The 72089-nt window shown below is 39.6% G+C and overlaps 1 protein-coding gene across 2 annotated transcripts; it reads right to left on the bottom strand.

Annotated features, from left to right (window-relative positions):
* Positions 1-22725: 22725 nt before the first annotated feature.
* LOC113155884 (urotensin-2 receptor) lies at positions 22726-57086 on the bottom strand. 2 transcript variants are annotated; one of them, XM_026350607.1, is made up of 4 exons: positions 56566-57086; positions 54679-55394; positions 53637-54015; positions 22726-24372 (listed from the first exon to the last, which is right to left on the bottom strand). In XM_026350607.1, exons 2-3 carry the CDS (start codon positions 55390-55392, stop codon positions 53638-53640), a joined length of 1092 nt encoding a protein of 363 aa, XP_026206392.1. In that variant the 5' UTR covers positions 55393-55394; positions 56566-57086; the 3' UTR covers positions 22726-24372; position 53637. The 2 variants fall into 2 exon arrangements, with proteins under 2 accessions (XP_026206392.1, XP_026206393.1); XM_026350608.1 differs by having other exon boundaries at positions 56579-57086.
* Between the last annotated feature and the right edge of the window lie 15003 nt (positions 57087-72089).

The raw sequence follows: 72089 nt of genomic DNA, 5'->3' as shown, positions 1-72089 counted from the left end.
TACTGCCTTGAGACAGTAGAAAATGATTTGGATCGATTTATTGTGATAAATGAGCTGCCACTGAGCTTCATACTTGTATTGCAGACACTAAATAAAAGCAGCACAGTGAAACTTCATTGATACGATCTGGAGTAGCCTACTGAGCCAGTCTATTAATCATAAATAGCTTAATGATTTTCACCTATCAGATGACTTTCTTTAGAGCTCAGCTAGAGAGAGAGACTTCCCCACAAGAATACGTGATCAACATGATTTTATTGGTACTGGAAGGCAGCGTGGGTCTGCCCCAGAGTCTTGACTGCACTGGTGGAACAGTTGGCGAGCCGAGCAAGAGGGACCATGATGAAAAGGAGCCTTTATAACGAAGAGGAGACACAGTGAGATGTGTGAACATGTGCAGTGACTGGAAGAATAGGATGAGGAGTCTTGTTGAACTACAGTAAACTTCTAATAGACCATAGCAAAAAAAAAAAAAAAGATAAAATCATAAAATATTCATCACAAACGTCTATGGTAATAAAAACGAAGCAATTCTGTGTGCAGTTTAAGTCTCACAGGCAACACAGGGGCAAGCCTTAATGAAACAAAAAATGACATGCACTGTTGCTATGATGACAGAGTTTTACATAATCTTACGATGTATTACGATGCCTTGAGAGAGTTGTGCAAAATTGAAACAAATGGATGCAGCTACTGTATCACCGGTCCACTCCCTGCAGACGTTTGTCCTATGGTGTTGAAGTGTTCTAGTCATTACATTTATTAAGTGTCTTCTCAATTAAGGATTTATTCAAAAGTGCATATATTATCCGTCACTGATCAAGTGGGATGGTGGGATGCTTCTATAATAATAATTAGGGAAATTAATTTTAGTATAATTGCTGCAGCAGGAAACGCAGTGAGCAAAAACAGACCATAAGCCTGCAGATTATAGCACACAGCTGTTTTTATTTAACCTTTAACCAAGTTGATTTTTCATTCCAGGATTTTCAGTATTTCAGGTTTTTATTATTGTTAAGTTCTAAAAAAGTCACCTTTACCACACAATGTGTCCATTTGAAACAACAAAAAGAAACAGTGATCTGGAAAACTGGTTTGGTTTTACCTAATGTCATGGACATGCATGCCAAAACAGGCTCCAGGGACAGAATGGGAAATGCTCCACTAACCCACAGACCCTCCCAAGGCCCCAACCTTTCTGTAACCTATGGGGCAACTGGACCGAAAGCAACTCTCAGTGACTACAAATGAGGTCTATCTGAAGCCATTTTCCAATATTTAAAGTCATGTTGCAGTTCCAGTCTGTGTGCTGAGCCAGTCTGACATGGCTGCTGGCTGTAGCCTTTTATTTACTTCTCTGCCAGAAAGTGAATAATCTCATTTCCCAACTATTTCTTTAAGACTTAAGTGCTACTTGCAAAAACATTCTTTCACAACAGTAAGTAAGAAACACTGGTTGTGGTAGACAATTGAGTGTTTGACCAACTACTGCAGAAACGTATATGGTGCAAAAAGTCTTTCATCTCTAAAGCTGAAAATGTCCTGATAATTAAATGTAATAAGTCTTTCAATGTAAGAGTACATGCAAATAGCCTGTACAGTCTTGTTGATCTAGTAGGCATGTTATATTAATAGTTAGTACAATGTGACCTGAGTGCTCAATGCAAAGAAACAGGCTCAAAATGAAAATGAAACACGTAAACAGCCCTGACACTTTGTATTGTACTGTTACATCTCCCCCGAAACGCCCGAAAAAGTCGTGGTTCGAACGTGGGAATAGACATTTCATTAATCTTCCCAGAGTGACTGAGATCGTGGGGGTTTGTATTGACAGAAGGAGGCAGAAGGAGCAGCTGCCGGAGCAGCGTTGGAGACAGCTCACACGCTCTCACACCTGCAGCATGTACAGACAAAGTGAGGATGGATAGTGTGAAAGAGAACACAGAGAGAAAAGGGAGGAGGTCCCACTGCAGACATGACTTGTAAATTATACATTTGTGCAATAAAACATCCACAGTGCTCACAAAATTGAATTTGTAATGAAAGGTTTGGCTGTAGAGAGAGGAACGCAGTACAAGCTCTGGAATCTTCATGTTTCAGTCTGTGTGACTGTTTCAAAATGAATATGTTATGTGGCTTTGTTGATGTTGATGCCATTTCTCAACTTACACCTATATATTCATTCATATGTAATGGGAGGAACCACGAATCACAAACAAATTCTTTCTGACAGCGAACGTCCTGTCCAGCATAGTCCTCCAGGCATCTCATCACCATGTACTGCACCTAGAGATGGTCTGGACCCGCTCGACACTTGGGAATATCTTCGTCATCTTCCTCTCTGTGTGGTGGTGAATTTTTATTATCTTGAGAAATTTGAACATACTGTTATGTAGCTTTAAGATTCATCTTCTCTTTCAGCACAGAAGCACTTCATTTTACAACATGCCATTTGGTCACACCGGATTCTAACTACTCAGTGCCTTTGTCTGTAATTGAAATCCCACCTGAAAGGATGTGCTGATGTTTGACTTTCTTTTCTGCTTGTACTTTCTTCTTCTTCTTGTTTAAATTAGCAGCCTGTATGATGGCAGCTACTGTTAAGCTCTTGTGCTTTGACATGATTTCTAAGACTTACAGTCATCAGAGATACAATGCCCTCAAGAAAGATCTTACTATGTGTATCATCTAAGCAGAAAACAAGAAAAAATAAAAACATAGAAATTCAGCATTTAAAAGATTTATTCTCACTGATTGTATTTGAATGTTTGCTTCATCCATAATTTGTAAAAACATTTGAGACATATTTATCAAACATTATCATTTGCTTCTAATGTCTAATGTAAGAAATGTCACATAATAAATTCATGTCCTACATTCCCCTCCAGATGAAATGGAATCGCAAGGCCAAGTCATTTGAGGTTGCTGTACGCTTAAAAAGCAAAAGATGAATAGATTTCCCTCCACACTTGAGAAATCCTGTCTTTCTTACTGCTAATGATGGATTTGCATCTTGTGGTATTGGCCTCTGTATCTGTCTTTATCATGTGGTGGATTGTGTAAAAGTTGTGTAAATGTTTTTCTTGGCCTGTGTATGTTGCAGAGTCCAGCTTATTATTTTAAAAATCTAGACAAGCAGGAAAAAAATCATTTGGGATTAGCTTGACATCCCACTGTGCCAGAAAGGAAAACTCTGATTCAGTGGCTGGAACGATGAGACAGCACAAACAAGGAGCACAGTGAACATACACGTCTTTTACTAAAGCCTGTAATACACTCTAAATGCAGTATCCAATGTTTGAAATGGCAATCCCATAAGCCACGAAAAGTGCACCACTTAGGAGCAATAGTTGAAATCTGTATGAATAATGTACGGAGACACATCTCCTGTGTCCCCTGAGGGTTTCAGGCTCAGCACCTCAGACAGTGATCGTGACAGGTTTTAAGCGAGATGGTTTAAAATGAACACACCTATAAGGCAGAGACCTACTAATAGTTACTGTTATCACAGCAAAGAATTGATCAAAGTGAAGTAGGGAAAGTGTGCACTGTGCAGGCATATAGACTTTAAATTAAAGATGTGGAAAAGAGCTCCTTAGGTTTAAAGAGCAAATAACTATCAGTAAATGACCTTTTTTCACAAAGAAGTGATCCATTGGTTAAATAAAAACAAAATATTTAAATAACATAAAATTTAAAAAAGTGAGATATCTAACCTTTAACAACACATTAACATCATGTTCATATTCAATCATTTCCAAACTTATCCATGTCATAAAAGACACTACAGTAGCATCAGATGTTCTGGTCACTGGCTGTAATCAGAATGACAAGTTAAACTTTAAAAAAATACAATAGAAAAATAGAAAAATAGAAAAATACAGCAGTTAATCAATATTTCTCAGGGGAGGGGTTTAAGTCATGGAAGTCTGCTGGGAATTTTCTTTAGTCTGGAATTGTTAAGCAAAATACAAGGGCAAAAATACATGGCGGACATTTCTCATTGGTGGTGACCATCAGCACTGGAGCATCTGGATCACCCAGAAGAAGAACATCAGCTCCCTCACAAAGAAGGCTCAGCAGAGGCGGCACTTCTCGTGGCAGCTGAAGAAGTTCCACCGCTCTGTGAGGATGCTGGTGAACTTCTACACTGCCATCTTCGAATTGATTCTCACTTCCTTACATTACGGTATATGTTTTTACCTTTTTATTGTTTTCTTCATCTCTGTATCCCCTCTTGACTTTATATGTTTGATTCTGTGTCTGTACCTGACATCAGGACAAATTCCTTGTCTGTACCTGCCAATAAACTGATTCTGATTCGGATTCTGAATATTTCTCGGCTGTAATGATGTCCCTGTGTAGCCAAGATAATAAAAACCTTAATTAAATGTGTTTATCTCAGCCAGCTGCAGGGACTGCACCTAGAACCTAGAAAATAAGCATTTTTTTTTTCTGAATTAATATTAACACGCTCTAGACATCCAAGGTATAAAACATGGTCTTGAATTTGGAAATGTGCTGCATTAGTGAATGACGAAGATAGAAGCTTCACCAGTCCTCACCAGAGTTACACTGCTGATCGCTGCATCTCAACTGTAAATGGTTAATTTCTCCTTTTAAACTTCTCAGCAATATGTAAATATCCAGAAAACATTTAAACATCCACAAGTGTGAAATTCATTATGAGTCATGTGGCTGGATTATAATGGCCTGCCTTTTTTGCAGGAAGATCCAGCAGAGCCTCTGATGGATTGTCTCTGGCTAAGTCTTAATAAACACACTGAATCCAAAGGGATGTTGATTTGGTCCACTAATATTTTATTACTAATAGTTGTACTCACTTGGTCACAGCTTGAGCTGTCTTGGTTTCTCTCCAGAAAGGTGAGGGTGCAACAGATCCAGAGGAGGGTGAGTTGGCTGGGAGAAGGAAATGGGAAGTGGCTTCACTCCCACTAGAGCCTCTTCACAAAAACAGTTGCTTTTAAATAGAAAACAGTTTCATGTGAAAAACAGCCAAATCAAGTCAAATTTTCTTTGAGAAGGTGGGAAACAGGTGAATCTATCCCTCACTGCTGCCTTCTACAAATAAGAGAAACATTTAAAGCACACACACCTGCATGGATAATTGCACGTTCATTCTGATAGATGCATGTTTGCTAATACACCATTTAAAGTGGAGGTAATTTGCCTCATTTGTTCCCCACATTAGTTTTGATTACCTTGGAGACTGCAGGGCAGGAAATAGCGTAGAGTGTACAGTTGGCAGGCGCTTTAACCTCGTTAGTCTGCCTCGAGTCCTCATCCTCATCCTGTCTCTGCCACCATCTTTTTCTGCCCATCTCTGCTCTCCAGCTGTGTATGTCCTGAGCCTCCTTTAGAGAGGCTGCTCTGCACCAACTAATCCCTCACTGTCCTCTTCTTCAATTTGATCTCTTCACATGGCCTTTGTTCAGATAGACACCATTACATTCTACCACTCACCTTTTCCCACCACTACCTCCTTTACTGTTATTCGCTTTAGTTCCACTCTCAGCTCATACGTGACCCCTCCACCCTCAGGCTTTAAGGTTGCTCCCGCACCTGTTGAATCTTAAAGCCCGAGTGTTTCAAATTGACGCTGGCATTGCCCTTGAGTGCTCAGCGTGACGTTTGGACGTCATGGAGTTTATCTTTCCACAGTAAGCCTCCATTTTGTTTTCCTCCTTTTCACCCTGTCATGTTGAGAGATACAGTGTGAATTATGAATTTCAAGATTGGATATTTTTGGTATAAACAGCCTGTTCATTTTCAGGATATCCTCATTTTAGAAAAATATGATTAACATTCATGTTCTTTAAAAACATACGTGTCTTTGCAGTTAACTATATAGATTATTTTCTTTTTCAACAGGGTTATAACATGGGTAATTCTTAACTGAGTATCTCCAACAAACAAGCAGCCTGCTTGGCATTTGTTCTCTCTTTCCTATGACGTCTCTTTTCCTGCTTCCTTCCTGTAATTGAGTCCGCTCAATGTATTATACTGACACAAGAAATCCAGCATGGCAGGTTAGTACGCAGCGAGAACCACGTCCCCTGTGTCTACTGTAACAAAGCTGGCCTCTCAGCATGCCAGCTTTACTTTGAACTTTGCTCATCACAGTTCTCCCCATTAAATATGGCAAATCACAGTGGTAGTTCGTAGTGCTAAGAATCTAGATCCAGCCCCAAATGCTGGAGCCAAACTTCAGCTCTTTGCTGCTTGTTCCAGTATCAGACTCTTATATAAGACCTCACAACAGCTTGGATTTAAAAGTGGGTATGAAGAGCCTGAGGAGGACTGTCAGACACTGCCGAACTCTCAAAATGACTTTTATTTTGTGAAAAGAAAATGTGTTAAATCTGAGAGTTAATACTTATACTAAAACTCAGAATATCCAAACTTAATAAATTCATTTAAATAATACAATACAAGTCTTAAACTATTTGTTTAGCACATCACACACAGTTACATTTTACATCAGTGATTCATTTATTCAGTCGAACCTATGCATGGAGGTGCTCTGCAGATTTTATTTGAGGTACACATAACCAACATGTCATCATTCTGCAGCCACACATCGTCCCATCTGGTTTTGCTTAGTGGGACCGTCATGAACACACGTCAAGGCTCTGTAGGGGCAATTTGTCCAAGAAGGAGAGTGACGCAGTGCTGCATCAGATGACCCGGCCTCCACAATCTCCCATGACCTAAGCCCAGCTGAGAGGGTTTGAGACTCTTAACTGAAGAGTGCAGTGCTAATGGGAGAACTCTTTCAAGTCCTGCTGGAAAAATGTAAGGTTACATGAATGACAAGAGTGGTCAAAGCTTTTATTTCTTTTTTTTAAAGCAAAAGGTGGGTAGTTTAAAGTTTTAATTGGGAACTAAAACGCATTTTTAATTTTACAATGCTTTTGCTATTTATAAAAAATGAAAGGAACAAAACACTACTACTATCCCAAGCGCACTACTGTATTTAGATCTGAGGACAGAGTCAGGAGTTAGCATTTGGGTGCTGTCAGTGGACATGCACACATCTATTAGCAGGTGTATTTTTAGAGGATACTGCCACAGAGGTCTGCACCCAGCTGTGAGGGTCAAAAATAGGTCCTGTAACTGTCACACAATCACGCTGACCTCACAGACCTCAGACAAACCTCCACAAACCACATTTTAGTTTGATGGTTCAGAGAGTGAGAGAGAGCGAGAGGGGCAAAAAAGAGTAAAGGCTGAGCTGTGCACCGTAACGTCATGGATAAATGGATGTTCTGAGGACTAGGAGGAGTTAATAGCATTAAACACTGGAGTGTGTGAAGGCGCAACACCACATACTATAGCCTGTGATATTTGAGGTATGCTGAGACACAGGAAATGGTTGGAGCTGGTAGCGAAAGAATGTGGAGTCAAACAGAGAGCACAGCAGTGTGCTGTGGCCAGTCATTTCACCCCAGGCAACAGACAGCTTCCCCTAAAGTCACCCACTGAATGAAGGGATGATTAGTAATAGGAGGCTCTTAGCTGCCTAAATACCCGAGGAGGAAACATTTTCTTTTCTGATTGCCTCACATTCAAAGTGGCTCTTAACTTCTGAACCTCCACCTGCTGATCTCTCTGTGAACTGTGGCCAAAGGAAATGTTTTATTATCCAAATCAATAGTTCTTTTCCGGGACTGAACATCTCATGAATCCCAACACTAAACTGCATCTCTGAGCTCTCCTACTCAGTCAATGTGTGTCACAAACTCGGTGAACACTGCATATTTGTACAGCAATCATCTTATATAATATACTAGTATCTTGAGATAACCGGCTTTTGTTACTTCAGTTATTGACCCTGTGCAGTGGGATCAATGCAATTTTTCATGTCACTGTTAAAAAGTACATTTGTAAAATGGGGTTTGGGGACATTTGAAGCTTTTGATGTTATCAATTAAAGGCTAATGTGTTATTTAACCCAAGCTCCTGCAATGAGCTTTGTAAGTAAACTTTAAACAGCCGTCGTTGTATAGGGAGGGAACCTGACAGCGAGTGTATGATGCTGCTGAGTCAGCACTGAGCAAAAACCCCAAGGGACATTTCCAACTTCTGCTGAACCCATGCTGCAAAGAATGTAGGCTGTCAGGCTGCTAATACAATGGCTATCCATCGCACTTCTCCAACAAAATACTTTTTGTTTTATAGTCACTATATTCCATATCATTTCCAGACAAGCCTGCTGCTTTCACATCGATTTATCAATCAAAGTTTATTTGTATAGCACTTGTCATGCAGGTTAATGCAATTCAGTGTATTTTACAGATGATTGACAAGATGAAAAGGGAATAAAACAAAAAAATTGCTGCTTGCATTTCTTGGCTTTCTCTCCCTCCGTGTCTTCCTGCAGCCATTTTGAGCCCACGTTCTTCTCCTCCACCACCAATCCCCCATCAAAGAACGTTATTAGTGGTCGAGTTTGACAGTTGAGTCACAGGCAGAGTGGGCGAGGGTGCCAGGGTTGTCACGCACCCACATTACCTGCTCAGTGGGAAAGCAGCCCGCGTATAGATCTCCCACAATTGCTAAAAAAAACAGAACTGTGGGAATAGAACAGATAATGATGACGGTGAATGTGGGAAGAGAACACGAGATTCCTCTGCTGTTCACATAGTTCACATCACTCAGTCACATCTGTCCAAACCCTGTCGAGAGAGTCAGCATCAAGCACCGGGCCTTGACGACCCCCGTCTGTTGCCAGTGTTCCCCTTTCAACTCGTGCTGTTTTTGCCTGAGCTGAAGGCTCTCAAGATCTTGGTCTGAGATCAGTTGGTGACTGATGTAACTTTCTCTTGAGCCACACTGAGATTGCACGAATTCTTATCTCATTGCAATTTAATAGCAGTATTTAATATTTAATAGCAGTAACAGTAGGAATGTAGTTGCCACAGATAACAATTTACTGCTTTGTAAATGAATGTGAAATAAAAAGAATGGCTGATTTTTCACACAATCTACATAATGATATTATAATTAGTATTCAGACCCTTAATTCAGAATACTGTACAATCAGTACTTCAGCAATTACAACTTCGAGGTCTCTTTACAGCCCTTTCACATCTGGATTAGTGCATTTTACCTCATTGTTCCTGGCAGAGCCTCTCAAGCTTCATCAAACTGGATGGAAAGTGCCTATGAACTGGGTTTCAGACTAGACTTTGGTTGGTTGAACTCAAGCACAGTGAGAGACTGTGTTTGGCTGGATGGCCAGTAACTCACAAAGTGCAGCAAACATTGTCTGTAGTGGTTTTGAGTCTCTATACTATACATGTGGGCGGCCTCATCATCTGTCCATAATTACTGCTTTTAATCCAGGTCAATGTCAAATAGACTAGTTTAGGAATAATATGTCCAACACAACTGGATGATTGTTTTTCATAGCATTAATTGAATAGATAACTGACATGCAGGTGACAGAGACGCTGAACACGTCACAGAATAGTGTGTTCTGTAACGTGGATAAAAACCACGGCCTGGTATGATTTTACATCACTTACTTTGTCAGCTATGTCTGTGGCAACAAGAATCCTCAAAGCACCTTGTGTATGTTTATTAAGAGAAAGAAAATGAATCATCATAAAGTCAAAGTAAATGAGGCGCCATGCAGACTGTCTAAATATAGCACATTCATGGTCCTACTCGTGACTGTGGTAATACCAAGCAGTTGGTACAATGACAACACTTTGCCAGTACTATGAAGGCTGAGACATACAGTAAAAAATATATTTCTCCAGACTTCAGTGATGAGTGATTTCATCTTGTACTGTTCACAGTGGTTATTGTGTGTTATTCTCAATCCACTCAACCTGTGAGTCAGCTTTTTTAATTTGCTCCTTGATCGTGTCCCTGTAGAGGTTTAAAGTTTCCCATTATGGAGGCTTTGTGAATCTTTGTACTCGTTGATTTCTCCAATGAGCGTCGGATGACAGCCCTATTGTAAGTCAAGTCCTTAAACAGAAGAAAGACCCGACAATGGCTTCATGGCTATATGTTTTTAGACTGCTGTGTTTGCTATAGGATTGTTTAATCTGTGGAAATTAACCGTAAGCTTTCAGCGGCTGTCAGTTGAATGAAAAACAATATTGCTGTTACCTGATTTTATTCTTTGCCTCAATGCAGTTGGGGAATTAAAATATGCAAATAGAGATTTTGTTGTGATAGATCAGATCAGCTGTAGCAATCACTAATACATTTACAATCCTATTCACCCAAAAATAGCAGACTATGTCAATGACTGAGTCACATGAGGAGCAAGGAGTGAGGAGAAATGAACACAGAGTCCTGGAATTGGTGATACATCAAAAAAGATGGGATGCTTCAATAGACTACAGGTGGTAAAGCTGGGCATTTTTATAAATGGCAGCATGGATGATAATGATAACAACATATTGAGGGGACAGGAGAAGGAGAGTGAAGAGCCTTGTGTAAAGCGAGATTGGAAAGCCAGGCAGCATGAAGAAGGCAAATGAAATACTGAATTCACTTGGAGCGTACAAGCTGGAAAAAGGAAACCCTAACAATGTAGCAACCAAAAGTGCTGGGGACTGTACGTTTCGGAGTTTTTCCCTCAAAGCTGGCTGAGCTGACTGTGTGCCATTCAGCTGGACCAAGGCGTCCACGTGAGCTTCTGTGGAATTGTCTCTTTTCATTGGCCTCGAGGCCTCTGTGGAGCTCTTCACGTTGACCGACATTTCTATGGCTCCTCTCATTCGCGCTCTACATCCCGCCGGACTCTTGTCAGTCATCGACCGAGGCTGTCACCCTCTCAGTTTCCTCTTTCTGAACACTGATGCTGTGTTGATGAGAGATAATCTGCTCACGCTCTGTGACTGTTTTTTGGTAGGGTCTAACTCTATTTGGGTCTATTTTGGTCTCCCTACACTCATTATGAGTATTGTACATTTGACAGAAACACAATAAACAAGGTAAAAAAATGACTGAGTGGTAGAATTACAGTTTTATTTTTGCTTTTTCCATAGATGTTACAATAACATAGTTAGCATGAATCATGGGGGCCAAGATAATGGTGTAGTAAAAATTTCATAGCTTGACGGCTCTGGTAAGGAATTTATTTTCATATTGTTTTTTTCATTAAATCACTTCCATTTATAGATGTTTTTGGAAAATCTGACCTCTTTGAAAAGAAGTCTTGTCAATAAATTCTTCTCACCGTGACATCTGATGATTGAAAATGATCCAGCTCACTCTGAAGACACAGATGTTCAACTGGAAAGTATGTAAGTTAATCTACTCAGGTAATATTTTTCACATGAGCGCTCCACATGCCAATTCTATACAACTACTATATTACATCCTGGATGTAATTGTCATAAATGCAACTTCACTACATTTATTTGCCACACTGCGAGCACACTTACTGCACATGTCCAAAACTGATTCATTCCCTCTGACCCAAATTTACTGCATCATTAATTTCAATGATCAGCGTAGTCTGTATTTGTTTATCATGTTTAGTGCAGTCTTGAAAACAGGGATGATCTGAATGTATGATGTAGAGGTGAGTACTAGGCTAATTACACAACCTGTAGGTGTTACTGGAGTGCACATCTGTGATACGTTTATGAGAACTGATGAAAACCAAGTCTCTTGGTCCATTAAATATCCTGTCAGTTCCAATTAATGCAACTCAAAACTCACAAACCTAAGGTTGGTATTTAAAGGTATTATGAATGAAGCAAAACTGTGTTTATTCATTTATGTTTATGTCAATTATATCAGACGTGACGGTTTATTAGAGAATGTGTTTGTTTCGATCAAAATGAAGCATCCTGACAATGTTTCTGATTATTCAAGCTTAAGTAAAGACCATGGAAAGGCTTCAAAGCGTTTGTGCCGTTTTTCACCAACAGCTATCATTAATATTAAGTGCCGCACTCTCATCTGCTGCCATCCTCTGTAACAACCTGCCAGAGAATGGAGATCCAAGGAAAGAACCACCGCCAAGCCTCTGGTAAGTTGTAATTGTTCTTTAAAAGGATAAAGTAGAGTCTTTTTATCTTATTTATGAGACGCTATACCCCACTGGACAGTTCCTGCTGCCTGCAATTCAGAAGACCACAGAGTTGAACATAAAGCAGCAAGACAAAGCCAAGTGTTCCCTGTGAGATTACATCTGACAACTGCCTCTCTTTTAGCACCAAGCAAAGAAAAGGGGTAAACAAGTGGAGGCAAGGCCTACACAGTTTATGCAGTATAGGAGTTTGAACTTTGGAAGTTTGGAGAGCTGAGACCTCTCTGAAAACTGCTTAAGGGCAAGTTCCCAGACACCTCAGCTTTCAGCATGTCTCCGAGTTTAGAGCCAATCTAGGCTTGTTGTCTTCATCCGATCAATCATGAGTTGGATGTCTGGGCTAAAGATGGAATCTGCCAAAAGGAGCACTCACTCAAGCCGTTTCAAACTGGACAGGTCCAACATGCAAAGACACACAGTAAATGTCCATATAGTTAAGTGAGATACTGACGCAAATGTCTACAGACTGGCGCCGCTTCCATATTGTCTTTGGCATTATTGTTATGTCAATATTATATTAATATTAATAATATTATTATTGCTGATATTAATAATATCAGCAATAAAATCGACAAAAAGCTGCTGAGGCAAACAGAATTTCAGTTGCTTGCCTCATCACAGGCAGGATTCACCCTAATGCTAATCATAAAAACAAGATGTCCAGCCCTGTCCTCTGTGGAGTAGCATCCTTTTAATCATCTGCACAGTTTGTGATTTATACAGAACCACATCTTCAATAATGCCCTGTCTAATGGCTACCTTTGGGTCAGGATTCTGGTCCACGTGGATATTGAGCTAGTTAATCCTGTGGTTGACAGACAGGGATGCTCTCATTAGGAGTCCAACCTCAGGATCTCAGAGTGTTTGTCAGATATCAGTAAGCTTATAAATCCCGCCAGTCACACATTAAATCAGATCAGAACTGGAGCTTTTAATCTCTCTGGAGACTGAGACTCGGGCATACTTGTGCATATCTAAGTACAAGTACATTGTTGTTCAACAGACTTTCAGGTTCAGCTTGCACTGTGTCACACAGGTGGGTGGTAGGTTGATATTCACTCCGTGAAAATAGTTTCCAGAATGTGCAGAAGCTTTGTTTAAATACAGGCATGAACACTGATTCTGAATATGAGAAGTGAGTGATGCCATTGTGCACTTACCCTCCACTACAGTACTGGTATCATATCCATCAGGAAAGCCTATTTCATTATTAATTAACTCAATTAAATGAGATCACAAGGGATGAGTCTAATTGCAGAGTTCAGCCTCTGCCTTTGCACACACATACACACATACAAAAAAAAAAAGATTTAATTGGTTCCTGTCAGCCAAGCAGGTCCCGCGCCACATGATTATAGCCCTGAGGGAACACAGTGATTTCATAAAGATGCAGTTTCATTACGTCAAACTATAGCTGGAGTGTATCTGAAGTATCGGCTCGTAAATCGTTGCATGCATGAATGTGTGATTGGAGCTTTCAGTTGTGCTCCTCTGGCAGAGAGAACAGTGAGTGATTAGATTTCCTGCAGCAGCTGAAAGAAAACATTGAAACTCAAATGCTCCCCTGAGAACGCTCCACATACAAGCACTGAATTATTTGCAGTTTCTTACTGCACGCCAGTCTTCTACACCTTCGTAACCACTTATGCCATGTTCTGGCTTTTGTAGCTGTTGTTCTGAAGTGTTTACTAAATGTTTTCTATGTAACTGAGCCTCGTTAAAAAACAGATAATTTCCCAGTAGAGCAGCGACTTAGGGTTTCTTATCAGGCAATAGCTAAAATTGAATCAGCTTACATTTAATTGAAATGTCTGTAGTTGTCGGTCAAAGGAAATCAGTGTGTGTTGTGATTGGTTTATGTTTGTGGGAATGGGAAGTTGACACAGTTGTTATAGATAGAAATCATTTGGATTTGTGTTGGAAAGAGTTTAAACAGGATAGAAGGCCAGACATAGACAGCACCTAACCTATTTTATATTTATTTTGATGTGAAGCTGATGAGATAATTAGTACATTCAGGCACAAGGATGATTTCTTCAACAGAGATCAGTATGTCTGTGCGATTTTTTAATAACAACATTATAAAATAGAATAAACGTCGTGGAACCTTGGCTGATGGTCTAATCAGTTCACTAGTGGAATCGGAAGTTTGTGCCAAATTTAAAAAACTCCCCTCAAGGTGGTCCTGACATATTACATTCACAAGCATGGGATGGCTCTGGCATCACAGTGACTTTGACCTTTAACTACCAAACTCGATTAGAAAACTGGAGGATAAAATCTATGGATGTAGTGAAGATGTAAAAGAGTAGAGGACCAAGAACTGAGCCACGTGGCACACCAGTTAGAGACAGTGAGAGATAGAAACCTGCCCTTGCCAGGATACCTTGAAGAGAGGTCCAGACAAGGCCCAGCGATGCCCAATTCAGAAAGCGTAGAAAAGGAAGATCTGGTGGTTGACTATGTTAAAGGCTGCAGAGACTGTAAAAACGTGTCTAGGGTAGAGTGGGTTCTATTTCCCATCAAATTGTCTGGGCGAAGAGGAACATACAATCAAGTCTCTGAGGATTACTGAGTTCATACTGATGTTATTTTCAGGTTGTTGCTCCAGGTTGTGAACATTTATGATGCCGCCACTCAAAACTCTCTTCTCAGCCTCTTTGAGTTTTATTTATACTAGACATAGACATAAAGAGGTTTGGAAAGACTCTGATTAAATAAGAACGTTCTATACTTGTTTCAGGTTGTAACTTTGTATACTGGTTTCATGAAATTTAAATTACAGCATAAGGTCTTGCCATCTTTTGTCTTCTTTAACTTCTTCTTTCAACAGCCTACATTGCTCTAAGCTATGACTTACAGTAAGGAGCTGTAAGCTGTGTTTTTCATTTGTTTTTATTACAGGTCAAATATTGTGAGCTTTTTGGACCCTCACTGGTTTGCTCCTCTGAGAAAGACACATTTCTGATCTGTATAAGAGGGGACATGATTCTAATCCTAGCCTTGAAAGCTGTTACAACTTACCATTGAAATATACGCCAGTTTAATTATTGCCCAATTGGCACTAAAAGGAGGTATAGGAAATTGTTGTGGTCGAGGTTTAGATGGGTGCTTTATTTAGTGTTATGGTTAATGTAATAAAAAACAGAAAAACACTCCTTTCCTCTAACCCCTCTCTGCCTACTACCTTCATCCATGTGATGTTTGCTGTCCTACGTAATGCAGGAATCTGCTAGACTCCTAGAAGAGTCAGCTATAGTGACAGCTTGCAACAGCTATACGGTCTTGAAAGCTCAGTGCGAAAGTACCAGTAGGACGGAAGCATGTTCACATTTGATTGACGTCCACGGGCACCCACCTCAGACTTTGGTCTTATGCTATTAGGTAGAAGGGCAAAGTGTTCTCAAAATGATGAAAATATCTTTTCACTGCTGCCAGACTGAGACTATTCGGCTTAGTTTCCCTGATAATGTTGCAGAAATATTTACTTTCAGTAGAATCATCTTCCTCAAATGGGAGCGATAAGGAGTGTCTTTTTCTTTGGTGTTTAAGTGGATTTATGTACATCGGCGATGTTGACATGTTGGATATTGTCACATGAAATCTAAAAATAAAGCATACATAAAGTCAAACGTAGACTGAACTTAGAAAGCTGCCCTACAGCCACTGTAGAGTTTGTTTAAGTGTAATGCAACAGGACATGAACCATGCATGTCACATATACAAGATGATTCAGAGAATGACTCCGAATCAGAAATTCTGACTTTGAAGTAACGCAATAACCTTCACCAGTTGTGCATGACAGGTTGGCCGTGTTGATGAATGGGCCAAATTAATGAGCTAAAATAAGATTCTTTACAGTGTAGAGGAGTCAGCAGAACAAATATCATGGCAGGACCTCAACACCATATCAGCTCAAACTGTTATTTGAAGCCTTTTAGCTACAGTAGCTATTAATTCCTTGGCTACTTATGGGTGACATTAATGACCTACCTTGATTTTTCCACAGCCACTTGGCTCTTGATGTCATTTTAATACAACAGTAAAAGCCTTTGCACCTTCATTTACACAGAACACGGTAACAATTATGCTTCAACTGCAGTACAGTGGCAACTTAGACTGTGTTTCTTCTTCTTCACAGTATTAAGTGAAGAGGGTTTGTAACTCACTCGACTGCTGAGAAATATAGACACAACTATCTGCCATCTTTTCGCTCTGCCATAAAACCTCAACAGAGTTATTGAATCCAGCAGATCTGAAACTGAGCCTGAAAGCAGAAGCGGAGCGGAAACCTTTGTTGCAGTGACATGTTTTCACTTCTGCAGGTGGCACAGAAGGCATTAAAGAAAATACATTGTGACTACAGTATGCTATGTGCTGTTATAGAAGACAGCGTCTCGGTTACAGTTTCTATGACTACTGCATCTACTACTTCTGAAGAAGATCCACTGCTCTCTAGCTGTGGTGATGGCCCATTCACATTTTCTCAGCTGCTCCACATATGACCTGGATCTTATTCTTAGTTATAACAAATTTTATTAATAAATACGTACACATGCCATAAAAGACAGCTGTAAATTCTTAATAAAATAAATAAGTTAGTGAGGAATTTTTTTTATAAAGAAACTAACATCAGAACCAAAAAGAGGGACATTTATCTTAAATAGACAAAGACTCTGTGTTTGATAGACACAACTTGATTTGGCTTAGTGGGGCTGTTAAAGTTTCATGTAGGTCTCAGCTGAACTCTTTACTCAAAACGAGGGCTGTACATCATGGACCAGATTTCTTAGCATAGCTGCACACTGAGTGAGATGTATTGGCATTTATATATAAGCACCTCAATACTGTATTAGATACAGGTTTAAACATTTTAAGGCTAGATTTAAGTTTTTCAGGTCAATCAAAAGCTATACTGAAAGTATTTGATTACTGTATATGTTATTCCTGCAGAAATCCATTATGTATTCCCATTTCTACTTCTCAAACACATATTTAGATTTAAATTAGCCTAAGATCCAATTAGATGGATCAAGTAGTTTAAGCCCTTTCTGTACAAATATAATGCTTATCTTTTGCTGTACACTGCTGTGCTGAGTAGTAATGGGTTATGCACTAACAAGACTGTAACTTTGGGGAATAGCCAGTGTATGTGACTGAATCAAACTGCTGCAGCTGCATATTTGCTTAAGATCTGTGTATGCATTTCTTATTGGAACAAGAATTTGAGTGAACTTAATTACATTGAAGTTTGCCCATCTCTCCATTACTGTAGGTAAATGACCTCCTTACAGCCAGTGTGAGTAATATAATAAATTTCAGTGATCAATAACTGGTTTGTATTGGACATAAATTGATAAAATCTACACCTATCTTTTCCTATCAGTGCAGACATCTTCATTAACAGTGGCTATACTGTATACTATTTGCTTTCCTGTGCATGTTGTTTCATTTGGAGTTGTCGATGTGAAATGTCTACACACGTTATAACGTGATTACTGTTCTGTTTTGCACAAGATGCTCATTATGTGCATTTACATCACGGTTTTATGTCAACAGGCCTGGAAAGAAACAGAAGGAGAAAAACATAATTGTGCAGTAAAATGAAAGTGTATTTATGGTAGCAGTCAAATTACCATTCATCCACTGGTTAATTCACTGTGTAGAATGGATGTTTATATTCTGGAAAAAAATCATCATCTCAAGTGTGTTTTTTCCACAGATTTGTTTTGTTCAGACACATGTCCTATCATTCTAATTGTTTTTTTCTAATACGACGGTATTATTTCTCTCTCTAATGAGTCAGCACAACAAAACATTCGAATGTGAGTATGTATTAACAATTATGTTTATGATTTTTTCAGATGTTATGAACCTTGTGCCAACTTTTCTTTTTCCTCCACTGCAAATGACTTTAGTTCAGGTGAGTGCATCTACAGTATGTCTTGTATACAAATATACTTAAAGTACGTCCTTGGACCAGAGTGGGAGTCGTTCTCTTTGGATTTGATGGCCATTTATGCTACAGTGTGTCTGAATGCACTTGCATTCACGAGGTTGATGATAGAGTCTTCCCCTTGATTTCATCAGCCTGCATTTGTTACCAAGGCAACTCTATCTGAGCCAACAGGAAAAAAACTCCATTCATAAACTCTGACAGCATAGCTTAATGCTGCTCAGTCACTGCCAAGGGACCTTTAGAAATTCAAGGATTATTTTCAACCTTTATTTAAGCTGAGTGATCAGCTAAAGATTTGCAATGTCGGTTTTTAATTTCCATTTAACACCAGATATACTTTTTTTAAGCTGCTTTTGTATATTTGGCTTAGTTTCCTATCACCAAGCAGCAATCCTATTCTCAGTCCAGCTGTCAAATCTCTTTACCTCTTCCCAGTGCTGGTCATTGCCATTTGACTTGTCCAAGAGCATTTGGACACTGCAAGACACATTCTCAGGAGCCCTTCATTAAAGAGATGATGATGTCCAAATCTCACTGTCTAAAAGTGATGGATGTATGTACGACTAATACAAGGAAAACTCAGGGGTACTTTGTTGAAGTCAATTCTACAAAGTCGGAGGAGCAATATTAATAGTAATATAATCACTGATCTCACTGAGCACTATTCCCACCATAGTAACTGCATTATTAGTGGTGTTGGAATCGTTTATTCAGAGTTTTGGTTAAACCTTAAGCCAGATCCTGATCAACGGTGTCCTGACTATTTGTTACCCTGAGGTCACGTTGCGCCTGCTCATGTACTGTATGAATGTATAATATAGTGACACATGAGGGAACTGATTAATGGCATGTGTCTGGCAAGCCAAGTGAAGAGGTGTATCCAGTCAGTGAGTTAAAGTTGCTCATTAGGGCTGCAGCTGGATATTTTCTCACCTCCGCTGGGAATCGATGGTCAGTATCAATTACTGAGGTTTAATATTGAGCTATACCTAATTTGAAATTGCATAATTCCATTGATTATTTTACTTTCAGCCAACATCAGATGGTATAGAAGAACCAAGCAAACAACTAAAACTTTTATGCAATGAATTCAAATTGCATTCATCAGACATTTTCTATTTTTGTGCTTTTTTTCTGCTCCAGGCCTGTAAAGTGGCCTGGAGAGCATCCATGGTCCTGAAATGCTGATCAGCAGAAAGCCCCTTGGGACACCAGGCACTGCACTCAGCAAGGCGAGAGAGCACTCGGTACTTTGTGCTATAAAGTTGAGTGCACTTGCAAGATGTAAATTTAGCCGTTCAGTTTTCTTTTGCTAATGCCCTTGAAGTTGCATTGTGAAACTGTACAGGCCTTTAAAATTTTTAATTATGTCTTTGCAGTTTGCATGCTGTATGTTAATATAGATTCTGAAATGCACACATGCTATTAAAAAAGAATCAAGAGATAACACCATCTCATCAGGTGAGGGTAATTGAATCCTACCAGAGACTATAAGATACAAGTATACTGTACATATGAAATGTGCAGTACTGTAAACTTGACTATGTTCTGCACCTGTGCAGGGAGTTCATAAAAAATTCTAGCTAACCCATCAGCTGTGTCTTCATACAGTAGTAGGTGCTGAGAGCAGCATGTTAGCAGAGCAGTAGATCCTTTGCTCCAGCCTTCCTGGAAGTCACTTACACCACAGATTGTATTGCACTCGTGTTTTGGAAGCGCTTCAAGCGTGATATGCCATCACACATATGAACACAGAAAAATTGATTTGGCGCAGAATAGTAAATTTTGGACCGTGGCCATGTGGATAATGTGTGAGTGATGTCTGAGAAGTGTGAAACTGAGATGTGAAAAACACAGCTGAAATGTTCTCTGTGTAGACATGGTATTAATGAAACCAACTGGGGAAGGAAACATTTGCAAGATTACATAGATCAACAGCATTTTCTCTATTTACTATTTGTATTTTATTTACTATTGCTTAATCTGGCATAAAAATGGCACTGCATATCATGAAATCATCATCCCAATGCTACTTTTAGAATCGTGCTGAAGGAGTCACAGACTATTTACATAGGTTATTATAATCCATATGTCAATATTAGTCGACACAGCCTCAGTACTGTACATGCTACATACTAGATGGCTTCTTGCTTCATGCAACAATGACTCATACTAATTGAAAACACGCTCACCTCAAAGTGAAATAGTTTTCAATATGAAATTTAACATTAGGTTCAGATTTGTAAAAGGAGACAGATGTGATATCTGAAAAATTACATTTCTTTTCTTCCTTTTTTATTTTTTGGTAGTCAGTATCAGTTACTGCAGCATTTAAGACAATAAGTACTTTTCAAGAATTTAATAACCATCTAATAGTGACTCAAAACTTGTTTTAAAATGGAAGAAGAATAAAAGGCAACACATGGTTCCTTCTGAAGCAAAAGCCAATGTCACAGAAAAAACGACAACAAGAACAAAAAAAAAACAGCTCCATTGTTATGTGCTAATTATTCATAAGATAAATGAGAATCCGTACTTTGTCATTTGCTGCGTTCCACCTTCACTTTTCATCACCTTTTCAAACATTATTCTCTCTCTGTTTGTCTTTTTCAGGACTGCAGGGCATCCAATTGTGTTTTTCTCCGCTAAGCTGTGATTTTTATGTTCCACCCTTCAGTCAGAACTCGGCATATCACAGCAGGATACGTGATAATGAGCTTCATAGAGTTTTCTGTGGCATCAATAGGGATGTTAGGCGGGTTTCTTGAGATAACCTGTCAGTGGAAAATAAGAATTATGATTAACCCAATTAATTACAGAGATAAAAATCGATTCTACCAAGGACACAGACACTCAGAGAGTCAAAGAAGTCAAACTGTTGTTTTTAATAGGAGTGCTCCTAATTTACATTGTCTTCAGCTGTCAGAGAAGAAAAGGATAACAGCATTTGTTTTGTACTTTACAATAGTTCATCCATAGGGACAAGGCAATTAAAGATAAATACAACATCAGCCAAGGACAGACAAACCCTTTATGACTGGACTCTGTGTTGTGTGTGTGTGTGTGTGTGTATGTGTGTGTGTGTATGTGTGTGTGTGTATGTGTGTGTTCTTTTGTTATATTGTAACCCAGTCCTAATTAAGTGTGCAAAAGAATGAGCATCCCAAACGGCTACATTAAAATGCACAAAAAAGTCTGTTCTTTAACCGAGTTTAATTGGACAGAGATAAATAAGCCACACAAGCAGATTATGTTTCCTTTGACATGTATGAAAAGCCTGGATGATGGACAAGAAAACATGATATTCTTCATTTAAAAGTATATCAAATTAGCAACTGTAATACCAGTATGTTCAGCTTCTCATGCTGAACTCACAAAGAATCAATGTTTATTTGTACCAAATAAACAGAACTGGAAGTGAATGGTTTAGTATAATATATCCATAATACTTGATACTTAAAATCAAGCAGTAGAGGCTTAGACATCCCTTTGGTCCCGAAATGGGTCATATTTCCTGTTTGTCAGACCCCTCCCTGCTGCTCCTTATACATTATCTAGGGAGAATTTGAAGACAAGACCAAACAGATATCCCCGTTCAGAAGCAGCATATGTTTTCAGATTGTGTATAGTTCCCACAAACAGAAGAAATAAACTGTTTTTAAAGGCTGTGCAGTCCTTCTCATGAATGAGTGAACTGATCTTGTGTTAAAGTGAAGTGATGATGTGGCACTTTAATTCTAAAGATGAGGTTAAGAGATGTAATCATGAAGAGTAAAAGTTGCGGAACAGATCTCTATATTTATGAATATTTGTCGAGGAGGTACAGTTTTACTCACCATGTGTGACAGCACAGGGGAAGAAGTCAAATTAAATTTTCTATGTCTCCCTTTCAAGCTTCATAATCATCGACACTAACTCAAAAGCAAGAAATGTGCACCAGCGCTGGTACGAGCAGGATTTAGTGCTCGGTTTAAGAGGACAGAAAGCACAAACCTTGTCATGCTGTTTAACTTGAGGCAGTTCTATCTGTGGCCAGTAAATTGGTTTATTTATGACACGGGAGACTCACTCACTGGGTTTATGTGTATGAAACTTGGCTTTACTCCACTGCCTCTTAGCGTAGGGAACATCTTCAGATCCCACGGTGAGATCTGTATAAATTTCTCTCATTTCAAGCTTTTGCATACAAAACCTCCCAAATCCAAGAACAAGATTTCTTCAGAGGATAGATTGCTTAAATATCCATCAGCCAGGCAATGTTCACAGCATGCCTCCTGTTGCTCAGGGAATTCAATCAATAGAAATGTAACAGATTGGCCTCTACCTACTTCTCTCTTGTATCAGAATTGAAGCCATAGCTTGATCAGACAGACCTAAAATTGCAATATGAGACTCAGATGAGCCTTGTAGATGTGAGAAAACACACACGGAGCGGTTTGGACTTTTTACAGTGTTTAGTTGAGATGTTGCAGCGGTTGATAGCATTGCACAGCAACATTAATAGCAGTTCTGACATGCAAAGGAATTTAAATATCTGGAAACAGAGCAGATACATCAGATAAAATACATCAACAATAATAACTATATAGGGAAATAGAATTCTTTAGTCAACCAATATATTCAATGTCTTTTTTTATAGGATATTTAGAAACATTCAAAGCAAAGTTGTGATTTTTTTAAAGAGAATTAAAAGGACATCTTGTTGAGCACACACTGTAAATGAGGCAGTTTCTCAGTATTTTCCTTGTTCAAGTCAAAAAAATCCCCTGAAAATACCTCTCTCCTTCCTGTTTGTTTCTCAGACAAACAGGAAGGAGAGACTGTCTACACCAAGCCCATAATGAAAGTTTCAAAAAGTTTCACTTGATTAGTATTTTCTGTCCTCTTAAGCAGAGAGGAGCTTTTCAAAGATGAACCTCATCATGTCCTACCTGAGGCCCTTCATGTCACAGGAGACACCAGTATTAACCATGCAATTGCTGACTTTGCAGCAAGAAACGTTTTTTCTTTTAGTTGTGCTTTTTGCTAGCAGTAAGATTTTTTGAATTATTTTTGTTTATACACAATTAGTTTGAAATTAGTGTGTGTCTAATTTCTCCATCCATCCATCCATTATTTACAGTCCACTGCCCATCTTATTAAGGAGCCCCTCGTTAACCTCCTCCTGGCAAACGCCGAGGGTTTTAATGGTTGGTTTTTGTGTAATACTCACTGCAGCCGCTAGATGTAGTCAAATGGTAAAACGTACGTGTTGATCATGCTGTTACAAATGACCTACAACGTCATATTTCATAGGCGGGCAGTCTTAAATAGTCCCCAGTGCACTGGCTATTTTTCAGCCTTTGATCAATACACAATTTATAGGGAGTATTTATAACACTGGGACAGCAAATGAGTTCAAATAAACTGCACTTCCCATTAACATAGTAAGGAGCGGGGTTATTTGTGAAGGATGGTGTACAGTATAGTAGCTCTGTGGTTTAAAGGAGTACAATACTGGCTTTGATTAGAGAGGATGACATCTGGGATAAAAATATGGTCTGTTTTGATATTTTTTTCAGGATTTTTTGGAAGTAAGCAAAATACAGAAGCTTGCTCTTTCCAGTTTACAACAACAACATGATGTGAGATTTTAGAAATGCATCTCAGCAACACAGTCATTTTAGAATTCATTGTGTTGAGATAAACATCACATGCTGCGTAACTCACGCACAGTCTTGCCGGATGATGCTGAATTAAATCGCAGCAAAAGCTAAAAGCTAGCCTCTCATCTACTGTTGCTCTCAACAAGAAAGCAGAGTTCATTTCCAAAAGTGTTTTCTATTCGCATCATTCAAGATATCCAGCATCATTTTCTGTCAGAGATTTCTCTTCAGCTTAACTGACACAATTCTAAAAATTCTGTCTTATTTATTTATTTATTTTTTGATAACCACCAACAAACAGTTTTAGAGACAACTTCACATGCAGGTCAACACAATGTGATGCGAAAAGGACAGACGGTAAACATACGACAGACAGATCGTAAGATCTGAGAAGTCTCTGTTTTGTGGTGTAAGACGTTCAGCTCTCTCCTCACCACACAGGCTGTTTAAGGAGCAACAAATAAATACAAGATGTGAGGGTGTGTAATTTGTACATAGTCTCAAACAGAACTCATACAATGCTAATGTGTCCGTACATGTTGATCTGCAAATACAAAAGAAACTTCTGTCTTCTGTGGCCCTCTTCTAGTGGTGAGGCGTTCAGGGTCCGCTGCTGATTGTCTCGTATCCAACAGGTTCTTTGTGTTGCTTTTCTCTTCCTCGTCCAGCACAGTCAGGAATATCTATCAGGGAGACATAGGACGGCATAAGGCTATTAATACTGTGGTTGTAAATCCTCTAAACACACATTCACACTCCCCACTATTTGCAGAGCGTGTTTTCTTTGGAAACAGCGTGTGTGTAAAAATAGCAGAGAAAGCACTTCTCAGTCACTCTGCATATTTAGAAAAGCATGTTTTTATTTGTATTTTTTAAATTATTATTGTTTAACAACCAGATTCATATTGGGGACTCAAACGAAATGTATACATCACATAAAGAAAGTTGTTAATTGGATTGGCTGGTAGGATAAGATTAGCTGTGAATAATGTCTGAGGTGTTTTCCTTTATCCTTCAGGTGTCAATCTCATTAGCATAGCTCATGAGCATAGCTTATTCTCATATCAGTCTAGATGAAACAGGTGAGTGCTTTATTGAGCTTTTGTAATAAACTCAGACACACTCACTCACTTGTGGCTTCCAAAGACTGGACAGAAATGAAGAAACAGCAGGTTATTTATGGGGCAGTCAGTATATAACATATACTGTATTTGTATATATACAGTATACAAATATACAGAGACCTATGGTATATATGTAAACAGCCTTTCACTTACTTTTTCTACCATTCCTTTGTATGTTTAACAGGTGTGTTTAATAAAGACATGAAGGTTAGGCTTTTCAGCCCAACTTTGAATATGCTCATTCATTCCTTTTTGAATTCAGTGTGTCAGTTCAGTTTCATATACTGTATATGAGATGATACATTAAATAAGCTACTTTGTCTTTAGTGTAAATGTATACCACAACTCTCACAGCTCCCTCTTATAAAGCCGGTTCTGTATATTCCAACGAACCGAGTGTTTATTTGAATCAAATCATAGCGGGTCACATGCAAAGTCATTCGCTCTGTGACTTTTTATCTGTTTCGCAAGATTTCTCTCCACGACATGAATATTAAATACTGGCTGACATGATGTGGCACAAATGTCTTAATATAGAACACACTGTGAATACGTGCGTGGCATCAGTCTTTATTAATGTCACAGAAACAATAAATCAATCGCAGATGCTGGGAAAGTGGCAAAAGGACAATGAGATGGCGCGTGTCATTGATTATGTGAGTGCACAAACTCCATGCTTAAGTAAAAGTGCTCAAGTATTGCAGTAAAAACATACTGCGCTACAAGAAGCAATTCATCTCACATTTGCACCGTTTCCAGCCCACAAAGACAGCCCAACACGAACGCCTCATAATTCATCTTCTTTCCCTGCCATTCAGGCACTTGTTATAATTCATTTCTATTTAGCCAAAAATGTGCTGGCACACGTGTGGGGACACATGGAATGTAGAGTGATGTTCCCAACTTTGATGCAACCGGATGCAATAGATAGACAGATCCAATGTAACTGAGTTAAAATGACAATATTTCCCTTCACTAGACTGCATTAAGAATATTGTGTTTTAAATTTAGACTCATTTTAAAACAGAGAACCCAGAACGCCCCTTTCTTTCTTGCACAGTAAAATGAAATGTGAGTGCAGTAATGGAACCCTATTAAATTAATGAATTAATTGCTGCATGCTGATTAAGTGACACGTAGCTGGAGGAGGATTTGTTCAATATCTACATGAGAATATAATCAGTACAAGCAGTAAAACAGAGCTGAGGAAGTAAAGTGACACCCTGCTTACCAGGAGAGGAATTTAAATAATACTGTATTTCATACTTCATAGAAAAGGTTCATTTCTCGATTTAGATTAATCTTATATTATAATAATATCACTACACAGTCTGTACTTTAGACATATGGCTGAATACGGCAGCTTAGCACAGAAACTGAGATTGGGAAAACAGCTATCCAAAGGTAACAACAGTGCAAGACCAATTAAACTGACTTCACACATGCATCACGCTCCTTGTTGCAAATTAGGTGACATGAGAAACATGGGAAATCTTCAAAATAAGTTGTTCAAAAACAAAACAATCTGCACATTTCTGGACCCTGACTCACCACTTACCATATTTCTCTCTCACTCGCACTTGTTTTTCTCACTCGTCCCACCACACTCTTGTTGTCTGCTTCTCTCACGTCCCACTCAAACACATTGTTCCCCGAACACATCCAATCAAACTGACATTAACTAGAGTTACTGAGTTGCAGTGGATTGGTTGAAAAATAACAAATAGGAGAGGGGCTTCAATAACTTGTGAGGGGATCTCCAGAGTCAGGAGAATGGATCCTCTAGGCACAGTGAAAGTCTGGCACAGATTTCGTGGCAATCCATCAGTCTGTCAGTAACCAAAGTGTCCAAACCCAAATTTAAACCCCGAAGAGAAGATGTTATGGACATGCACGCAATCTTTTCTCCATCAGTATTCAGGGCCACTGCTGTTGGCGTTACGGAGCTCTGTGGAGGTATGGGAAGATCAGAATGACGAGAAGTCCCAAAATTAACATTGAATACACAACACATGCTCAAATAAAAAAATAAATCATAGTGCCGTGCCAAAATTATGGTTAAGTTATTAGTAAATAGTTACCAAGGAGCAGTCTTGAGTAGTAATGCCACTGTAATGTCTTGCTGGTAGACTGCATCAGCACCTATATGCATAATAAAGGCCGCATGTGTGTGTGTCTTTCCACATCCAGTGCGCAGGGCTCTCAGCATCACCCGGCCCCGTTAAATGCTACAGCCCCATCACTGAGCGATACGAAAGGCAAACACTCTCACACGCTCGAGCTTGGCACATGCAAAGGACACATTTTTCCACTGCATCACTGTTGGCACGGACAAAAATCCAAAATGTTGCAAAAGCGAATCTACGCACAGTTTCTCATTCAGCATATCTCTCATGTTGTCTTTGACTTTCTTCCCTCTTCCCTAATCCAATTTCTCTCACTGTGTTTATCTAACACACTCTAATGCAATCAGGGCTTGAGTTCCCATATTTGGACTGCATGATAAGTTCAGGGATTACATTTAATACCGTAATGCCAAACGCTTAAGATTTCTGGAGCAAGGCTAATTGACCAGCATTTGAATATTTTTCGCTTTCTGATTGCTATAATCTACCTTTCCTGTGTTTGTGATAGTGACACCAACTGCCTGAGAAAAAATAAATGTGAATGGTGAACTGGGCTTATGTGCAACAGGTCTGTCACTGCTGCTTAGAGCTGAGCTAATGTGTTTTTAAGCCATATAAGGTCCAAAGTAGCATCCTTCCTCAGTAGAACAGGAACTGTCAGCCAGTCTACCTGACATATATATGAATTGTGTTGAACACTGCCTTTGGTTAAACTGGCCGAGACTCTTTCCCAGTTTAATGAGCTGTTTGTGCTCGTTCTATCACATATGCACAGGTTTGCATAGCTCTACTCTGCTGCACACACACACACACACACTTAGATTTTATCACACTAAGTGGCACACTGTGCGCACTGTTGATTCCATGTTGGTTGAAATTAATAACATGGTTTCTTGGACATAAAAGGTGAATTTCGTCAAATTATTTAGTGTGTCAGTGAGACTGAATAGCCCACCTCTATTCTTAGGAACCACAGGCAGACCTGCATTTCGAGAGGTCTCCAAATCCAATAAAGAGCAGGGCAGAACTAATAATGTAATCCAAAACTCCCAGCATTTAGGTTCTGCTTCTGCACAGTGGAGAAATATTGCTCAGCCTGCACCCTGCTTCATTATGTGCAGAAATCCAAACCTTGACAGTTACTGACTGGTTACACTGTAGGTTCTGAGCTAGTAGACTAAGATAATAAATAGGGGAGTGATACAGGCATGAAACATTTATTGCTGATTTGTTAGCAGGTTATCTGGATGGTTAGAGTTGACTGTTTTACTAGCATAGTCTTAAATTATGTATTTTTATGTTTGTCCTCCTTCAGAGGCTGCATTAATGACTTTTATAAAGCTCTGAGGAGCTTATGTTCCTGACTGCAGCATCCTAATGCTTGCAGCAATAGATTCAGGTTCCTAATGCATCATCATCAACAGGTCATCAGAGACCCTGAGTGGATCTCAGTTTGCTAAGCAGTAATGACAACGTCCTCCTCCACAATTCCCTGCAATTCCGCAGAAGTGAATTATTCAGCTAGGTCAACAAAAAGCAACTAGAAATTATTGCCGCATCTTCAAAGATGATTATTCTTCTTATTGTTGTTGTTATATTTGAAGTGTTGGAAGGAGTATTTAGCTAAAAGGGATTCTGTCATTTTTAGAGCAAAGTGAAGCACATTAGCAGCGGAGGGGAGTAAATCTCTTCCACAGCAGCGCTGGAAGAAAGATTTACAGGGTAATTATTATCAGTTGTTATTGTTATGTATTTCACACACCCTGGACCACATTCAGCCTGGATGGCAGCCAATTTATATTTGGAATAGATTTCTCCACTTTTGGATGAGAAACAGCTCGAGAGTTGCTGAGTGCTAAATCAGGCGTGTGCATTTTTAGGCCTAGGTGCGATATCGGCTGACTCCAATACAAAGATGGGCAAAAAGCAGAGTTTGCGTTTCAGCTTTTGCACCATGAGGGCTTGTGAGTCGGTGCTGCTGGTTCTCTGGCTGATATGGCTTCTGATTCTCGCTCGCTCTTTCTCTGGCAGGACACAGACCTGGCTTATCCTGCCCTGGCTTAACACACAACACGCTGACTGGTTCTTATCTTAGGCTTGCAGCACAGCAGACCTCATCCACGCATGCAGCTGCACCGGTGCACAAACACACCACTAATAATGGGAGTGTGTTGACATTGTGTGCGTGCACATATGTGTGCTGCTGTTTACATGTGTGCTTTTGCTCAGACATGGAAATTTAAGCTTTTCAGTAATTTTCATTCATGTTCAAATGATCCACTATGTAAATACTTTATACCAAGCAGATGGTCAAATACTTCTATAGCACGTTAAGATAATTTGATATTTGCACCAAATATGCTAATAGTTATCTTAAATTGAAATGTAATATAATGTTATTTAATCCATTTCATTATCCAGCCTAATACTGCAGTTTAGCTCCAGGCATCCATCTGCCCATTGTTGTACTGTAACTGAAGCCAAATTTATTTTTCCCAATTTCACATTTGCATTTAATTTTTTATTACATGTGCGGCACACATTAGTTCCAAATGTGAAACTGCGGTTGACACGTAAAATCTAAACCATCATCATCGTCACATGTGAAATGTCTCATCTAATTCTGTGTTTTACTGTTTGTACATGCAACTCTAACCATAAAGTTTACAGTCCTTGCTGTAATGAAGCACTCCTGTACATAAATAGATAATATATATATATCACTGCGGTTAGCGCTGACAGTGATTGTGCATAAAAAATGAGCCAGTCAAAACTACGCATGATCATTAACAGCAATGTAACCAACTTGTTTTTCTGCACCCTGCTGTTGTCTGGGAAAAGATTGCAGCGTTAAATTAGATTGTGGTTGCTCTTGGCTTGGTGGAAAAATGCCAGTTTTTGACTGACTTCATTATTCAGATGACATAAGATTGTTTGGCTTCACTATAAACACATTCTCCAGTTGCTCTTCTGTTGTATTTCTGACAAAGAAATGTATCTGCTTGTCTTTTCTTCCACCACAACTCCACAAACTGTAGTATTAAAACCATACATTACTGTTACCACAGTAACCACTGATGTTGACAGTTCAACCAAGACTTTAATTTTAAATTTTTTTCACATATACCTAACGAACATATGGATTAGAAATGTTTTCCCTTAATGAATGAAATCAAAAAATCTATTGGGGGTGGGGGTATATGTTTTTCTGCAGGAATATGCACCTGTCTGAGTGCACATGCTTCTCATGAATCACTAACTATGAGTCACTAACAGTAATGATCAGAAGAACCTTTCCATGTGTCTGCATCTCCCTTGATCCTTTAGAATATGACTGGTGTTTTGTTCTAGCAAAGAACCAAGGGAGTCAATGAACGGTTACTGGAAAAGCTTCCTTTAAAAGTAGGAAAGAATAAAATGTGTCATGATGCAGGCATCACAGGAGGATGGGACGGAGCTGAGAGTTACTTTCACTCCGGGAATACGTCAAAGAGAAATCCTCAGTATCACAACAAGGGCAACCCTTTGATCTCATTCTATATTTTAATGTCAGTTTATCGAACTCGTCACATCAGGGAATCTCAGCACTCACAGCACGCCTGCCTGGGCAAATTCAGTTTTCGCCCACTTTGTGTTGGTGCTTTCGCTGTGTCCTGGTGCTGACCTGCCTGACAGGCTGAACTCAGCTGTTGATAAGAGCCTTTCCCGACCTTTGTTATGGCAGCTTCTACAAGAGGAAACAGGAAGTGGAAACATCGAAGTCTTCCAGAGAGGTACAAGATATTTGCTTATTATTTTATCCTTGACAGAACAAAATGTTTATGTGACATTCCAAGAAGTAGGGTAAAAAAAACCCAAATGGAGAAATAGAGGACTCAGAAGGCCACTTAGCAAAATCCACATAGAGATTGACCCTTGTCTGTGTCCTCTGAGTACCTCCATGCTTTTTCTCACTTCTTCTGGATTCTGAAAACACGCTGCACACGTTTGAAGGTTGCAAACTGACATTATCTTTTCCCTTTAAAGTCTTGGTAGAATACCACGCCGAAGCTCCCAACCTCTGAGCAACCTTGTTTGAAAGCATGTGAGCGGATGAAAGATTGCTATCATCTATTCTACATCCGTCTCCAAGGATCGACTAAAGAGTGTGCAGCCTACCGCTGGGGACATTATCAAATCTGCCCACTCGAGCGCACAACACGATGTGACTGTGGTTACAGTGCCTTGATTCTTGATTTTTATGCATATTCGATAATTCGTCGTAGTCACTCCCAAAAGAGTGGATAAGCCAGATCAAAATCGCTAAGTCTGATCAAAGCAAGCGAGCAGCGGCATAAACGCAGAAAAGAAAAGTGTTTTCACATCTGGGTTTGCCAGAAAAACCCAGAAACTCCTGCCTCCCTCTACCTTTCAGTGGTTTTTCCCCACACCTGTCGAACAACTGTTCTTTCGCTTTTTCATTTCACCATGGAGGGATCAAAGGTTAAGTTTACTCACTTTTGTTTATCCCTCCTCCTCCTTTCTTAAACACCCTTTACTCTGTGTGTGTGTGTTTGTTTCAAGGCTTTCCCCTTGGCTGTTCGTGTCAAGGTGGAAGAATATAGCAGGGATATCTTTATATCCACGTGTCACATTTCACTGGATGGAAAACCAGCAGGGCTTGGCTGGACTTGCAGACACAGCAGTGTCTACTTCACACATCTAGATCTTGTATCAGAACAACAAAAACCCAATTTCCAGGAATAAGTCTCTCGTTATTTGTGATAACTCAGCCATCTGGGTGGCAACACCGACTTGCAAATTGTGTTGATCACAGCCATTTATATATTTTTCTCAGGGCTGTTTGATTCTGATGAGCCCTTTTAATACTTGGTAATGTGCAGAGATAGTAGTGATAAAAGCAGCTTATTGAAAGCAGAGGCGGGGGGCGGGGGGTTGTGTTCGCTTTGTCACTTCTCACTTTTAATGTGGAGAAAATTCCATTAACACTTCATGTTGATCAATCAGTAGCACAGCATTTCACTTTAGCTTTAATGTAATTTGCATTAGATGTAATATTTCTTATTGGGTGTTTTTATCAACTATTCACTTTGATTTGCTTCACGCTCTAATGGTTTTTGACATATGACTAATTAGTGAAGAGTCCTTATGGAGCCATCTTTGAACAGGACAATGTTGAGTATTGAAATGACTTTCTGTTCCAGGGAGAAGCTTCTATTATGTAAAGTTATGTGGGCCTCTCACCTCTCTAGCATAAATATTATGATGTATGTACTATTTATGATATAATATTGATTCTGTGGTTTTAACAGCCAAGGGCAATTCTGCATTTTATTTGCCAGTAAAACATTGTCCCAGTTCGCTCACGGCCATGACTCCATTGTGCTTTTGTTGTTTCAGTGTCAGTAACATTGTGCATCTCTGTGTGAGTAGCGTTGGTGTGTGTGATGCCAGGGTGACTGTAACAGAACAAAGACTTCCCGGCCCACACTTTAGCATTTTCCATTACTCTGTGCCTATAAAAGTCTTAACAGTTATTTGATCTGAATCAAGGGGTTCCAGATACGAGCTACAGTAAGTACAGGACAGGAAAAGTGGTCAGTGAGGTAAATATAGCATGCATTGTATATTTCATAGTCTATATTTCTGTGTGTTTTCCACTAATCTAATTATCAGCGTGTTGAATATTGTATCATCCTAATGTGGCATATACTGGGTGATAAGACACAGCTACACAATTAGTGGCTCTCACAGATCCACGTGTTCCTAGCAACCAAGATGGTGTCCAAATTATTTAGACACTATAATTGGGCCCAGTTTCACACAATAAACAGTATGTTCCAATTACATGATACATCATAATTATAGGTGGAGAAAATGTGTTTTGTTTTTGAGTGTGGACAATGACATCTTTTTAGCTGAATCTGTTCTATAATTTAATTTGATTAATTGATGGACAAGAGGCACACATTAGTTCCAGCACTCTGCTGCAAATATAAATAACATAAAATAAAAATAAATACTGAAATACTGCATGTTTACAGTTTTTCTTACAGTTCTCTGCTGAATATTGGACGTTTAGACTTCAATGGGATGATGATCTTACTCTTTTCCTCAGTTCCTCATTCCTGAAGGTTTAGCGTCAACATCAACCCTTAGTCGGTAATCACAGCTGTGTATTCCACCCCCTGCTTTAACTAAACAAGCATGTGATCAATTACAATTTTATGTGACTCTTAAACTGTGGAACTAATAGGCTCCACTTGTCTACCACTCCTTTCATCAGTGTAGGAACAGGGTTGTAATTAAGGCATAATGTTAAAGCACTTCTCTGAACAGCCCTTACGCATTATCTTTGGACTTTGTTTGTGTCATCTTAACAACAAACCCCCTTTCATTACTGTTTATTTCTAATATTTACTTCCTCCAGACTTCCTGTCCTTGTCATTTATTCCTTCAGTAAGGTTCTTCACGGGGTCACGTCTTTTGTTCATCACCCAGTTGGCTACAGAACGTTATGTTTTTTGTTCAGTAAACATTTCTTTCAGTTATTTAATTAGTAAAAATAAATGATTTAAATATTTATATTACATTTTGCTGCAACACAGGCAGATTAATACACATCAGCTATTCTTCCATCACTGAAGTATCTGGCAGACATAATTAAATGTTCCATTCCGCCTATGCAAGCTTCACACTTATGAATTAATGACATTCTTCCACATGCACTGATGGTATTTCCAATTAATTGCATTTGCATCTACGTGTTAAGGAGTGTGCGTTGTCCAGCTACATGTATTGGTGTTTGCAGATGTGTGTGTGTCCCTAATTAAGGTCCCTCTGCCGCTAACATTGCTCTTGTTTGAAATGTCACACCATGTTACGCCCCTTGCTGATACCATTCTTGTTGTGTTGTTAGGACAAATTTAAGGCTCCTTGTCAAAAACCTTTCAGTCTGTTATGAAAGTCATTACTTAGAGAAAGATTCTGTATAATGGATAAAATATAGTCATCATTAGACCTTGTCTACACCCTGCCTACACTTAAGCATCTGTGTAAAACAGCCAGTAGTCCTCATGTCTGGACTCAGGGCAGTGTTCATGTCACAGATTTTTCATAAATGCTTTTGCAGTGTAAAGGACAGAATTACTTGATTTCCTCTAAAAAAGAGTAGTGACTGACTGTAGTGTGGTGAATCAACACAGTTAGTTAGTAAAATAACTTATTCTATGAAGTAGCTGAATGTGCAGCTATAGATTTGTTCTGTACCTGTGAGACTATGGGAATGAAATCCAGTAACCAGATGTCTCTGACTTTTTAAAGTCTTCCACTGTTTGATGCAGTATAACAACGAGTGACAGCGGAGAAAAGAGAAGCAGTCATGACAGGAATTAGCTTCAGAATGTCACAAGATCAATTCAGGTGCACTGTGGATAACCTCAGGTAGAACACTGGCAAGAGATTGCCTGTGACACGTTCTGCGGCACAGTACACTTCCTACATAGTTTCAGAAGTCAAAGTTGTATAGAGAGAGTCGACAGTAGACTTGAGGAGTGAACAGGATTAAACCAGCCTACTGTAGCCCCTTCAGATAGCTGACATAAGTTGCAGGAAGTATGAATCTCAACAACAACCCAACATTTTTTTCATGTTTCATGTTGTCTCGCTTGTGTAGCTATTGCAGAAAAAGCCAGCAAGCAATGAGGATATTGACTTATGTATCTCCAACTTATGCTAAAATATTATGAAATGAGATGCAGCTGTTGAGTTTATTTACCAATCTTAAATTACTGCACTTGGATAAAGTTTAAAAAAAAAAAAAAAAGGATTTAACATAAACATACAGCCAGCTCCTATTTCTTCTGGTCTCTACAGGGTTAATTAAAAATTAATTCATTGATAAGGAGCGCGAGGGATCAATGCATACATATCGGTGTCAAATTAAAATGAACCTATGCCATTTGTTTTGCTTGACTGGTGTCTCTTATTGGTTTTGGAATCAGCAGCTTGTTTCAGACCTTTCAACCATATCACATAATTCCCATTTGCAGAGTGACTCAGTTGTTGTGGAGCTGTATTCAAACATTCCTTTGTTCTGAGAAATATTAGGACTTTTCTCAGTTATCTCGCCTGGCAATCAAACTGAATGAATTCACATTATTCATTCATTATTTTCATTAGGTTCTCTAACAATACAGTGAACTCCATCTGCAGAAAAATGGACTTTAGGACGTTCTATCGTATGCCGTTCTCAAGGTCAAGAATGAACTGTCAGGCTGTAGATTTATGAAACTGTGAGGAAAAAGAGATTGTTGCTAGGCTTTGTCAGACAGACGACTCAAGAGCATGCACTGAAATAACACGAACAAAAAACAACAGCGAGTGCAAATCAGGGTTAACGCGAGCAACTCAGTATTAAATAGCTTCCACTTTCCAAGAAGACGCTAATTAGTTGGATAACTTGAGAGATTGGTAATGTTACATAACCAAGGCCATGTAGGCTTGTTGAAAGCAATATCTGGTGATAAAGACGGTGTGATATCAAAAGCTCTGGAACAAGAAAGTAAAAAGACCTTTAGTGGGTTTTAAAATAATATAGAAGAGTGTCTACATTAATGGAAAGTTTGAACGAGTACAGCGCAGTTCAGTAACCATCTGATGAAGATTATGTGTTGTGATCAAAAGTTCACCTAGTGGTAAGATTTGCTTCTTGTCATTCGCTTTTATCTATAGATATAACACCTTCAGTATTGCACAATATCACAGGTTTTCTTTCACCTTCATAGCTTCTGTGTTTTATTGTAACGCACCAGCCCTCCACATTAGAAAGCTGATTTGTCAATCTTGTTAAGAGGCCCTTGTTGGAGCCCTTTGACCTAGATTTTTAGAATTATTTTAGACACTCTTCAGGGTCTCATTGTTAAAATAATGAATGAAAGTGCTGAATGAATGTAATGAATGAAAATGTATCATGCTGTACTGCGGTATGAATGGCTGCAGTGAAAAAACACAGCTCTATTTGAGCTGAACTATTTCTGGTGCTCTATGGGTAGCGATGCTGTTAAGTCTACTGGTCGTTTGAAGTGCACAGTTTCAAGTGGCTGAATGAAACTCTGATAATTTCATGCTGACAACCTGAGTGTGTGTGTTTGTGCGGCTGAATGTGGTGCAAGCATCTGTGATGTGTTCTGTTTGTGTATGTGTGCCTTGGCTCCGTATTAAAGAAACCTCTGTGGGGTGCTGGGGAATTTTTCCGTTAAGCAAACTGCGATGTCTGCCCCACCTTCACCCTGTGTGATCTCATTGTAATAAGCTCTGCATCTGTCTACCATCAGCCTCTCATCCCTCAAGCCAGCCTCCTCCTCCACCTTTGTCTCTCCTGCTGTGTGCTCGTCTCTCAATAGGCTCAGTCCACCTCTCACATATGGTTCCATCACGCCTAACTGCTTCAATTCACAACTTAATTCCAACGGACTAATCTATTTATCTGAGTCAGATCAAGACTGGCAGGCTGTTTATGAGATTTCATCAAGCCGGGTCAGACAAGAAACATCTAGTTGGAACACAGCATTTACAAGTCTATGTCTGAGGTGTAGTATGGTGCGTGACAACAGATTTAAGAGTACATACTGTATGCAAGGTTTCTGCAAAACGTGCACAAGTTTGTTGCAGCATGAGCCACAGTGTCGGGGAGATCTTGCTGTAATCAGCCCCGTTAGAGTCTATTAATCTCAGAAGGAGCTGGAACCTGAAGGGCCCTGCTGGCTCAGCGAGGTGAAGGTTTGCTGGCTGTACTTGAAATGTCCTTTGAATATGGCTCATGTGGAAAATTATTCTCGATCTTGTTGTCACTTGTTGCTGTATGGTACACTGTTCGTCCATAATAAAAGTCACACACTCTAATATTTCGTTGGACCGCCTTTAGCTTTGATTACGACTTGCATTCACCAAAATATTATTTCAATAAGCTTCTGCAATTTCACAATATTTATTCTCCTCCAGAGATGCATTAATTTTTTGCCAAGATCTTGTATTTATGATGGGAGAGTTAAAAACCGCTGCACAAAGTCTTCTCCAGTACATCCCACAGATTCTCAGTGGGGTTAAGGTCTGGACTCTGTGGTGGCTAATCCATGTGTGAAAATGATGTGTCATGCTCCCTGAACCACTCTTTCACAATTTGAGCCTGTTGAATCCTGGTTTTCTTCAATATGCCTGTGCCATCAGGGAAGAATAAATCCATTGATGGAATATGGAACTTGATCATTCAGTATATTCAGGTTGTCAGCTGACCTCATGCTGAACCTAGACCTGGCCAACTACAGCAACCCCAGATCATAGCGATGCCCCCACAGGCTTGTACTGAAGGCACTAGGCATGATTGGTGCATCTCTCTTCATAACAAGGCCTCAAATTTTCTCATCTCAATTTTTGCTACTTTAAAATCTCTGAATGTAGCTGTTCACAGTCATTTCCCATTGGGGTTGTGGCTTTATACTACAGGTTGTTTAGTTCAGTCTTTAAAGCTATAATTGTATGTTTTATTTTTTTTGGCAGTGGCACATTCAAAAAGCGACTTTCTTCTCAATGTGTGACCCCAATTAAATAAGACCTATGAGAAGAGAATTAAGCTACTGCATGGAGATGAATGGCTTCTTCAAAACACAGCTTCAGATCAGATATCATGTGGCTTAAAATGGACTTTCCACTGTTTCAGCAAATAACAAGCATCAATACTGTCAATAAGCTGTGACATCTACAAACATTACATAAAGATTACAGATAACAATTAAAAATCTTTTAGTAATCTAATAATTTTCAACCTGTGACTGATGTTGTAGAATATCCACTATGGCATAAATAAATACCCTGGTGACATCATTAGGGGGTTATTACAGCTACAAATCTTCGGTTTAAACCTAGAGGTAAGGAATTTCAGAAAGATGTGGACATTCAGCAGCTAAAAATGTGCTTTTTGAAGACTTTCAGTGTCGTGTGTTTGCTAATGAGCATATACTGGCATACTAATCAGCTAAACTAAGATGGTAAACATGGTAATAAGTATTTTTAGTGAAATCAGCACGTTAGCTCAATGCTAAACAATGAAGTGGCAGAGGAAGAGGACACACATAAAATACTTTCTATTAAGATATGTTAATGCTTAGTTTTATTCTTTATTTATGAAATGAAATATTTTCAGAACTTTCCTTTAACCCACACTAGGGACTCAAGCAAGAATATGTTGTAATATGTTTTCTTGTTTTTGTTTTTTTTTCTCTTGCCAAATTACTACAGCACCCTTTCCTTTCAAAGGTTACAGCAATCATACATTTTTATGAGGTGGTAATAAAGTAGTCTGTGCCATAGAAATGTAGATGTGTAGTTCATGAATGAATGCTTTCTGCCAGATGGTACTTAGAGTACAAAGAAAAACTGCTGTATGCAGCATGTGACTGTCCAACCCGTCCACTGGCAATGTCACATTTGTGCCTTGTGCCAGAGCCTGTGATGATTTAATTGAACTGAGGCCACAATCACACAACTCTAGATGTTTTCATTTCCACTGAGGAAAGCCATCACGCTTCAGACACACACTTTGAACGACTATGTTCAATTAATAAATTCCACAGGTTTTCAGACAGCAGCTTTCCACAGCTCTCTCTCTGTCAAAATTTATCTACCGCAAAGAAAAATATATCAGTGCAATGTGTTTGATTTGCACTGGAAAATATTTTATCCTGTTCCCACATATTTGATAGATTTTATTAAAAACAATAAGAGAATCAACACTAAAAATTGCTTGAGATAAATTATTTTCTACCTTCCAGGACACAAGTCTGAATTATTTTATTTTTTTTTATGTTATTTAAATGGGTCGATGACAGCGGGATTTAAGATCAGCATGAGCCTGAGTATAAATTTCTGATCTGCCTGTGCATGTGGGAAACAACGAGGGTGTGACCGTACAAGCTGTCTATTCCTGTGCCTGGAGAGTCTTCATTTGTTGACATGCATAATAATTTGCAGTCCTGGCCTTCTATGGACATGGGAGTCTCACAGCACAATTACTGCAATCTATGAGCGCAATCCGTGAGAAACAGTTATTCTCAGACTCTAATGGGTGATTAACATTAAAATATGCCCGATTATTTACTATCTAAGTCTAACCACATGGGCCTTCTTGGCTTCCACTACTTATTCACTCATTTACTTTTCTATTAAAGGCTTCTAGACTCTCTGGGGCTTTATTCCCACAAATGTCTCAATTACTCCTCCTCTACCCCCATCTTTCTCTGTTGCCTTCATGAGGTTAAAAGGTCGCCGCAAGTGGGCTCTGGACTTCTCAGGCATCATTTGTCTTCTCCCTGATTGGTTGAAGCTTCATCTATCATTGTTGCATTGCTGGAGCCCTTAATGTCAAAAGGGCAGGTTCATTTGTGTCACACACACCTTCCGCATCTTTGAAACATCACAACCAACCTCAGGGCTGGTTTGAGCACAAACCTTGAGCGTTCCCGACCTTGTTTAAGTGTCAATGCTTTGCTCTCTAAAGCCATAGGATAAGCTGTTAACCTTGCTTTGCAGCATATAAGGTGCTCCCTACTGCTACATTCTTGACTTAAATTTACCTTGACGGAAGTTTGAACTTCTTAGCTATAGTAGCAGCAGGACTAGGTCGGCGGTTCCTGTAAAAGTATTGACTTTGGCAATTCACACGGGGAAATATGAGAGCTAGAAATAAGGTGGAAAATCAAATAGTGAAAACTGATGGCTGTTAACATTGTAAAAAAATAATGATAATGCCAAACTATTCCAGTCACGTTGAATTTGTCCTTGTGGGACTGCGGATTTGGCTGGTATCTTAAAAGGAAACAAATATCCCTGAGCTATAGCCCTGTCGCCAAAATGCCTGCGCTGATGACAGCGCACAGTGAAGATATGTTGGTACAAAGATCATGCGCAGATACGGTTCAACAGAGCTTTCTTTTTGTTGCTTTTTCTTTGGAAATGTCTCGAGAGCCGACAGTGATGCTTGATTAAAAATTGATCTTGAATGTTTAATCTGACTTCAGTGAAGAGGCAAGGATCAGACTGCTGTTCAGAAAAGTTTAGGAGAGATTTTAAAAGCTAGAAACACAAGAATTTTAGAAAAAGAAGGGAGAATAAGTGCAGCAAGTGAAACAATAACTATTAAGACAATGATGAAATATTAAATCAGGGAAATTGAATCACATTAAATGCCAAATAACTAATTTACCATTTAATGAAATTACATTTCAGCATAGAAAACAATAGTAATTTAATAAGAAGCAACTTAATGCAATCATTTCATCAACACTGTAGTGCATTATCTAATCAAATGGGAACAAATATTCATGATGGTGGTGAATAGTGCTGTCTGACACTTCTAAACTCAACTGGGTTCAAATCTGGTGACTGCAAAGGCCATAGCATATGATTCACATCACTTTCATACTCAGTCATCTTCAGCACAGAATAAAAAGCACACACAAGGCTATTCTACATTTTCCAGTACATTTTCCAGTACTGTTTTAATAATAATTTAATTTCTTCTTTCATCTGATTATGATCAGCTTTTCAAAGTGACACTTTAAGCAGGATCAAGTGGTCAGGAAGAAGTTTCCGTTTTGTGCCTAGGTTTAGATCTAATGCTTTTCAGATGTGAAGCATGTTTCGCTGTTGTCAGCAAGTACTTTATAACGCTATTGTGTCAGCATTTACCCAAGATGCCTGTGTCAAATCTCCAGCACCTGCATGCCCCAAGGGTTCCAGGTTGTGAAAATCTTCCCTACCTGATACTAACAATGTGACCTTGTTAGTGGTTGTCTGCTTTGGCTCTGGGCCAATAGCTCTATTGAGACATAAACATATGATACTACGTGGTGCACGTTCAATAAAAGCAGCAGAATCGCAGTATAATGTCAGAGCTGAAACCCTGTGTTATTTTTTCCTTTATACACCGAGTGCAGACATATTGGATGTTTCTAGATGATGGATCACTTGATCCCTTTATTTGCTGATATAAGGTGACACAACATGGGCAATGCTATATTTGTATTGTGTCTCTGAGGTTTAAACATCATTGAAGCGCGGGATCACAGCGCAGTCAACTATTTTAGTTGTATTGTCAGAGCTGGTTATAGCTGTGCAAACACTTTAATAAGTTACAAACTGATATTTCACCTCTGCAGTTCTCCTCTGCGTGTCTGAAAAACTAATTTATGTTGGAAATTACAGAAAGAAAACACTGAATATCTTCCTTATTTATCCAAAAAATAAAACTGATACTGCTCTTATCTCTTTCAACAAACAAATACAAATAGGGGTTTGGAGATCTCACGGCACCAAGTGATGTGGAGAGGCAAAGGTCTCAGAGATAGTTCAACACCAACAGTCACAAAGTCAGCAAGTGACCGGTCCTTTCACTGTGTCTAGAGATCGAAATAATTAATGGAGCTGCAGCTGCTGCCATCCATGTGTAAAATTACACACTGTCCCATTATTTTTACACATTACACACAGCCCCTCTGTCAAATCAGAGCCTATAGATGAAACACATCATTTCATGTGAGCGGCTCAGTGGGATGATACTGTTGGTACTTTTTAGAAGTCTCAACATGGACTGTGATGCACATTCTGCTATTCAATATGCAGAAGAAAGACAACGTAGCAGAAACAGGCGGCGTTTGACATAACTGAGATGTTTTTCAGGAGTTTCTGAGAAGTTATCACAGTCAAGAAACAAGGAAACACATGCGATAACATTCTGACTCAGACCTTTACTTCCTGTTTCAGCAAAGTGATCTGTTGTGCTTTTCCTTTGCATTTATACAAAGTAATTCTGAATACATGTACTTTGTACCCCACTACTTGTATTCCATTATTATGTTTTATTTACTGTTTTTTAAACAAAAAAGTGGTTTTCTATTTTTTTGAACTTATGAAAAATCCATTACAGTATTGTTTATACATTATTAACAATCCAGATGGCATTTGCTTTATGTATGTGAAGAAGCTCTGCTGCAGCTATTCACCTGATTGATTTTCTGTGTTTGATCAGGAAAACGGAGTCACATGGGACAGCAAAATTGTGATTGAAAACAGGTCCAGCAGTGCGGTGAAAAGAATTCAGCGACAGGAGAAGGAAACTGGGAGCACTTTGTTTCAGTATGGCTTAAATAATGCATCCTCCTCATTTAGAGTCTTTCTGGTCTCATGTGCATCAAACATGCCACTGCAGCCAGGGAAAGGCTGCTGAGGTATAAAGGTATCAGGTCTTAACCCTGCCTGGCCTTGGGGGAAGCCACTTCTGCAGAATGCTGCTACCTTTAGCAGCATCCTTTGCCATGATAAATAATGCATCTGTTTCGACATGATCTCAGCGAAACTTCACATTCTTGGACCTGTTCCAACCACGTGATACCTCATGCAGACAAGCAGCCAAGCCTCCAGAGGAGTTTCTTTCAAGGACAACACAGGCCGCCTTTAAAGAAAACGTGGCTCGTCACAGCTGGAGAAGGACAGGTGTAACTAATAGCATTATGAGTGGCTGCATTCAGGTGTGAGTCCCAGACTCGTGCTGTGGCTTAGAAGGACAAGTAAAAGGCATGGAGCCATTATGCTTTTCCTCCTACAACAACTCAGTATGTCGACCATTGAAAAGACATAATCTGCTGCTGGAATAACCCTTTACTCATCTGTCTTCCTGTAATAAACACAACAGGCTATAGTTTACCCAATTTTGGATGTTTTCACATTGTCAAATGTTCCTTCTCAGGGGGCTGTGGCAGCGGTGGAGTGAGGGACAGATGGAAACCATTCTGCTTAAAGTTGAAGAGGAAGTGCCAGTTGTCTAGAAACAAGGACAAAGTAAAGTTCTACTTTGCCAACCCACACAACTCTTGAATGCACTTAAGGTGCTTAGGTAAAGGTAAATATATGTAAGTCCTGCAATTTGAATCAAAACAAGCCTGAGTCATAGCTAAGGCACATCTGAACACACAGATTATAACCTTCAATGTACATAACTGCAGGTTTCCCAAAGGTCTCACAATAGATTAGATTTTGTTGTTCCGTTGTTGTATCAGCCTTTTGATTCTGACTCATCATTCTTTGCCATGTATGAAGTGGACGTTCATCCTGCTGTGAAAAGATGTTTGACCCCCTCCTGATTTGTACTCTTCTGTGCAAGTGCTTGTGTTAACTTAAAACCTATAGTGTCCATGTTTGGTCATTTTTGAATGTAGTAATGGATTTTTGCCTAAGTTTATTATTTGTATATGAAGTGGAAAATGTAGTGTTGATGGAACATGTGCATGTCAGTAACATCAAAAATGTACTGAAGTAAAAAAAATGCTTGACTTTGTCATAGTGTTTTAGTGTTTTCTGGAAGAATGGAAAGTGTAACCATAGCGTGTATAAGGTTAACAAAACCATTTAGTCACAACTGTGCAGAATCATACACCATCCACCTTCAGTTTGATCAGTGGTGTGGTGAGAAAATGGGATGTTACAAATGTTTCCTGTCAGGGCACACTACTTATCCTCCATCAATTAGATCGATGTGTTTAGTTCTTCTAAAAAGTATATCACTCATTTCATAAGGTCAGTTCCCATCCCAGGATGCCAGCCTGAGCATAGTAAACTGATAGCTCTGCAGTTCCATTTACTGTTGATATGAGGCGCAATAATAATTCACATTGATTGACACCACTGCAGCGAGAGTCTTCACAGTTCATCTAACAAATTCTGTGCAGAGGTGAGGGAGAACAACGGAAAGCGAAAAGAAAAATGCTAAATTTTGGTCACGGTTTCCTGCACTGGAACATTCTGTAACACCTTCTGCTGAACTATCATCATTTTTTTTTTTTTTTTTTTGTGAAATCACACAAACATTTCCTTTAGTAGAGAAGGATAAGAATACAAAGGGAAACAACAGGAAGACAAAGCAAAAGCCAGATAGAGAATTTAGAGGTTTAATACACCAGACGTGGATTAAAACCAATGAGCACAGGGCTGATGTTAATGTCCTGTGTGGCACGTCCCACTCTTTTAATGCCACCTTGGTGTGTGTTGCCAGATTGTCCACAGACAACCTTTTTTTCTAGGTTAAGAGGAGAAGTATGTTTGCACAGCAATTGCAAGTGTGCACAGCCGAGGACCTGAAGACTTTAAACACACGCAGCTGCCTTGGGTCAGTGACATGATTCAACACACACAGACACACCTTGATCCTTCTACACAACGCAATTTAAATTCTCCTTAGGTTCATCCTCAAACATCTCTCTAGTTCATCAACGTACAGCAGCTTTTTCCTTTTTCCCTTCTCTATGTATCTATATTTTGCCCCTTATGTTCTTTTTACATCATACTTTGTGACACAAGGAGAGAAGAACAAATCAAAAGGATCTCACCTGTCTACATATTACTGATAATATGTTTACAACACTCCCCGCCTCTATATATTTACTCTTCTTACAAGTATGTCAGTTTTCTTCATTTTGCCTGTGGAAGCTCCAGATGCTGCGAGCAGTGGCCAATAACACATTCTGAAGGGCTTAGGGCCATGTAGGCATTTTGTGTGCGACAGGAGAATTGGGGCTTAAAGTAATAAGAAAATGATTTACTATCACTGTGTCTGGTTGGTTTGCCTTGTCACTAAAATTTTTTCCTCGACAGCTCGAGGGCTGATATGTTTTCCTTCTGCATTGTGTCATGCCATGTTCCACTGATGTTCAGCAAAGTGTCTGCACACGCGGCGGGCGTACAGAAGCCTTAAGGCCAGCCTTATCTCTCTGATTGACACCCTTACCAAGGCTGGCTTGCCAGATGGGTGAAGTGGACAAATGGCCGTTATTATTATTAGAATGTTAGAAAAAAGTTAGTGAAGACAGACAGATAGTTACGCTTTACCTTTTAGAGTACATTTTTGAAACGCTTACAATCTGATATTTAATACAATAGAAGATCAATGTGAAACAAGCAATTAAAAGTTTGAGGGTGGTTGAAAATGTATAGATACCAGTAAATTAACTCATAATAGTAGCTCGGTTTTTGGCCTTGTGGTAATTTTGTGTTGACCTAAACAAAGGCATTATTCAAGGTTATCCAATTAGTCCTCTAAAATGCAATTTTACTAAAGAAGTTTCAAAATCACATTTGCAAAGTGTCTCAAGAAGACGACATCGTTAGCCAGCATGCAGATGACGGCTGTTTTTCACAATTCAAAACTATGATAATGTTGTCGCTGGTAAATATACGAACATAATTTTACTACCTACGTACTTCATGTCACAGTGAATAAACTAATTCTCCACAATAATAAATCTGCTTTAACATTACATATTTCATATTAAAATTGATTAATTTGACAGATCTCAGAGGAAACAAGAAATTAGTTTTCTGATATATTAGATGTTTCTGTCATTGAGTTTTTTAAACTTGCTAATCCTGAAACCATTCTCTCTTTAAGCTACAGTAATAACTTTATATTGCAATTTCATATGAAAGTGAAAAAATGTAGATAGCGGAGAGCTTCATAAACATTTAACAGCTGTCTACTTAAAAAGTTACTAAAAAAATCAACCTAAACCAATTTAATCAGGAACTTGCCTTTAAAGCTGTGAATCTTACCAAAGAAGTACAATTAAAACAAATTGATGATTATGTGATTACAGCAAATCAACAGCTCTGTTTGCAGCAGACTGCCCAAGAAAATAACTAGTACAGCTAGTTCTGGTGGTTCAGTTCAATTATTTTTATGTAATATTTTTTATTTAAAATCTTGCCTGGACTGTTTGCCAGAAAATGTTCCCTGAATCTCAACAATGGAGATAAAGAGTTGGCCACAGTTATGAGACTAAACATGTTTCGCATTTTGTATTCATTTTAGTCTATTGCATGCTCACACAGTGCATATTACTAAATACATAGTCAAACTAACTGAAAATACAAAAAATGCTGGATGCACTATTCCAGCACAGGGAATGGGCTGGTTTCTTGATTTCTGGGCCATTATCCAGGAAATTGCTGTCTGTGAGTTTTATAACTTTAACATCTATATTCAGATATGATGAAATATTTACAAGTTTAAGTGCTCAGAGCAAAAATAGCTTCTGTCAACCTCTAGAGTTTTTTTTTTTTTACCATCACCTTCTGCCTGCTTACTTCACTAAACCCTGCACTAACTGTCATTCATTCACAATTCACCAGAGATGTCTGGCTGGAATCTGGGGGAAAAAACTAACATGATGCACAAACTTCTTAAAATCAAGTGTTCACATATATGCACTATAATCTGACGAGGGTATAAAAAAAAGTGTGACCCAAGACAAGCCAGTGTTTTATCAGTTTAAGAACTTTCGAAATGAGGGTTAAAACATTAACATGAGCCCTGCTGAGATAAGAGGGCACTCGATCAATCTCAGTCTCTGTATAATCTTGTACAGCAGTGGTGATCGAGTCAAGGTGCTTATTGATTACATTGGAGACTAGCCCGTAGCTATAGCAAGCAAAGCTTCCTATTGACTATGATGAGAGGAGAACAGCAATTCCCATTTCCAATTTCCAAAATGAGCCAAGTCAATGTGATCAGGTTTCGCATATATGGTCCGGAGATCAATAGTTCTTTCACTGACATGAGTGAAAGGGAAAGATACAATGTGTGTATGTGTGTGTGTTTCTGTGCAACCTTTACAGCGATGACCTCCGCTTTATTCTGCCAAGAGACCTCAGTTCAATGCAATTACATTTGGCAGTCGAGATAAACGCTTCACGGCTAAGATGATAACCACGTTTTCCATCAATATTTCGTGCTCTGGCGCAGCCTGTGACAGATGAGGATGACTGACGTGTGAAGACACAAGATTAAAGCAATGGTAATTAAAGATGGAGAATGTGCGCTCTGTGAGGGGATGATATTTTTAATAGTTGGCTCTAATGGCGGTCAAGGCTTCAGTCGCTTAACACAGTACAAGGGTCACAATTTGTGCAAAACTACATGTAGCATGAAAACACCATGAATATATACAAATCGGTGTTATACACACCAGAGGTGCCATACAGGTGGTCTGGCCTGTAACATTTTAAAAATAGAAACATGTTACCAAATTGATCATGAATACCTGAAGGGTTGTATTGGCTGAAAATATGAAAATATTAATTTAGAGCCTTGGATTTTTGTAATGAGTAATGGTAATCTGTTATTAGCTAAAATAAAGCCACCTGAGCCTGCTGCTGTTTGTGACAGTTCAGATCGTCTACACCCCAATGCTAATAAATCAGTTGTCTATCTTTTCTCTTCTTATTAGCATAAAGCAGTGCACAAAATATTCAGGTAACAGCTTGTCATATTAGCTGGCACAGAGAGATTTCACTCATATAGCGGGACATTAACAGGACAGTCACCACATCACGTTGCACATCATATCAGTGGTTACTAAGTAATGTTTCAGATTGACGTTTGACATTTTGTTGATACCAGATAACAATCTCTGTGAGCCAGTGTCTGTCCAGAAAATCACAGCTATATGATCGGGTGACATCAGGATGTACAGTATTCATATGATATCAATGATTTTAGTTTTTAGGTGGCAGACACTTTTATCCAAAGTGAGTCAACAATGAGGAAAGCAAAAAATCTGAGTCAAGTCCATTAAAGACCTGGTTGATCACTCTGTAAGCAAGGGTCAGGGCTTTGACCCTGATGCGGGCAGCTACAGGAAGTCAGCCAAGAGTGGCATGACGAGTTTGCTTTTAGGCTGATCAAATATGAGATGTACTGCTGCATTTTTGATCATTTGGAGGGATTTGAAGGTGCATGATGGTAAAGGAAGACACTGCAATAGTCAAGACTAGATCTGAGCAGAGCCTGCACAAGAGGTTAGGTGGTGTAGTCCAAAAGGTTGGGTCTGGTTATTCCTGTTGTTGAAAAGGGCATATCTGAATTCCCTTGAGACAGAGGAGTGTGGTTTATAAAGCTCAGTGGGTCATCCATGATCATCCCCAGGTTTCTGATAGGTTTCTGGCTGGAGATAAGTAATATTTAACATATCAGTTAATTATCATTTAAATTCCCAGCACAGCTCTTTATGTGAAATAATGACCGGACATTGATGTTAAAATGAGGAAACATAGCTAATGAAATAACATTCCAAATATTAAAAGAGTTACGTGCATTCAATTGGACTGACACAGGAAAATAGTGTGTGTATTGAACAAGCACTGAACCAGAGGAGTCTAATAATTACTTTGTTTACCTGTGCTAATTAGAATCAGTTGGGTTACTGCACACGGCTATTTATACTTCTACTATTTTAAAAATGATCAGCATCAAAAAATCATTTGTTACCAAGATGTTATGCAAGAAACAGCTAATGATGTGTAGAGGCGAAGAGCTCTCTGGAGACCTTTGCAAGAAGATTGATGAGGTACATAAGATAGACACAGGTTGACAACTGATGTCTGAACACTATTGGAGCCATTATCTACAAGTAAAAGAAACATTAAATGGCCATCAACTGATCCTCACAAGATCTGACAAGGCAGTAAGAAAATTCAAATAAGATTCAAGTGCTCAACCACGACCTGAAAGCAGCACATAGAGTTGTCTCAGTAAACACAACTGACATTGCACTCTGCCAGGGTTTGCTCAAAAGACATTGAAGAAAAGATATGTTTAAGGTTATCTGAACATGTTTGAAAGAACAGGCATAGGAACCTGAAAATATGGTGGTACAGAATGGGAGTCTATCTTTTTTCATTATATGTAATATTGGTCAAAAGAATCTGTGGCTATCGACCAAGACAATGAAAATGAGACACGAGTGGACTTTCCAAGTGGATGATGTTCCAAAACACACTGAAAAAGGAGACTCAACTGGTTCCAGACAGATAAAATAAAGATCTTGAAATAGATTAGTCAGTCACCTGATTTACACATATGAGTAAAGAACCAAACATAAAGATTCTAATGTATCCCGTGGCCTCTTACCTTAGAAATAGTATTCACAGAAAAAAGCAGCAGTGGTGGTTCGTGTAGTTTTTATTCTGTCTGTGGAAATTATTCGGATGTAAAACCACAATCAGCACAAGAAGGGTTGAACAGCAAACAATGGTGTTTTGAAAATGAGTCATGCATGGTACATCAACAATCTAGTAGATGTTGAAGCATTTCACAGAGGTTCATCCTGTAAGGACTGTAAAGGTTCATGGCACAAAGTAGATGTTGATATGTTTCAAACCCTAAGGAGATCACCCATTAACCAGTTTATCCTCTGAGAACCACGATTCTTCAACACATTTCTAGGCAATACACCCAATAGTTTACCATAGAACTATTTCAACAAAGTTGGAGACTGACAGACCAATAGAGCCATCGCTACACCAAAATCACTAGCTTTGCTTAAAACTCCATGCTTGAATTTCTCTTTGCCATTCACTTGGGTTGACGAAGGTTTACCTCATTTCTTTTATTTCAGCCTGGAGGCAAAAGTATTTACCTGGGAGCACAACCAACATTAATTCCTACAAAGAGACTGCAAGAAAAATTGATTTGATTAAAATCCTCAGTTCCCCTGCTGACCTATTTTCTCCATTTGTCTCTACCACAATGAAAATCCAAGATATACTACTGTGCATTGAGAACACACTACATACGGTAGAGTTCATTCATAATCATATTGGAAGATATTATACTGTATGTGCGACCATGTAAAACACTCCGGCTGAAGTGTTTAGTTTTTAATTCAGACACTGTTCTTGTAAACCTTTTATTTTCTATTCAGTTGCTGTAGCAGTGTACAAAGTTGCCATTGATGGCAACAGGCAACAAAAAACAATATAAAAGCAAATGAACCACTGTCTCATTGTCTCTCATCCCAGCTCATTTCCTGAGACACTTTAACAGTTCATTTCATCGCAGACCTGAGTGCGTGAGGAATATTCATCCTTTATATGTATGGAATAATTAAGCGTGCCCTTACTGCTGCAATGAATATTAAAACCATGGCCTTATAAAAGTTCACGTGTTCAACAGTAAGCGTCCAAAACAATTGGTTCCTTCCACTTCCTGTGTTCACCGGCCTGGGCAATGATTACTACAGAGCCTGAACTGTGTTGCATGGAAAATTCGATACTATCAGTGTATTGTCCAAAGCAGCAGCGTGTTCTTATCCAAAGCAACTTACAAGTTCCACTTATACAGAATGAGCAACTTGGGGTTCAGTGTCAATTTGCATGACCCGCTGACTTTTTCAATAGCTCATTTGTTCTTAAACTAATCCTCTACAGGAGCTGTGATAATGCCTCTCTGAGCCAGCCTTTGTTTGCACCATTTTCCAACAATTACCAAACGAGCAGAGCAGAGCAAAGTGTGATGGACGAGGAAGATGCTGGTATCCTGCGATAATCATCGATACAAATCAATATTGAACAGAATTTTATCTGTTTTTATGTTTTTATTAGCCAAACGTGTATCTACACTAAAATAATCTTCATAATAATCTTTATCATGTACAAAAAATCTGTGCTTCTCTCTCTTCCTGTCATATAAACCACAGTGGCTGTAATTCCATAGCAGGGCGATACAAAGTCAATCTACAAAATCCTTCACAGTGAGGGACATGTTTAGACCATGCTCAAGTTGATGTGTTGCCAGATTTGTAATAGCTGTAAAATCAAACTCTCCAGGGTGCGTAAATTATTTATATGTCATTATGATTAAAAGCTTGAACTGGATGTTGTTAATGGTACATTAACCAAAATCGACTATTTCCCCTTGTGTTTAGTTTTCAAAGCACATGAATCCACATTGAGATTGCTTATTAGAGGTTGTTTGAAGCAACAACTTTGTATTGAATGATCAGGACATAGGAAGAGAGTCTTCCGTGTTTAATTTATACATTAATTTACAATTACACATTTAAAATGTAGGCCAAATTGTTGGTCGATTGCATATTAGCTACCGAGGAACTGCATTGCTTTACTATGTGAAGATATTTACTGCATTACTTTCATTTTTCAGCCCATTGAGTCAATAGTACAATTTTTCACTGCAAAACCCTTCACACACTCTGATGGATTAATCTCCAACTCCAGCTGTTTCCTACTCTAAATGTGGGCTAATTAGATGCCAACATTAGTAACCCAGCTAATTCCCTACCCTGGGCTGCTTCTTTCTCTAACATAGGCGGGGTGCCTTTAACACGCTGCTGGTCAGTGATTTTAATCCATGTACTGCATCTGGGCGCTTTTCCACCTTTACCCCAGTAATAATTAGGCCTCAAATGACCTACTGTGTTTCTGCTCTGTTCCCTGATCCTGTCATTTTGAAATCCAATAAGTTAAACTGCGGAGGAGCCCAATGTTATCCTCACTAAACAGACCTTGAGGCAACACTTTGGAGCTACTAGGCACTAGTATCCTACTTTCTTGTTAGCGTCCCAGACCAGTCTGTGCACTGCTCACACGAACACATCCATCAGTCTCCTGTTAGGACTGAAAACAAGCTGACCTCCAGAAACTTTAGTGGAATATAATGAAACTTGAATTACTAATCTAGATCTTTAGCTAGATGAAGTGGTTTACAGGAGCCTTTAAAGTCATGCCATTCCATATTTTGCGTCACAGTCATTAGTTAGGTGGTGTAACTACTTATTTCTAAATGTAAAGAGTAACGCAATACTGCCAACCAATGTGTCACTGCTCAGCACTAAAAATAAGAGTGGTTATTACACACACACACACACACACATAGAGTAATGGTCTGGTAGTGGTGGAGGTGGTGAGTACACTGGAGACACATGTGCACCAGTGTCCCATTCTGTGTGCCTCCATGTGTGCAGGCACAAATAACCACATTTGTGAATTATGGTAGGTGTCACTCAGAACACTGTATTCCAAGACTGAGAGTGGTAATACTGTATTGTATATGACTCACTGCTACTCTCTCTCTGCAGGCAGTAATGGAGGGTAAAGCACTGCCAATATGTTACTGCAAAGTTATGAACAGGGTGAATGCAGGATTTTCCCTCTTGCGGGATGAAACTAAATGAAAAGGAAATTTATTGTGGAACATAAAATTGTCTAGTTTTGTTGGAAAAATTATGGGGAAAACACAGCGCTGTCAAACTGGACTTATTCACGACCCTCATTCTGAAAGTATTTACGTATATAGTTACTAAACTTATACTTTAGAAGAAAGAGAATCATGTGTTGGTGCTCAGCTGTGGCAGATATATGGCTTTGATACCTGACTCTACAGTATGTAGCGACTCAGTGGCAAGTGTGTGTTCATGTGTGTTTGTGTGCAGGTTCTGTTTCCAATTGCCTCTGCTGCGCTGTGATTTTGTCCTGATTCCTCGGTAAGCAACATTTAAGATCTAAAACCCATTTAATATATGAGTCAGCCATGCAGATTGGAAGAAACATGCACACAAAAGATTTTGGTTTTGCAAAATGTGGGACACTTAGCAAAGATTATTCCCTTGCCAAAAATTCAAACAATCAAACTTTATATTGATTCCTGACTATTATAAGTGGTAAATAAGAAACAGAAATAGCACAGCTAATACTTGTAATGACTGAATGGTAAAAACTGTTCATTTAAAGTTTTGGTACTGTGTTGATACAGTGTACAGTGTTTTTTAATAATTTGTGTTTGTGATTATGTTCTCACTGGTCTAGTATTAAACTGACTTTACAAAACATCCACCAAATATATCTTGCTTTGACTTGATTGAGATGGGGCAAAATAATAAATACTTGTTTTTTGCGATTCCCCCTGACTTTTAAACTGGTTAGAGAAAAGTCCAATTCTAACCAAATACAGTATTATTCAAATATTATAATATCCCAAAGGAGCACACTAGTCATTAAAAACTCCACAGCTCGCTCATTATGGTAACATTAAAATACTGTTAAGCCACATGTTGAAAGGACATCTGCTGTTGACAGTGCCGACAGACAAGCTCACAATGACGCCATGATGCAAACTGCACATTCCCATAGATGCATCTACCAACTGTCAATCATTTACCAAGTACTAAGCTACCAGTTTGTTTCTCTCTAAGAACCACAACACAAGCTGATTATCCTAATTATTATTTGTACAAAGCCCTTTTATGTTGAAAAATGCCTGCCACTCTGTTGGACTGTCAGAAAAGAAAACCATATTTTAGCTATTTCCTCTTCAATAAAACAATATTTTTCCACATGTATATATATATATATATATATATATATATATATATATATATATATATATATAAAAAGACAGAGTTTCCTAAAAGGTGGACATTTAAAAAAAATCCTCACAGTGTGGAAACAGGTGGCAACATTTTACATTACACAGTAAATAATGTTGTGTAATAATAATAATTACATCAGTGTGTTCAATAGTACAACATACCAGTGTAGAACCATAGGAAAAAGTATTTTTTTCTTCAATAGTAGTTTATTTAAGGGAATAGGTTCGGGAACCATCCGAATCACCCATGCAATCAAATATTTGTTGTTACTGTAAATATCAAGAAGCACCAGGTACCTCCAGGAGATACAGTAGACACCCAACATGTTCGCAGAGCTTAAAATCAGTATTATTACTGTATTATATCACATAAGCCATCAAAGCCAAGCTCTTCTCTGATAGAAACTCCCACAAAGTTGCAAAATACCTACCTTACAAACTGCTGTTATGAGCTCGCAGAGAGGCTGTATGTGTGAGCATGAAGCTCTCGGTACACTGCTGACTGCTGGAAGATGGCGACCTGCGTGGTGAACGCTGAAAACGGCTCCTTCTGTTGAAGTAGCCGCCAGCTGTCCAGGAGCGCTTGTGCTTCCTCAGGTACTCCTTGTAGTTCTTAGTGAGCAGTGTGTAGAGGAACGGGTTGATGCAGCTGTTGGAGTACGTCAGACACGTGGTCAGGTAATTTATGTTGCGTTTGGCTTTGGTGGAGAGTGGGAGTGAGGGATTGAACTGACCCAACAGCTGCCAGATCCAGAATGGCAGGAAACATGCCCAGAAGAGGAGCACAATGGTAAAGATCAGGTACAGCACCTTTAGGGAGATAAGACCACGGAGATAAACCATTAATGAGATGGAGATTTCACTTGGCATGGCCCCTAAAAATGGCCCCTTAATGTGCAATCCAAAGAGTTACCATTTGGAAACTGGGGGTCATTTGGATTATGGAGAAATAACATGTCTTTTCAGCTTAGATGATTCGAGATACTTTGAGAGATAATTGCTCATTGTAAAATCTGAAAACCACAAGATCAGATCAGAAAATATTTGGGCTAAAGTTATGTGTTTCGACACCAATGAATTCTACAGAGTCTGGTCTTTTTACATTCTGTCATACATACACACTACAAGTGGGCAGTGCTGTGGCTAACATGCAGCTTTTACGTCAAGGTTAAGATGATGTGGCTTGATCCACCTTAAAACTGAGTTGTAGCCTGAGTTGTAATTGTAGTGCTGTCCATATCTCTATAGCTCTGATAGAAGAGCTTATTTGTGTCATTTTGACAATTAACTTGAAGACTTGATATTGGATTTTCATAAGAGAGTTAAAACATACATAATAATAATAGTGAAAGTGCAAATATGTAAAGATGACTGGTGGGCCATACCAGTCATCATCAAAACACCATCAGAAAAGTGTGTGTAAAATAAAACCACCTGTGTAGTATAAAAAACATCATTCTGTGATGCACTGACCTTTTGATTGGGGAGTTTCTTGGTCTGTTTGAAGGTCTCCGTCTGTGAAACCCAATAGGTTCGTGCAAGCTGGATGTAGAGATAACCAATGATCAGTCCTGGGGCAACAATGCTAGTGCAAAACAGGAAAGAAATGTAAACCTTGTAGGATAGTGGGGACAAGGTGGACTGACACATGGCCTTGTTGCCGACCATCATTAGCTGAATGCTCACGATCATCGGTAGAGTCAGTATCAGAGAAGCTGCCCAGACCAGTACAGCAATGGCCTTGCGGTAACTTTTAGAGCGCTTGACGGTGTCAAGTGGCTTGAGCACTGCAAAATAGCGCTCAGTACTCATGACTGTCAGCGTGAAGATACTGGCATGCATGGTCAGGAAGTCCATGCTGATCAGAATCCGACATCCTATATCTCCAAAGTACCATCCTTTGAGGAAGTGTGTGCAGACTACGAAGGGGATGGTGAGAAGATACAGCAGATCTGCCAGTGCTAAGTTGATGATGTAGATGTACATAGAAGCTGCAGTCCTCATGGATTGGCACATAACCACCAGGGTGTAGATGTTCCCAGAGATACCAACGAGGCACATGATGGAAAGGATGGTCCCAATGGTAAATGTGGCAGCTGAGTCTTCATGTGAGTTCAGAGGGGAGTCGGTGGCATTGGCACCCCTTTCCACGAGGACCCCTGTAGGCTCCATGGACACTGTGGTCATCTCTAAATCGGTGGGAACAGAAAAACAAAGAGTGAGTGACATCTTTACAAAAATAAATTGATGTGATCTGGCCTCTAAGTTGGACTTGGTCTTGGACTGTTATGTCCTTGATGTGGATGTTTGTAAATGGGAGAACATTTTTATAATAGACCTAATTTTTATTATAGACCTTGAAGGTTTCCTTTACCTGTTAAGTTACCTTTAAGGGTCAGTCTAATAATCTAATCATTTGTAAATTGTTCCTCTGAACTCTTACATAGTTGCAGAGATGACTAACTCACTTAAATCTCTCATTTTACTGACACAGTAGCTCTGAAAATAGCTTTCAGTTCATGTGTGTTCCATTAATCTTTTCATTTGGAATAGTACAAAACACCATGAAGTACAATATGTTCTTGTAAGGCTACAGAAGTCTTTCCAAATTGGTCATGAAATTAGATGGACAAGTTTTGAAATATTTCCAGTGGTTAGTATCTTTATCTCACCGCAGGCTTTAAAATTAAATGTGGCACAACAGTTTGAATTAAATGTGAGCAATAGTGCCACAACCTGATCTAAATATAGCTCTGGAACACATTCAGAATGTAAATGTCAAGAAAATATGAGGAAGGTAAAGGTGAGGTCAGCTTCTGAAGGTTGCATTTTCATTGCTTGATGCAGATAAAATCAGCAAATCTTACAGTGCAATCATTTCTGATGGAAATGAGAACTACACTTATTGGTTGATATTCCATCTGAGCATTATTTATATCAGCAGATTTTCTGAAGGCTGATGATGAAATGCATCCTTACTCTGAAGGTACACAGGCAAAATGATGCAAGTTCTTCTCGTGACGAGAGTATGGTCAGAAAATAAAAAAGCCAAGTGGATCAGAGTTTAAGCAGCTGTTGAAATAACAAAAATAACTTTTTAGTCAGTCCTAGATATCCCCTTATCCAAATCAAGCTTTCTCAGTGATTTCAGGCATAAATCAGTATGAAACTATTTCACTTCTGCAACTCAAGCTGTCCCAAAATCTGTTAATATTACTTTGCAGTCACCTCTAACCTCTAACCAGTCTGGTATGCTATGAAAAGTACTACAGTCCCTAACACGTGTATGCCATTGTATCTTCATGGATAGTTACCAATCTATCTGACCATGCATGTGAACTATAACAAACACAGTCTTACCTGGACTGCCTACCTGGACACAAGGGTTCAACACTCAGCTACAGTTCCATCAGTCTTCCCTTGGCTCACTTTGCTCCTCCAAACTTCACACTTAGCTGCAAAATTTCTGCACTCCATAAAAGTCCCAACAGATCCGAGAGGTGAAACACGCAGGTGGAACAAAAGAAAGAAAAGAAACTCTACGTACAGCAGTCTCTTAGGAGAGGGATAACCTAAATGAGTCATCCGCTACAACAAAAACCCTCCATTGTTGACAGCGCCTGAACCAATCCAAAGTGTGTAGATTTAAGGAATAGGTGCACTGACGGGAGCCTTAAAAGTTCTCTTCCATTCCCTCTATCTTGTGTGCACCTTGGTAGCATCCAGAGTCTGGATATCAGCTGTGACATCGGCAGCACAGAAATTTGATTAAGAGGAGAAAATCTATAGTAAAAAAAAAAAAAAATTAAAAAGAACATCAATGAAACGATGAGGAGCAGTGAGGATCACATAAAGCTACAGCTGGTTACGGAGAATCTCCCCTTTTGACTGAGAGTAGGATAGAGAGAGAGAGCGCACCAGAGGTAGAGAGGGGAGAGCATAAGGAGGAGAGAGAGAGAGAGAGAGGGGGAAGCGCACTGTGTCTGAGGCACTCTCACGCTAAAGCCCAAAGTGGGAGGGAGGAGACGAAGAGAACAGGCAAGAGGGAGGTATGCAGGAAATGTGTTCTGCTCTTGCTCTCTCTCCCTAACCCCTGTGCCATCTATTTCCATGCAGCGGGGGCGTGTGCCACTAACTGATATGCAACACCGGGACTTGAGACACATTACACACTGACAGGAAAGCCCTGTTGACACAAACAGCATAAATCAGTAGCTAAAAACACAGCCTGCCTATTTGTTCCATCTGATTTCCAGTATCCATTATTTCAAAGGGTAGCGGCAGGGTCAATGTCACCTACCACTGCAGCAATTCTCCTAAGCACAGCCATCAAACATCATCTGCTGCAGGAGGGGAAGGTGGGGATCCAAGCTGAGCAATGTCTTTGGCCTTCTGTCGCTGCAGATACAGGCCAGAGGACAATGAATTAATCAAGCTGTATAGTAAAGACTTGTATTTCCCAGAGTACCTGTCCTTACTGAAACAGATATTTAAAATTTATAAATGCATATGAATTAAAAAACATACTGTATGTGACTGCAAAAAAAGAAGAAGAAAAAGAAATCTACTTTTCATAATATGGCTTAAAAACAGATTAACAAGTTGTTCATCTACAGGGACTTGCACAATTACGTTAATTGTTAAATTCTTGGATAATACCAAACAAAGAGTCTGGAGAAGAAAAACAGAGAGACGCTGTCACTCAAAGACAAAGAGCAGACGTTCAACACATGGCGGAACTCATGTTGCCAACTAGAGCTACAGCGACATGTATTATCTGCACATCTGCACAAGGTCTGTTTGGGGGGATATAAACAGAGACTGCAAAAACAAACAAATGCGTGCACGTGGAAATAATGCAAGGTGAAATTTCAGCCTCTAAACACCTTCATCAACTAAGACAATCCAAGTGAAAGAAAACAGTGCAGTTTCTGTGTTGTATCAGCCCATTTATTTGTTTAAAAAAGGATTCAGCAACAGTGCTTCTTAATGTTCATGGGGTCCTCACCTTGAAAATACACTATAAACATGTAACATGTAAAATATCTATTAAAACAATAACAGTAATACAGACCTTAATGTTATCCACACCAATGAACCATCAAAGAACCTTTAAAATACTATTTTTTTAAAATTTGTGTCCATCAAATAAAAAATAAATTGGTGCTCGCATAAATGGAACCCAATAAGACACAACAATTTCTTAAAAGACATGTTATTTCAACCAGGTTTGGATATGTTCAATGACTGGGGAGCTTCAATGCATTTTTTTATGTTTCACAGAAGCAGCAGTACCAACTGTCTGAAACTATGATACAATTTATTACATACAATTTATTCCATTCAGAGGCAGCTCTAAAAACGAAATTACTTTTATCACAGTGACTTGCTAAATTGCAATTTCCTATAAAATGACTAGAATAATTTTTGTATTTTATCAGGATGTTGCAAATGGGCAGAGAATGAGTGTGGTGGTTTATCTCGCTGTCTCCTCCTTGGCTCCAATGTGGTTGGGTTGAGGATTGGAGGTGGTCAGTACATGTGCAAATGTATCTTTAAACTGAACTGAAAATACTGAATCATCCCTATCACTGATTTTGCAGCATCACTATCAGCTTAGATGTGACATATTGGGAGACAAATAGAGTATGTTACTTTATACTATATATATGTAGAGTAATATACTCTATTTCTAGAAAATAGGGAGAAAAACAAGAACAATAAAAGGAAAAAAAACAGTCATGATAGGATTTTGATCTTCATACATAGAGGTTGGGAATTGAAATATATGTGTGAAAAAGTCTTGCAGCCTGTATCCTGATTTAGATTTTTTCATTTCAAAACAAAAATCTGTTGTCCTGTAAAGTACATGATGCTGAGCAACAGTGTACAGGAACACCTTGAGGCGATTTCTTTAACACAAGCGTCCACTTGGACTCAAGGATGAACTGATTAGATTCTGATAATAAAGTTTTCAACCAGTTGAGGCAGATGGCCGCCATTGGAGGACCATTTAAACTGTGATTGCTTAGATGACAAAAAAGCAGAACTATAAGTCTATGAGTGGAGTGTGCAGAACAAAATCACTCATATCAGCAAAGTGATTAGTAACTACTGTGGCTTGTTAGGTAACTTAAACAAAAAATTCAGGTCCTTCTCGTAAAGCGTTCAAGCGGAGCTGTTTTTTCTAACACAGGCTACCTCCCAGTGGGCAGCTCGCAGCCATCGTTTAGTTTAGTGGTTCTTTTTTTGCTCTTTTAAATTGCTATTTTAATTAAAAACAAGACAGCAACCAAGAATTTGAGCCAAACTTTTGTTTGTCTGATATGAATCACAGAGAAACTGCAGACGATGAAGTCTTTGTAGATAAAAATCGACTCCTTTGGCAAGAAGAAGAAAAAATATGTTTTTGGGGTTTTTTTTCAACTTGTCACGCTGATAGAACAACTGGTGATTAAACAAATAACAGTCTGTGTGTGAGAGAAAACCCGATGCACACATTCCCAGTAGGGGGGTCTTTACTAGGGTGCAGATAGAAATTAGAGTCAGTTAAATCAGATTTTTTTTAATGCATTCTGTCGTTTGCCACTTATCTAATTACAGCTTGTATGCAGGTGGACTAATTTAATGCAGACACAGACACTCAGAAAGGCCTTTTATGCTCCTCTATATACAGCTGTCACCTTTTTAACCCCACAGGTCAGAATCTCCTTTTCTATCAATAAGGTCAATGTTTGTTGCAAAGGACTGAACCACTAAAGAAGTCAAAAAAACAAAACGGTTTGAAACAGCGTTCATTTAATATTCATGAAAACTACAGTGTAGGATTGAAAAATTAGAAGCTGGTGGCACACATTTTCTCTTGTGACTGAATTAAATGTGAGAATTTCTCTGCGAGCAGGCGTAACTAGATGTAAACATGGCAGAAAAAAAAAACGGACCAACTTCTCAGCATTCTTCACAAACAATTGAAAATAAATTGTCGACTGTTATGTCATTTCCCATTGTTTTGGGAACAAGCATGTGTGTGTGTGTGTGTGTGTGTGTGTGTGTGCCTGAGGGCTTATGTATTTGTAATGCAGTTGGATTTTTCATAGGTAAGTCTGTGGGATCTTCCAGAAACTGATGCTTCTGCATGTGTATGTGAGTGTGTGTTTAGAGGTCACCCTCATAAAATTAGAGATGATCTTTACAGGGATTAAGGAGCATTGATCAGCAACTGTTACAGCTAGATCTGGTCTGGATAGCTGCTGCTGCATTTACACAGTAAATGATGCAGCGCAAGAGTCTGTCACAGATTTCCACAGTCATAAGAGACTTCACAGAATGACACCCACTTCCACCTCATTAGCTGCCACTCACTCACACAATGGAAAGAAGAAAGGGAAACAGAGAAGGAAGAAAAACACGCACACAAATGGAGATTGTGCATGTTTAAGTGTTTTCTTTTTTTTTCTAATCTCTCTTTCTAGTCCACTGTAAACCGAAATTTGACTTAATGCATAAAGCATAATGCATGCGTGAGCCTGTGTGTTTTACGACAGGTGCATGCTGGTCTTTGCTTCGTTGTGCGAGAGAGCACAGCATGCATAACGCACCCTCATTCAGGAGCGGTGAGCAGCAGCAGCGCTGCAGAGACGGATCTCTGCTCTTCATTTGTTCTGAGTAAGAGAGGATAAAGTTTGTCAGTGTAGCTGACAGAGAGGAGAAGAGGATAAGAAACAATAAAACAATGGAGGAATACGAATAGGACAGAGTTCAAAATGAATGCACATCAAAGAGACTCGGCCAAGGTAGAACAAAATCCCAAGAATAAAACAAGGACAATAATGACATGGAGAGTAATAATAAAAATGGGATTCTCTTTAGTTCCCTCGCTGCATTTGTATGGAAATATGTTGCGTATATGTTATTTATATGTTAAAGTATTATGTATACCGTTATAGATAGCAATGGATCGCTGAATAATGGAACCTAGGGATGTGGTATAGATGGAAAAAAGCAGAGGACCAATAACTGAGCCTTGCAGGACACCAGTGGAGAGGTGGTGAGAGTTAGAACCTTGAAGGCACATGCAGACAAGCAGGTCTTAAGCCAGGCCAGAGCTCTCCCTGTGATGCCCAAATCAGAGAGTGAAGCCAGGAGGGTGTGGTGGCGCTGTGTCAAGGGCTGCAGATACTGTAGGTCAAGTAAGATTAAGAAGAAAAAAACGTGTAGTAATGAGTAGTTCTCGTAATTATGAGACACTTTGTTCTTAACTAATATTTACTATAACAATCATACCTTAGTAAAAAGTTGGTAGTGAGCTTGACAGAAACATTAACACTATACAGGGATATATACCTTTATCCATATCCGCTGACCAGATTCCATACAGGTTTACATATGGATTGCATGTGGCTTAATTGGGACCTAGGTTTCTGTAAAGACATTTAGCAGACACTTTAACCAAAGCCACTTACAAGTCGGTACAGTGAACGTGAAGAGGTCTTGCCTAAAGACCCCTACTCGAGGGGGGTCACAGCTGGGATTTGAAACCCAGTTTTCCACATGGGAGCTGGTGATGTTACCACTACACTAACCAGCTGCAGCCCCTAACCTTAACTCAGGGGAGGGCGCTACATGTAAAGGAAGTACTGGTGCATAAAACTGCAAGCGGGCAGAGATTGGAATTACACTGGAACATTCAAGACGTCACAAAGTCAGCTTCAATACATTTCAAATGTATTAATTTTTTATTCACAAAGCTTGGATTAGCTACTGGGTTTAGCCGCCCCAGATGACTAAATTGACAAACGCTGGTATACAAATGTGGCTCACAGCATCTGATTGCAGAGCTTAACTTGACCACATGGTGTCGCTGTTGCCTCCCACAGAGTAACACACTTTGTTATCTCCCCCATCTTACTAAAAACTGCAACTTTTCATTTAATTTGAATTCTTTGGCACTTTTGAAGTGTAATCTCTAAATGTTTATATGTTGGCATGTTACAGTTTGAACTGCATGTGTCGGTGCTGCTCATAACGCCACCATGTATCCAATGTTATCATTCAGCTGCGTGTGTGTGTGTGTGTGTGTGTGTGCTCAGGTATTAAGATTGGTATCGAGCACAGAATGTACATTTCTGGTATCGCCACGTCGCTACTCTATAATGAAATGAAGCTGCTTCATTACTGGATCTGTTCACATCAAAGCTGCTTACAGCACAAAAAGTAGATGATGCCACAAAGACAATAGCAGAGAAAAACGAGAGCTGGAGTCATGTAAGTGATAGTTTGCCAGTAAAGACAGCCGTAACAGTCCATTCATTACACTGACAGACAATCATCGTCAGTCCTCCTACATGGATCAGTCTCGGTAAAGAAATATTTCCACCCACACATATTGAAAGGCACTGCTCAGTACGTTGTGTGTGTAGAAATCATTGCTCCAGGTTTCAGAAAAGATTTTAGTCAAACAAAACAGATTGTTTTGTTCTCCAGTGAACTTGAACACACATCTGCATCTCATCACAATATAATTCATTATCCTTCCATTGAGTGGAGAACAGCAGGAAACTCTACTGAAATGAAAAATCAGGGAAAGTCAGTGCAGGTATGTCCATCGAACGTTTTCACTGCTGTACGCCTCATCAGATCTGGGTCATAATGCCAGGAAGAATTCCGACATTGATCTAAGTGCAAGAGTGAAAAGTCATCCAGTGTATTTCCCATTTTGCCACCAATTCTTTAACAGATCTGTGGTGTGGGCCTGATCAAATATGAGATATTTCAGAACCATTTTCTGGCTTAAAACGAGAAAGGGAGCGATGTGATTACAAAAAAAAATCTAATCTTTAAAGTTAGAATCATTACCCGCCATCTAATCTATCCCTGTGTTTTCAAAATGTCTTTGCTTGAGAAAGGAAAACGCCTCAGGGTTGATTTCCTTGATATTTAAAGTGATACGCTGTTCTGCCTTGTTTCAAGATTGTAGACTTATTTCTTTTTAAGTGCTTTTTAGAAAAAGTGGAAGAATACATGTTGAGGTTCTCTGACTACTGAAACTGTGCAGCAGTACATAAAACAAAAAGACATATGGATATTCTAAGATGAAGCGTTGGTATTGATCATCCAGTGAATAAGACGACCTTCACCCACATATTCTGACAGCTCAATAGCTGATAACGTCCCGATTTTGTCAAATAACACACAGGTCGATAAGTTCAAACACAGTTTTTGGAGAACTGAAAACATGCTTACTAGTACTCGAGGCTGTAATAAGAAGCCAGAGGCGAAAAACACAATCTGTACAGAGGTTGGCAGCAGGCAAGCCGTTCAAAGGTTTAGCAACCAAGTGGAGGAAACAAACAAAGGCAGAAAGTGGGGGAAAACAGGCAGCGCTCATCAACAGCAAAACAGTCCAAACATGTGCAACATGTCATGAGGCAAGAGGACTCCACACTGAGAGAAATAAAACTGGCTACGTTCATGTGTGTCCACAAAGAAACCAAGGACGACAGGTATACACAGGAATACAGACTGAGTCCAGGTAGCTGGTGAAGGTAGGTGTGGCAGAATCAGGATGAGGGCAGATGTGGGAAAGAGGTGGAGCAGGGTATGATGAAATAATGAAAGCAGAAAGCAAAATATCTGAGTCAGGGCAGGAGTCGTGACGGATTATTGAACGTTTGATGGCATCAAGCAATTTTTTGATTGATGACGACTGAACTTGTCAAATGTTAACGAGATACGTTTTCGTTGTTGTCCTTTAACACATATTTAATGTGCATCAGTTCAGAGCACTCGGTCAGACGACACTTTATGAACCCATTTGTTGAATGTTTACCCAGTTAGATTTAGTGCTGAGGAGCTCACCGTCTACCCCAGACAGGACCTTAAGAGGGGAACAGAATACACTGTCCTCGTCAGAGCGCTGTGAGAATCCTCACACCTTTTCAGTGCTGGATTAGCGAGTGAGGCCAGCGCCTGACCCTTTTGAGATTTTCTGAAATCCATGATCCAACAGTCACGCTAACGTCAGCCTGCCAAGCTGCACGGAGGCAAGAAAGGAGCCGGGGTTTGAACTTATCTCCCCATCCTCTGTTTTTCATTTCTTGCGCAAGAATTTTCCATGTGTGCAATTGACTGTAACGTCATTCGATTTCAATGACTTTATTTAGTCCACAAGATGGAAACGTAGGTGCCACAGCAAGAACAAAGCTGGAATATATAACAGGACAAACATACAGGAAAGAAAAAAGGTGACGCTGATGATGTGGAATGAGGGAGGTGAGATAAAGACCTGCTTTGCTCCTCTGTACATGCAGATTTCAGGTTTCCTGGTGAATTTCATGTCTCTCTCTCTCTCCTGGGACACAACCGAGTGGGGTGATAGTAAACGGATGAGGAGGAGAAAGAAAATGCCAAAGAGAGGATGATAGGTCGAATGTAACTCCTGTGGAACACTATTAAATAAAAATGTTAATTAAATTATGACGAGTCAAATCTAGCTGAGTTATCATATCATCAACGTATCATCACAGATGATACACTGACTTTCACTACTAATGGACACAACTGCAGTGGATGAGTTAAACTGGTCCACGGGGAGCCTGTACGTGTGTGTGTGTGTGTGTGTGTGTGTGTGTGTGTGTGTGTAGGGGACAGAGAGGTCAAGCTGAAATTACATTACATACAGCTCTGGTGTTTCTGGCCACGTGCTCATGTATGTGTAAACAGATGTGACCACAGACTTAAAGCATTGTAGTTCCCTCAATATCCTGGTGACGGCCATGATTTGATTAAAACCCCACACAAACAGGGTGTGTGAGTGTGTGTTTGTGTGTGTGTGTGTGTGTGTGTGTGTGTGTGTGTGTGTGTACGCGCATGTTAAGACAAGTGTGTGTGAGCCTGTGAGTCAGAATACAGCCACTGTGATATAAACACATACAGACACTGTTTTCCACTGTGGCTTTTCATTGCCTCTGTCTCTCTGGCTGCCCACCTGCTGTGTTTCTTACATTGACACACACACACACACACACACACACACACACACACACACACACAAAAGGACATCCTCAGGCTGAACAAGGAGAAACCAAAAAAAAAAAAAAAAACACAAACACAAGCTCTCTGTGGCAGAGCTGTCTTTCATCTGCAGACACACAGTATTTGCCAAAATCTTCCAACATGAATTCATGTGGCTGTGAGTATGAGAGCCCTGAAGTGTGGCGCGTCACTGGGCCTCACATCAAATGAAGAAGGACGGGAGAAAACTTTGAACGACCTCAGCAAGAAACAGCGGCTACTCGACACGAGACGAGAAGAAATGTGACGTGTCTGAAGTGCGTTGAGTCAGATATTACTCCATCGCTCGTTTCCACTCGTTGCTGCATCTACACCAGCCGTGACGACGGTCTCCATGGGAACAGTTTGTTAGGTTTGCTGGGGACTGGGATCCTTCATTTGAATCTGTTGCTGCAGCTGCAACTTCTGTCATTAATATCACTTTAAACAAATCTGGACGACTGTCACAAAAAGTCATTTTACTAAAATGAACGCCGACACAACACCACCTGTTCGGATGTCGTAAAAATGAATTGTCCACCTCACTTCCCATTGTCGTCCTCCTCACTTTCAAGTAACCTCTCTTTTTTGTTTTCAATATCCTTAAATTCACTTCCTTTGCAACCTGCTCCATCTCAGTCTGCAGGAATCTTAGCAGAACCTGGCATCACATGGAATCTGCTCTCCGCCCTCATTGAGTCCAGATGTTATTCAATCACGTCTCTGTGCGTCTTTGTTCTGCTAACTACTAATTCTTTTCATGGCTGCACCACCAGCTCGTGACCTGCTGCAATAGATCAGACAGGGAGGTCTGATTTGTGGGAGCTGCAGGGATGTGCTCTGGAAAGTGTCTTTAAAACCCCAATACTTTACATATTTACATTAAAATAACAACATTATATTCCATTTTTACATTATCATATCACATTTAAATAAGTTAAGGTAAGACTCAAGTCTGGAGACGGTCGCCTCTGGTCTGATCATGAAACCTCTTTGATCCACAATACAGTTAAAGATGCCCATGAAAAGTGTAACTTGACAACCTTAAGGAAATCTATTTATACTCACTGATTTGTTTCCAAACACATAAACCAAGTCCACGAGTAGCAGAAAGCTTTTTTTTTTTTATCATTCAAATTTGGGTGAGTGGTTATTAACACATTTTTCCTGTGGCGTGACTCAGATGACATATTTATACCTGGACTTGAATCACACACATTTCTAATGGCCACACATCTTTCAGCTTTATATGTCCGTATTAGAAAAATGCCAATCAACCAGCGAACTGTCTCAAGGACATGAGGTAAAGGCTAAAATAGAGCTCCAGACGGGCATCAGCAGTAACGCGGGCACTAGCTTTCAATTTACCCTTCCAACCCTTCCCCACGGTCATGAGATGTGAGGAGCGATGGAAAGAACGGGATCATGAATACAAGCAGCAGAAATGAGGCTCAGCCTTGGAGATGGGACGAGGAGCTCAGATATCCAGAGGGAGCTGCTGCTCCTCCTTCACGTTAGAGACAGAGAGAGAGACCATTCAGGTGGATCAGGATGTCTCCTGGGTGCCTTCCACTGGAGGTTTTCCAGGTATATTCACAATGAACACACTGAGAGATTATATATCTCATTTAGCCTAGGAACACTCTGGACTCCCCCAGGCAGAGCTGGGAAGTGCTGGAGAGAGGAACGTCTGCACTACCTGCCGTCGCCACAGCCCATTTCCAGATGAGTGTTTTTAAAAACCATTGAATAATGGCTTCTTGATTGATTCCAGCTATAGCAGCTGCTAAACAGTCCTGACAAGTCAAACATCTCTATTCCTTTGGAAAAGGAATATATACATATATACTTACATATATGTATATATATATATATATATATATATATATATATATATATATATATATACAGGTCTAATAAAGTTTATCTCTGTAGTGAGAGAGTCAGGGTGCTAAACTGCTCTGTCTGGCCTGGAGTCCCCCCCCCCATTTAAAACATTAAAACACACAACAAAAGAAAAGAGGCCACTAACAAGCAAGAATGATTAATGAAGTCATTGTTTTGCAATTGGTCTGCTCAGTTTCCCAAATGCTGGGAGTGTTGGGAAAAGAAGACGTGATGCAACACAGTGGTAAACACGCCACAGTCGCAGCATTTTTCAACGTGTTGCTGGCATTAACGTCAAAGCGAGCACATGTTACATACACACCAAGACTTACATCAATATCATACATTGTCTTTGTACCATTTTCAGTAAAATAGGTTTTAAATGATTTGCTTATTATTGCATTCAGTTTCTTATTTACATATTACACTGGTAATACTGTAAAAGATATTTCAGATACATAGAAGATACATAGAATATATATATATATATATATATATATATATATATAGAAGTTCAGTGACAAAGCATTGCAGCAGAGTGTTGTTGTGTTGCTGTGGAGCATGAGGCCGATCCACAGTTTTATCATCTTTTAATGAGTGAAATTCCAAATAAAGAGCACACAACATCCAGCTCCGGCTTCTTGGGCGTTCTCATAAAGACGTTTAACTGGACTCTAATTGAAACAGCTGCTGGATCGCTGTGATCAGAAAGCAAGCTGTTTAATTAGCGACACATCCGACAGTTGTAACACAAGCTTAATATTTGTGACTGCACAGCAGATGATTGGAAACTAATTCGATTTCACCTCGTATTTGTGCGGCGCACTCGCCGTTCAGGGGATGGGAGTTGTTCTCCAGGTGCACGCATGCACACAGTAGGTCCCTGTAAGGTCACAGATGAATTCCTTTAACACGAAACTATCAAACTACTATTACCTTATGTCATTCAAATATTTAAAATGAAATTAGTCTCAATGATAATTAAAACATGTTATCTTAAGCTGCTTGTAAAGTATTTACAACACTTTACATTTTACAGTGTTACCAATGTGTCTTAGACCGTGCATACATCACTAGTTGTTCAAATATAGACACTGATAACTCAAGTGTGCACTGAACCGTAAAGAGCTGGAGACTAAAAGAGCTGCTCACACACCTTTGATACTGTAGATCTTTACATAACATGAAATAAAAATGTATTTAACAGTATTTATTCATTTTTCTCAGGTTTCCCAGCCTTCAGCGCCCCGTGGTGCTGCTGCCTCTCTGGATGTTGGAAATAAGCTGTTATTCCAGTCAGTGTGGTTCATAGATTCACAGCAAGCAAAACTGGACCAGGACACTCGGGTGGCGATGACCTCTTGCTCATGGTGTGCACACAGATTCTCGGAGATGATCCGTGATCCACATCCACACCCTCTGTAATATGAGACACACACAAACAACTGGTTAACGACTGATTGCAGAATCTACTCGTTTCTAAGACTAATTTATAATGATTTTATTTAAATTGAATGTGTTCTTCTCACATGTAAGTGACATTTAAATTTTTATATTTATTCAAAGCGACTTACAAGTGAGGTACAAACTAATCAAAATTGTTATTAACAGCAAAACAAAAACATTTTTCTTAACATTACTTAAAGTACCTGCACATTTATTGTAAACCAAATGTTTGTCAGCATCTTGTTCAACATGACAAACTAAACAGGAGAAAAACAGTGTGTATTAGTGATGACAGTGTTTGTGCCACGTCTGTAAAACACCGTTAACTGAATGAATATCTATAACTGTCATATATACACCGCTGTACTGCTGCTGAACTCATCATATGAAAGATGTGTCTGTTCAGCCTGTCGTCACTAAGAGAAATGGAAGGAGATAAAAAACAGATGAATCCTCAAGAAAATACTGTGAGACTGTTGAATTGGAATTAGAGAGCTGTCTAACAGTCTGCAGCAGCTAATTAAAGAAAACTTTATCTATAGCAGCTGGAATATATCAGTCTGTGGACCTGCAGCCAGGTGAGGCTGAAGACTCCTCAGAGACAGCTGTGGGTCAAAGGTCAGTCTGGCAGGTAACCTCCACTGTTGCAGCTAAATGTGATGTGCTAACAGCACAAACAGCTGATCTGACTGCCAGTTTCCGTGGGCAGTGGTTGGACCGAGCCTGAGGTGGAACTGTGGGTCGTCAGACTCTAGTCTACGTAGACCAGGGGGAGAATCTGTAGAGTTACACCCAAACTGTCAAAGTCTCAAAGCTTCAATTACAAACTATCCAATCCTATTTTTAAAGGCCTCAGGAGGAGAGCAGCTGGCAGAGACAGCATCATCCTCTAATTACCTGACTTATTTTGTGTTCTGAATTAGCTACAGGTGTTATGGAGAGAGAGAGAGAGAGAGAGAGAGAGAGAGAGAGAGAGAGGCTTCCTTTCTTAATTTAGGCCAATTACTAGTTCATAGGAAAAAATGAGGGACAGTGTGTTTCGGGAAATGTGGGTGATGTTCATGCCAACAGCATCAAGGTGTTTACATCCTGATTCCTAATTCTTTTTTTTTTTCGTAGACTCTTCCAGCAAACTAACAGTTGTATCTCAAACATGTGAGCTGCTGTCTGAAGTGAATCTCTGGTTTCCACTAGATGAACTGATCAGGACGTTCACTGACTTTTTTGTACTGTCTGACTTCTACAGTAACTTTTACTGTGCAGACGTCCGTTACCTGGAATCGTCAGAGTCTCTAACCACTCAGACTCGGTCTGTGCCGTCTTATCCTTCCTTCACCGTTCTCTGACCTTTTCTCCACAGCGGCTCTACAGGCAGCCGTACACTAACCAGTCAGGCATCCAGGCAGGAACCCCTTTAAGTTATGTAAAGACGATTAATGGGCAATAACTCGGAAAAATAAGAGGGTCCATGTCGGCTTAGTTACGCTGTTTGGGTGTGATATGTGCTGTCTTCAACATTTGTGCTAAGCTTGAGTTTGTGTGTACGTGAGTGTGTAGTGGGATTTGTGTAGGAGGGACAGCTGAGTCAGAAGACTTGAGGTGTCCCAGAAAGGATAAGTGTTGAGGAAATAGCTGCAGATGATACTTGGCTCAGATTCAGAGTGAAAAAACCAAGACACCCACTGGAATCAAGCTAAACCGGCCCTCGAGCAACAATAAGTGGGGTTCCCACCGAGTCACACTGCACCGCCTGTCTACGAGTGCATCCCCAGTTTGTACTGAACGTACAGATATGTACTGACCAGAGTCAGAGTCTTCAGCGGGAACACGCAAGCGGATTCCTGAGCCCAGGTTGAGCTTTTGAAAAGCTACGTGAACGTCAGCAGCTGTATTCAGCAGGAGTGTTAACAGCGGCTTGAGGAAGTCGCTGTGATCTTATGTCCAGCAGGGAGTGACAAAGAAATACGTCTCCTCAGGTCTTTATGGGTGAATCATAGGCTTCTTACCTCATCATCCATCTGAGGTGGCTAATAACTCCTTCAGGTTTAATTCTGTCGTCCTGTGACACCATGAAAAGACCAAAGGTAAAGATCACATCACTGAACGTGTTTAATAGTGAGAGGAACAAAAAGCAGGTAACTAGAGGTTAAACACCACAGTTCCAGCTGCGGTGATCGTAATAACAGTATCATTTGAAAGGATTTTCAAATGCATACGCACAGTCGAACCTTGAGATGTGGCCTCAAGCTGCCAGGTAGTAAATTCGATGAGGCTGTTAGAGTCATCTCCTCCAGGTGAGTCTGATCCAGCTGGATACAGACGGAAACATCAGTCTACTTCAAATCAACCTGCAGGTAAAGATGCCACCTTTAGTTTAGCTGGTGAACTAACTACCTGTGTGTGTATCTATTGTTCTCTCTGGTCAGGTGTGGTAAGGCTTCAATTGAAACCACAGTCTATTCCAAACCTTGTGGGTTTCTTTTTTTTTTTTTTGGTTCCGTCACAGATCATGGTTTTCAACAGGTCTGCTGACGGCTTTGATTTGCTGTCGGTTCAGTTCAGTCTTTACAACCTGACGGCCATGTTGGAAATGTGATGGCGTCAATAACAGCGGTTCTTCATTTCACACTGTGTTGATCTCTAGCAGGACACTGGACCAGCAGGGAATATGTGAACATTCTCCTTAGAAACCAGAGACGAGAGCAGCAGCGACACTGGAGCTGGTTGATGCTGAGGAACTCTACAGTGCGTGATTGTGAACTGCTGCTCAAATTACTGCTGGGCTGGTCATCATCTGAATCACATGCATACAGTGTATGTTACTTTGTCCTTTTTATAAATATTGTTTGCATCATTCCTACATTACAATCAACAGACTATATCCACACCTCATAACCAGTAAATTGTGTTTTCCCAGCAACAAGCTCACTATGGCAAACAGCTCAAATGCACAAATTTAATTACGTCGTTTCATCGTCTGGCTGAACCAATATCCTCTTCCCCAACACACACCCCTCCTCTGTGTGTAACGCCAAAGATAATCATCCAGCACAAACACACAGTCGCAGACACACACAGCCGTCGTCCTTCTGTTTATTTCTTGGAAGTTCGAGTGAGTTCCATCAAAGATCGCGGCTGTTTGGTATTCAGTGACAGCACTGGGAGGCCGACAGGAGACAGGCTGTGGTCAGTGTACCGCGGCAGCCCACAGGCTCTTCTTAACCTTCTCTATCACCACACTGTGGAATGAGACGAATTGGATGAGACGTGTCAGAGCGTATAGGCAGGGGCATCATGTGCCGCAGGCTTGAATGGCTCTGCAAGTTGAGACTGCTAATAGCATCGTGGGCGGTCGTGGCGTGGGGACAAATGGAAGAGACACAGATTGCATTTGCTTGTATTTTACCGTTGCCCGTCTTCCCTCTTTGCATCTCTTAAGTTCCTGCAGGGTCGACTCAGCTCCTCCATCACTGATACGAGCTCCCTTCTGGAAAAGTCGG

The sequence above is a fragment of the Anabas testudineus genome, chromosome 19 (assembly GCF_900324465.2).
Source record: "Anabas testudineus chromosome 19, fAnaTes1.2, whole genome shotgun sequence".
Classification (NCBI taxonomy): Eukaryota; Metazoa; Chordata; class Actinopteri; order Anabantiformes; family Anabantidae; genus Anabas; species Anabas testudineus.
Note: the sequence above shows the minus strand (reverse complement) of the source record. Positions and strands in the feature narration are given on the sequence as shown.

Excerpts from the sequence above, each read along its gene's own strand:
- LOC113155884 (XM_026350607.1), bottom strand. The coding sequence starts at position 55,392 with ATGACCACAGTGTCCATGGAGCCTACAGGGGTCCTCGTGGAAAGGGGT. Across the intron at positions 54,016-54,678 it reads AGAAACTCCCCAATCAAAAG|GTGCTGTACCTGATCTTTAC; the intron begins GTCAGTGCATCA and ends ATCTCCCTAAAG.